General features: G+C 43.1%; 4 protein-coding genes across 5 annotated transcripts in view; 2 read left to right on the plus strand and 2 right to left on the minus strand.

Moving 5' to 3' along the window:
• Window positions 1-958, minus strand: part of LOC148090393 (zinc finger protein 449-like) — a 14,925-nt gene extending 13,967 nt beyond the window's left edge. Inside the window, exon 1 of one of the 2 annotated variants that reach the window (XM_087829292.1) lies at window positions 944-958. The gene's annotated coding sequence lies outside the window, so the exon portion shown is untranslated. Of the gene's footprint in view, window positions 1-444; window positions 629-943 lie in introns of those variants that run through there. The other variant, XM_087829291.1, reaches the window with a different exon arrangement.
• A 25,880-nt stretch (window positions 959-26,838) lies between these two features.
• Window positions 26,839-35,254, plus strand: LOC107545976 (zinc finger protein 449-like; the record flags this gene model as incomplete). Its single annotated transcript, XM_087829440.1, has 5 exons — window positions 26,839-27,174; window positions 27,378-27,434; window positions 29,452-29,644; window positions 34,138-34,239; window positions 34,512-35,254. Coding segments are annotated over 5 exons (1,431 nt in total), but the record flags the coding sequence as incomplete, so codon positions are not given.
• A 4,846-nt stretch (window positions 35,255-40,100) lies between these two features.
• ZNF75D (zinc finger protein 75D) lies at window positions 40,101-49,282 on the plus strand. Its single transcript, XM_016224113.2, has 6 exons — window positions 40,101-40,306; window positions 41,736-42,243; window positions 43,451-43,643; window positions 44,324-44,415; window positions 44,749-44,875; window positions 48,352-49,282. The coding sequence occupies exons 2-6, from the start codon at window positions 41,878-41,880 to the stop codon at window positions 49,059-49,061; spliced, it is 1,488 nt and encodes a 495-aa protein (XP_016079599.1). The 5' UTR covers window positions 40,101-40,306; window positions 41,736-41,877; the 3' UTR covers window positions 49,062-49,282.
• A 21,614-nt stretch (window positions 49,283-70,896) lies between these two features.
• Window positions 70,897-71,873, minus strand: part of LOC148090394 (zinc finger protein 449-like) — an 8,434-nt gene continuing 7,457 nt past the window's right edge. Inside the window, exon 5 of the mRNA XM_087829441.1 lies at window positions 70,897-71,639. Coding sequence (XP_087685567.1) covers window positions 70,897-71,639 — 743 coding nt within the window. The remainder of the gene's footprint in view (window positions 71,640-71,873) is intronic.

The following is a 71,873-nucleotide window of genomic DNA, read 5'->3' on the forward strand; positions in this document are numbered from 1 at the left end:
TGAAGACCGGTACCTGCCCAAGTGCAATAGGTCCTCTCTGTTTGCGTTTACCCACACAGCTCACCTACCTGTCTTCTTTTCTGAACCAGATCAAGGGGGCAAAAAAGACTCTCTTCCAGCCCAGTCATCAAAAAACTTCTCTGTTCCCATCTCATCCCTAGACTAGTTTCTTAAATGACACCCAGAGCCTCTCTCTGTAACATCCTCTTTATAAAATTGCCTTTGGGGGATCAGATTGCATGAAATGCAAACAGCAGTATGCCTGGCACAGAGACAGCTCTGCTCACGAGAACACGTTATTAGAAAGCTTCTATTCCCGCGACTAGGTACCTAAGTGTCGCTGGAGGGCATCCAGGAACCCTGCGGGTTTAGGCTGAGGACCCACCTTTTATGTTCTCCAGCCTCACAGCTGGGAAACTCTTCCCTTACTGACCCAAACCTTACCCCACGTCTCCCACGGAATTGACCCTCCGGGTTTCCCTCCGATGGCCCTTCCGGATGAAAACTTCACTTCCCCAAAGGCCTGATGGCTTCTGTCCAAAGCTTCCAGAATGAACGCGCGCTCACCAGGCCCGTGGATATAGAGGCGCGTGGAAAAAGGCACTGGGCGTCGAGAAAAGAGGGCACTTAGGGGAAAGGATAGGGGGACAGGTCCCTAAATATCTAAAAGCCGGTTTAAAATCGAATGCTGATGGAAAGGGTGCGGCCCCAGCGCTCTCCCAGGAGAAGATGTCTCGCTTCCTGGAGGGGCGACGCCAGCCCGGGAGGACCCTCGGGAAGGCCCGGCCCGGTCTCAAGGAGGGGTGGCGGGGACCCAGGCGGGAGAGGGGACCGCCGCCCGGTCAGGCCTGAAGGCAACCAGTTTTTGTAGCCCAAACGGGATGGGAGCCCCACTCCCCGTGCCCCAGGGACGGCCACGCCCTCCGGACGCACCGGGACTCACCGCCTGGGCGCCCACGATTTACCAGCTCACTCGGTGCAGTACCCAGTGCGCAGGCGCAGGGCAGCGCATCAGACTACAACTCCCGACAGGCCGAAGGCCACCCGTTCCCTGTGGGTGGAGAGTGGGCAGAAGGTTGCTGACGTGAGAGGGGCTGGAGCTTTTCTTTGGGAGGGATTCCATTTCCGGTCAGAGGCCTCTAAATCCCAGGGGGTTGGGTGGGGCCTGTCATGTTTTTGATCCTAGCCAGGGCTTCTCTCCCATCATCCCAAGAATACTAGGAGCAGTTGGGGATGTAAACCAAAATAAATTTTAGACTGTAATAAAGAATAAAAAGGCTTTATTTGCCCATAAAGGAGCTGCAGCTCAAGAGACACAGATTTAGGTAGCAACTTAAATTTTGCTCCACTGAGACGAAGAGGAGGCTGTCTTTTATAGTGAAAGTTCTTGCTCAGCTTTTCAATTAGGTCTGCTTTATGTAAATGAAGTACCCAAATATGCAGTTCTGATTGGACAAGGCAGTTCTCAGTCTAATGGTGGAAAGAGGAAACCAGGGTTTCCTTGTAGTGGTTGACTCAGATGTTCTTAAACAGGCATTGCGCAGGAAGCTCAGAGTTCAGTCTGAACTCCCCTGGGGAAGCCCCTGTCAGCAAATAGCTGCTAAGCTCTCATTATTTATAAAATTTGGGCCCTGTATTGACCATGGGAGTCCATCTCAGCAGATAAATTCCTTCTTGGAGTCCACATTGATTCTCAGATCTCTCTATATAGGAAGAATTTCTAGGGGGAGCTTATTAAAAAAATCATTTTGGGGCACCCATCCCAACACTCTGAAGCACTGGATCTCTCCATAGCTCTAGAATTCACAGTATTGGACAGAACTCCAACCAACTGAGCCACACCAGCTCAGGCTAGAATTTGCATTTTAATAAGCTCTCTTTGTGACTGTGTTCTTTGGCTCACAGCTCATAATAGCTTTGAGATACCTTTGTATTTTCTTCTCTTACAGACTGGAGCCTCCACATACCTACCCTTCTTATTCCTCTCACCCTTCAGCCTGTTCTCAAGTTTCTAGGTTTGCCCTACACCCCACCCTTATTGTTTTCCAATTGGTCTCTCACTGGTCCAGCCTCTGGAGTCAAATTTTCCCGCCCCGGTGGTCAGTGGCGAGTTGTAGGGCAGCCAGATACTATGTTGTCATTTGGTAAAGTTGTCATCATTTTGGCTTGGAGCTAGTACTGTTGGGTTTTGGACACAAATCTTAGTGCTGGTACTTCCTGTGTGAGAGCAGGATCTAGTCCTGCGTGGGTTCAATACAGAGAGTAGAGAGCTGCCTGCCATTGTGCCTTCCAAGGGCCCTGATGGAAGCAAGACAAGCAGGCAGGAGTACCACCTTCTCAAACTCACAGAAGCCAAAGTATTGGAAACAGCTCCAGCAGAGCTAGACTTGGGCTTATGGGCTGGGACATGGAGCCTCAGCAACACCGACTCCTACACATTCTGTTTATTGTTGCAAGAGATGCTGGGGGCACCTTTGCCAGCAGTTGCAGTTGATTTCAAAGCCAAAGTGGTCCAGGAGTCTGACAATGGCCTGGCCCAGGCTCCCAGGAGCACAAAGGGCTCCTGATTGAAACCGAAGGTGTTCCTGATTGAAACCGAAGATGTTCCTGAGCTGGGAGCCAGGAGCTGTTCCTGCTCCACCAAACGTACAGCATGGAGGCCTCCCACCTGTACTGCTGTCGGTTCTGCTATTGGCCCCTGGAGAAACACTTAGGTGGCTCCTGGAGCTTTGCCATGGGAGGGTGGCTTTGGTTTGAGATGCACACCATGAAGTAGATCATGGAGCTGCTGATGTTGGAGCAATTTCTGACCATCCTGTCCCAGGAGATCCACGACAGGGTGCAGAGTTGCAAAGAAGCTGTGACTCTTAGAGTACAGGCAGAGTCAGCTTGTGAGACTAAGGGAATAGGTGAGTGACAGACCTGTGGGTGTTTGGCCCCAAAGACTGTGACATCAGAGCCTTACTTCCCCATTTGGATTGTCTTGATTGCCCTGAGTACACCTTACAAGGCCAAGTGATCTTCTGTAGTTTAGTCTGGAACTTTCATCCTCCAGATTTCCCACCAAGTGCACAGAGTGAATAGTGAAGGGTGCATGTTTCCATGGGGAGCCAGTGTCGCTGCTGCAATAGTTAGTGTTAGCCCTGGAGTTAGATCAAAGGAGTTCAAATCCTGTCTCTCCTGGCTGCCCACTAGCTATGTGACATTTGGCAACTTACTATTCCTCCTTGGGCCTCAATTTTCCCCTTGGTAAAATGGCTTCTGGGATTATTTTGAGGATTAAAGGGAGAGTAGCATGTATGTTTTGATCACATTGCTGGCAAGTAGTTAGTGCTTAAAACTGCTAGCTGTTGTTATATTAAGGCCAGCAGTCTGGTCTCTTCTGCAGAGATGGATCTCAGTTAATGGCGAATGTGGAAATACAGTTTGGCACTGAGGCTTTGAGGTCAGTGCCCCCAGGGCTCCCCAACTAAGCTTATCCAGAAGCAAGGAATGGGAGTATCAGGGACAGGTGGGGAGTGAAAGGGGAATGAAGTACATCACAAGATCTACGAGGTAAGTTGTACACTGGCAAGGACCCTCTCCACACCCTCCACACACAATGACATACACACATTTTCGCTCATGGACATGGTGTCAGAAACCCCTTCTAGTTTAAACCATCTTTTTATTTTGTTGGGCCCAAAGAAACAGACTGGCTTCCTTTTGAAGGTTTACCCTCAGATTCCTATAATAATTTCCATTTCTATTGGACCCTGTTGTGATGATGAGTGATGGTAGGTTGGCTCCAGGGTACAAACAACAGGTTGGGAACAGAAGTACTTTTGGAGAAGCCTTTGCCTCAGGAAACCACATGAAAATTTCTGAGCTTCAAGCTGGAGCCCAGGGACACTCATGGAAGCCCTGAATTCTAGAGTAGTTGCTACTTCTTGCTCACTAGGTCCAATCAGCTTATCATAATCAATGTGATAGAACTTTGAGATGTCTTGTGGAAGATTGATTAATATCTCCACAAACTAAATTATAACATAAGGCTGGAAAGTCAATATATTTCTGATGTGGGACAGTGAACATGTATTGCTGGCCTTGCCAGCTGAAAACAAACTGCTTCTGGTGGTTATACAAATAGTTATTGAGAAAAAAGCATTTGCAAGATCAATAACTGCATAACAGGTGCCAGGGGATGCATTAATTTGCTCAAGTAATAAAATCACATCTAGAATAGTAGCTGTAATTAGAGTCACCACGTGGTTAAGTTAATAACAAACCACTGTCATCTTCCAAGATCTGTCTGTTTTCTACACAGGCTAAATAGGTGAGTTGAATGAGGATGTAGTGGGAATCACCATCCCTGCATGTTTCTGGTTCTAGATGGTGTCACTAGTCTCAGAAATCCGTCCAGGAATGTGGTATTGCTTTTGGTTTACCATTTTCTTAGGTAAAGGAAGTTCTAATGGCTTCCACTTGACCTTTCTCACCATAATATCTCTCACTCCATAGGTCAGGGAACCATTGTGGGCATTCTGCCAGTTATTGAGCATATCTATTCCAATTATACATCCCGGAACTGGGGAAATAACCATTGGATGAGTTTAGATACTTAATGAACCCCCCGTGAGATGGAGCTGATCTAAAATTCCATTGATGACCTGACCTACATAAACCTCCACTCTGATTGGTAGACCACAGTAACGCTTTGAGTCTCCTGGAATTAGTGTCAACTCAGAAACAGTGCTCAATACTCCCTGGAAAGTTTGATTATTTCCTTTTCCCTAATGCACATTCAGCCTGGTAAAATACTGTATGTCCCTTTGGGGAAGCCTGGCAGAAAGATTAACAGTATATATTTTTGGCAGTATAGAGGGGGTCCTTCCTTTGGGGACCTGGTCTCCCCCTTCATTCAAGGGGTTCTAGGTCTGTAAACTTGCTCAAGTCTTGGAATTGATTTGGGGCCATATATCTCTGTTTTGGTCATTTAAATTAATCTTCAGTGGACTTGACCTAGAACTCTTCGCTTATACAGCTCAAGTAAGAATTTAGTAGACTGCCCGTCTATTTCTCTTCAAGGGACACTATGATCAACTAGCCAACACTATAAGTCTCTGTGAGTCAAACCATTCTCATTACTTCTTTGACTCTGATGTCCATTACAGTAACTATGCCCACTTTGTCTTTTGTTGATTAAGTGCCCTCACTTGGCCCTTGTCACCCTGGGATCCAGTTATCCCCATTGCATTTAAAGATACTGGTTCAGTGGCAATAATTACCACTGTAATTTCTGACCTAAAGAGAAGAGTGAATGCAGAGCTCTTCAGAGTTGTTGGGGTTCTCCTCATAAATGTATTTCTCACAGTCATGAAATGTATATTCTCCCAGGGTGGGTGAACAGGTCTTACATGATAAATCTACTTTTACATTCCAAACTCCCTAAGCTTTCAGATACAGTATACCAAGACAGTGCTAGCATTTCAAATCATTTAGTGTAGACTACCATTTGGTCCATGTTTCAGCCAACCAACCAACCAACCAAAGTGATAGCACCTTTTCTAACCCAATTGAGCTGTGTGTTTGAGTCCAGAATCTCTGCTTAATGGGTCTATATCCATATATTCAGCCCAGTCCGACTTTATGCTCTTCACACTATTATCTCACACTGTTAATATTCATTTCCACACAAATTCCCCAAGTTTATTACTGTGTAAATTGGAAAAGTAACACAGTCCTTTTGACATGTAGTATTCCTCCTCATGGGTCACTCTTTGTACTTCACATTTTGGAACCTGCTGGGACTCAAGGCTAGTCAAGAAGCGAAGACAGGTGTTGAAGGGTAGATTATGAGGACAATCAGCAATGTTTGTTTAGAAGTGAGCTACATCAGGGGAATCCATTAAAAGTTTTAAGAGGCAGTAGGCTTAACCTCTTCAGACAGGGGTGGAAGGGCTGTTTCTATTGGTAGAGAAGACTCAGCAGATTTTAGGGGTTCACCATCCCCAGCTTGAGTGGGATCTGTTCATATGTCCCCATTCCAATATTCAGGATCCCATTTCTTTCCAATCAGTGCCCTTACTTTAACAGAAGACACCCTGTGAAGTTTGGTATGATTTAATTTGCATTGTAATTTAGCCACTGGCAGGATGATAGTCTGGGTTTAGTTTTCAGAAATCTCTGCACTGTGGCTACCTGCGGTTACTATATTTTTCAGTTATGTAATTCTCATTCAGTTCTTTTTAAAAATAAATTCTATTTGTTTTATGAGATTTTATGTTTGTTTGTTTGTTTTTTCCAAGAGAATTTGTAATTGTTTTTTGAATTATTTTTATGATGGTTGCTTTAAAATCCTTACCAGAGAATTCTGATATCTGAATTATCTCAGTGTTAGGGTCAGTCTGTTATCTTTTCTCATTTGAGTTGTGACCTTCTTTGTTCTTTGTTTGGGGCATTGTTAGGAGACAGTTGATTCTTTTTTTTTTTTTTTTTTTTACTTTAGCAGGGAGTCCCCCTTGTTAGGTTTGGCATGCAGTCCTGGCCTACTGTTGTGGACTATGGTTGTAATGACAATATGATTTTCAGAGATTATGTGGTGCTATATTGGGGTGCTTGATTTATAGCATGTCTTCCCTGCTGATGCTGCTTGAGGCCCGTGAAAGGAGCTTTCCCTAACCCTGGCCACCTAGTGGTAGGGAAAGGGATTCTGTTAACTTTTGGAAAAAGAATGTTTCCAGTGATGGTATCTGCTGGAGGCAGGAGTCCTGCCATTAGGGGATTGGGGGACATTGTCTGGGCCTGGAACTTATGGCCTGATTTCCTTTGCTGGAGCTTCCCAGCAGTAAAGTGTCTCTGGGTGGTGGAGGGCATTCTTAGACCCTCTTCTGCAACACAGGCCCAGGGAGGGACAGAAGAGCACAGTTTACTGGGGTCTGCGTTACCATCACTTCACTTCGTGGTTCTTGTCCCCACCAATCCTTATCATATCTGCCTTCTCTTAGCAGGGAGAGGTGGACATGGCAAAACTCTTTTTTGGGATTGGTCTTTGAATATAGGACCATTCTTAAGTGTTCTTGACCTTGTGGAAGAATTTCAGTTCTGAATCTACTGTGCCTTACTCACTCAGACCTACCTAACCACCACAAAAAGTTGCAATGGTAAAATATTTAGAGATGGAAACTAAGATTTTTCTTTCCCAAAATCATTTTTGCTGCCCATGACCCCTCCCCATTGAAACTGAGGCATCCCCTTCAACAGAAAAATGGCAAAAACCAGCATCCAATCAAGGTGTAGCTTTGGATTTCTAAAACAGGTTGTGGAAGCTCACTGTTTAGATCTTAGTTTTGAAAGCTAATGTTTTCATTTGCAAGGGCTGGGCTTTGTTAAAAGAAAGAAGTATAGCCCGGCCAGGCGTGGCTCAGCGATTGAGCGTCAACCTAGGATCCAGGCGATAGGGGTTCAATTCCCTGTCAGGGCACATGCCCAGGTTGTGGGCTCGATCCCCACTTGGGGGCATGCAGGAGGCAGCCGATCAATGACTCTGTCATCATTGATGCTTCCCTCTCTCTCTCTCTCTCTCTCCCTCTCCTTTCCTCCCTCTCAAATCAATAAAGATATATTTTTTAAAAAGGAAAAAAAAAAGAAAGAAGTATATGCAGACCCCCAGGTAACCAAAGCTTAGAGCTCAGAGCCTAGAGATATGCATTTTTAGCCGTAGATAAATAGGATCTAGGATATGATAAAGTGTTGTTTTCCCTCCCAGAAGAGGGAATAAAGCACTTTTAAAGTTGGGGGAGGGGGAGCTGGACACAGTGTCAGTATGTGCTGCTAGACAGGCTGTGCACGGTACAACTCCAAGGTGCATCACATGTGAATGGGTTTACTTTAATTGCAGAATGCACAACCTGTGTAACTCTCTGAAGTGACTCTGGAAAGAGGCTTGGAAAGGAAGGAGAGAGTATTGAGACAGGAAATGTGAAAGATTGGGAATCCCAGAGCAGAATGGAACCTTGTCCCCCATTCTACCTGGAGCTCTGGGAGGGAGACACCCTCTCAGTGCCCCACACCATCAGGAGGAGTCAAGAGGAGGTCAGAAATGACAGCCTGGCAATTAGTGGGGAGAGACCCTGAGACAGTGCCCTTGAGTTCCCCAAGGCTTATGGATAGCATGAGTGAGTTTCAGCTATAGGCCCAGAAGAGACTCCATAGAAATGCTGAGAAGACTGGTAAAAAAATGAGGCCTGGAACTTGGAAGAAGATGGCCCAGAGTGTAAAACTATCTTGATTGGAGGTCATGGCAGCAGCCATCATCACCAGCAGATGCTGGTGTGTGCCAAAGGCCAGGGAGGATCAGTTATACCCATGCACCAAAGATACAGGGGGGGAATTGCAAACAGCCAAAGACTAAGAGAGGTGAGAGCGCAAAAGAGACAAGTTCATTCTCCTCGCAGTCATCTGTACCTAGATAATTTCTTGGGGAAGAGGAAGAGGGGGAAGAGGAGTGAGATGCAGAAGAGAAGAAGGGGGTGGAGGAAGTAAGGATTGGGTAGGGAGAGAAGAGGAGGAGAGGGAAAGGAAGAGAAAAGCAAGGGAAGAAGCAGAGGAGGAAGAATAAGAGGAGTGAGGAAGAGGCGACTGAGGACTAGAAGGAGGAAGAAGGAAAGGGGGAAAGACAAGAAGGGGACAGGGACATGAGGGAGTACATATAAGAGAAGAAAGCAGCCCTTATAAGGATATTGGATTTTAAATCTACACAACTGAAATGCAGAACAAAATAAGTAAGTAATTGCACAATCAAGATTAAGTTTTAAACTAGAAGAGACTGAGTCACCTTCAAGGGGCAAGGTTCAATAATTTCTTCCATCAGTAGACATAAGAGTTCATAAGCAAGTTGACCTAAGGTAGAGATATAAAGAAAGTTACATTTCTAAATGGCTGAGCTATTACTTGAAATTACAAATTTTCTAGAAAGTGCCAACATCCTCAAAACTTCTAAGTGGTGTCAAAATGCTTGCTTGTCCATTGGGAACTTTCTCTTATTCTGTAGCTGAACTTCACAAAACAGTTGTCAGCTATTTCATGAATCAAAGCTCTCCATGCTAGAAAAAAACACAAAAACACAAACAAACAAAACAGTAAGAAAAGCTTAGTTAAATAAAATATATATATATTAACTATGGTAAAATACCAATTGCTTACATTAGCTTGTTTTATTGTGCAATTCTAAACCTCGGGCTTTACATTTTTCATCTGAAAATCAAGGACTGAACCAATTGCTGTCCAAAGATATTCTTTTTTTAAAAAATAAATAAATTTATTGAGGTGACATTTGTTAATATTAGCATTCTAACTTTGTTTTGTTTTGCTTGCCTTTTTGTACACAAGTATCAAATGTAAGTGATTTTAAGTCTATGACATTTAGATGAAATTCTGTCTCCACCACTATAATAAGAAAGAAAAAAAAAATTTATCTTTCAAAAAAAAAAAAATGTATTTGCAGGATTTGGGAGAATCTTTGTTACTGATGGGCACTATCTGACTCTACCCACTGACACAGCCCCTAGGTGAACAATTCCCTCAGGTTGCTCTGCCTGCTGAGAGTCCACACTACCCCAGATCTCATTGACAATTCTGAGCCCACCTGTCTTATGCAGAAACCAGGAGACAGAAGGGAGCACAAGCAGGAAGGGGAAGGAATTGTCACTCAGGGAGGGACAGCTCCATTTGGTGCACTTTTCCACAAATACTCCCAGTCCCAAATGGAAATACTGCTTGCTCCTTCCTTTGTTCATTGTGCCCTTGATCCTACCTGTCCCACTTTATCTGGTTGTTGTTGCATCAATGATTCTCCTCCTTCTTGCAAAAGCTCATTTATTCGGACACATTCTTTTGTCAGGTTGGGAAATAAAAAAGCCAAGGATCCTTGGGGCAGTTTAGTTGATGGGATTTGTTCACTTACTATGGGATCAAAAAAGAGGTTAGGGGAGAAGCAGATTCAAGCTGAGTAGGGGGAAGGTGCTATCACTACCAAGAGGGTCAAGAGTGGCAGAGAACAGGGAAGGTGAGGAGTTCTGTTCTGGGCCCAGCCTTCTCTGCATCTAGTCCTCCATCATAATCACAGTCCTGTGGGTAGATATGAGATTAAAGAAAAAGTGTTTCAGGCATTGGATGCCCTGGAGCTCAGAAGAATGATATTATGCACATGCACATGTGTAAGTATACAGAATGCACAGGCAACCTGTGCATGTACATTAAAAATAGCTCCAGCATTCTGCTGGAGGGTCTCTGGTCATAATCCAGAGCACAGCCTTCTCCACACACATCATGGAGCCCCTTCCCCCTCTTTTGCCCTCCAAGATGGCATTAACTTGGAGTGGAATAAGGGGAGTAAGGGAGCCAATAAAAAAAAAATGGAGGGAGCAGAGCAACATTTTCCTGGTTTCAAATCCACTTCTTGTTCCTATTCCTGTACTCCAGTCCAGAAAGACCAAGGAAGGGTGGGCATTGTGAACCTCTCTTCTAGAGCCTTTGGGAGTCCTTGAGGATCTTCCTGAGACATTTGGAATTAGTTTTCCAGGCATTAGACAGTGGATGTGGGTCAAGTGCCGTAGGAAGAAAAAATCATGTGAGAAGAGGACTGTGTGCCCCTTGACAAACCAAGGGGCAGGAGGTTCCTAAGGAGGATGAGTGTGAATGTGGCTGGTCCTTTGCAGCACTACCTGGCTTCCCGTCAATCTTCCTTTCTCTCTCTGTCTCTCTGGCAACCAGTTCCCTTTTGAATGACTTATTTGTGATTCTGATTGTGAAAAGGCAGATAAAACCATCCAAATGGACATCTTGAGACCACATCTTCCCCGGAAGTGGACAGTATTTTCCTCCTGTAAGCTTAGCACACCACTGAGCCTGTATGAAGAGGGCCTCTCTGGTTCAACCCACCCAGACTCTCTCATGGTAGCTCACACCTTCCTGTGGCTGAGTGGTCAGAGTTTACATGATCTGTGTGAGATTGCCTTGGTTACCAGTCCTCCACAGAGGATAGGCACCCCTTGTGAGAAGAGGAGTTGTCGATACCAATTTTGGGGGAGTCAGCCAAGTGTGAGGTGATATATAGTCCCACCTGGACCTCCTGTCTCACTGGTGTGGACACTTTTACTATGTCCATATATATCCAAGACTGCCTGGCACATGTCATTCACCATAGCTACATTTCACTGTGCTGTTGGTTTTGCTTCTCAATAAGATGATTGTGAGATTTATCCCTGTTAGTTTGTGGAGCTCTACGTCTGAAGTTTCCTGTTTCCCTTAGATGCCAGTGGACTGTAGGAGGCAGGCGATTATGGGTCCCTGATCCCTCGTTTGTCTCCTCCTGACTCTACCCAACTCTTCTCGTCCCTCCACCCACAAGCTCTGTTTGCTCACAAGTAGGGGGTTAATAGTCATAGCTCAGTGGTGCTCAGACACCCTCCTCTCCATCCCACAGCCACACCTGACCCTCTGAAGAGAGACTGGCTATACTCTGTCAAGGCCAAATCAGAGCATGCGCAGTGAAGGGGCCGGATCAGAGCAGGGGTATGCAAGGGGCATGGAGGGATTAAATCGTCTGCACAGTAAGAGCTGGGAGAGACTGGGCTGAGGAGACAAAATGACAGCCCCTGAGCTGTAGGCTGGGGAGAAGGACAAGAAAGGTGTTGTGGAAATTATTTACAAGTCGTGAAGGGAGAGCAGAGAGGGTAAGAGAAAGGCTGCTTGGAGTTTACTTTTGGATTGCACTTTACAGAAGAGTCGCGTTTGGAATGTGTGCTGGTACGAGCTCTTCATCCTTCCTTTAGTGTAATCTTACTGGTCATTTTGGCTTGCACACATCCATCACTGCTCCTACCCCTTAGCTCTCCCTCTCCTCCCTTCAGCTTAGCTCTCACTTCTGAATGCCCAATTTCCCACTTAAAGCCCATTTCCAATTTCTTGAGTATCTGCCTTTCCCAGCAATTCCTTTGGGGACCCTTTTTTCTGGAAGCCCTTGCACTACTAGTCTTGGTGAACTACAGGCTGGCTTCACTTCAGTCAAGTGAATTCTCTTCTGTTAACTGTGACCTGTGGCACAAATAAAAGGACCTGGGGATTCCACTCCTTTGGGGACAATAGGAAGAACACTGCCTTTAGAAGGCCTGAAGGTGTGATATTCTCATATCAAAATGCCTGTGTTCTCATTTCTTATTATTACTAGAACCAACAAACACATACAGCTGTAGTTTCTGAATGATGTTCTCATGAGTATCAGAATAATATAAAAGGGTATCCTAAGCTTCCTACCCAGTTCATGGCCTGTTCTTAATGTCTTCTCACCAGGGTAAGCCACTAAGTTTTAGAGGGGAGCATAGTGGCTGTCTCTCCAAAATGCCCATGGAGCGGAGTCCTGGATCCGGGAATGACTTGTACTACATCACTGTTCCCTTGCCTTTTTACATTAAAGGTGGAAGATCTCTGACATGCAGCATGATCTCGCCATCCCCAATGTCTGAGAACTGCTGCTTAGAATGTGAGAATGAATGGGCTCCCCTTCAGTGTAAATCAAGAAAGCTGTGTGGCATAAAAACACATCAAATCACAAGGAGTGAAGATGTAGTTTTATTTTAATAGCTGACAAAAGGAGGAGCCTTTTTTCTGCATTTTCAAAAATCACAGGCAAGCATAAGCAGGTAAGTCACATGAATTTTGGCAAAGGCCAACTCTACCCTAGTGTGGCTGATGGCAGCATCCATAGTCACTTTGACAGATCCACATCATTTCTCAGAATCTCCGGTTGCCTAAAGAGTTAAGAGTTCAGCACATTTCTGGAGGCCATGTTGGGTTTTATGTGTGTATCTGCCCTTCTCTGGAGGATCATTGAGGACATGTGGGAACTGACTTCATATTGGACACCACAGACAGCTGCAAAAGAGAGTACACACTAGAAAGCTTGAAAAAGATGATAAAATCCAGTTAATCCAGGGGACTCAGGGCCCTCTTTCCCAGGATCCCTCCCCACCACACACACACTTGTTTCCAGCATGAGTCATAAGAGGTTGTTCTGGGACATCATCTGAATGTGTACCGATTTTGCACCATAGTAAAGTTAAACAATTCTAAGTCGAACTATCACAAGTTGAGGACCGTTTGTACAACAGAAAGATAAAAGGATGTTGATTGGCTTTTATGCTTCTGAGTTCAGGATTAAGTTTAACATCTACTAAAATGCACCAATTTGTAAACCTTCATGGCCTTTATCAGTACTGGGGTTCAAAGTACAGTTGTACCTGGGAATCCCATTAAATTTAAACAAAGTACCCCTGCACTCTGAAGGCAGTAACCAAACATTAAATAGAGAGTACATAAGTATAACTCACTCTAAGCATTGGAACTTTTGCCTTGCCTAAATTTTCCATAGCCATAGTGCCCATTGCCCTAAAAAATCTCAAATTGGCATGAACACTGTGGCCTGATGATTAACAAAACAAAATTAAGTCTTTGGCACTTACAAAGAACTTGACAAAATGGGACCCCATGACACTGCCCTCTCCCCTCCCCAAAATAGTTGCTGAAGCCTAATATAAATTGAAACAGGCCCTTTAAGAATTGAAGCCAAGCATGCATAATCTATTGATAGAAGTGGTAATCATTCCAACTGTGTTACCATTTAACAGTCTAATTTGTCCTGTTCTTAAACTTGGAAAAAAATGAATGGCCTTTTATGGAGGATTTCCTCAACCTTTATGTCAAGGTCCACTCATTAAGTCCCCTGTATTAGTTTTCTATTATTGCTGTCACAAATCACCACAAACATAGTAGTTCAAAATAGCACAAATGTATTATCTTGTAGTTATGAAAATCAGAAGTCTAAAATGGGATGGCAGGACTCATTTGGCACTCCAGGAAAAAATCTGTTTTCTTGCCTTGTCCAGCTTCTACAGGCTGCCCACATTCACCAATTCATCGTTCCCATCGCTCCAACCTCTGCTTCAGTAGTCACATCTCCTCCTCTGACTCTGACACAGCTATTGACTGACCTTGTCAGCACCCACATTTTTGGGTTCTGGAGACATGTTGCTCATATAGAAATTGTACTTAAACCAATTTATGCTGATACTTTCAAATAAGCCCATCTTGAATGGAAGCCCCTCGAATTTGCTTAAATAAATTATTATAAGGGTGGTTAGAAATGGTGATGTTTTTAAGGAGTCCTTTTTCTTCTCCATCTGTTTGTTGGCATCATTTGGTCATCATGGTTCAAACTTTCTGCACTTCTCATGAACCATTCAGCTTAGAGATGTTATGTGTTCTTTTGTTTGTTTAGATGTTGACCATCGGAGTACTTTTGAATAGAAGTCACTTTTTGTCAGAATCAAACTGCGGCCAGTCTAGTCCTCTAGGGATCCATGCTGAGTCTTGCCATCTTTACCAGAGTGACATCATAATACAAGTTGCTAACAACAGGCTTATAATCTCTAAATAATACATACCTTTCTGCATTTTTTCCTTAGCATACACCCCAAAGTTTATTCCTAAAAGGCATGGTACACAGAACATCTTGATTGACAGAGGACAGAATGACCCAAATTACATGCTGGTCAACATATTGGAGAACCAGATCATAGCTGGACAAGGACTGGTGAACATATTCATAGCACAAACGGTAGACATGTGAAATTCTCAGGTTGAACCAGAAAGATACTTACTGGGCTCTCACCAGGACCAGTAGGCACTGTTAGGCCCCTGAACACAGCTGTTAATTTCTGGTGTCTGAGACAAATGAATATATGAAGTAATGACGGGACCATGTGAAGAAAGTTACACACAGGGAACTCTTGGCTCCTGGAGCTGCTGCCTTCCTACTAACAGGCCAGGCAAGTCTTGTGAGCAGAGTCAAAAGCACCTATCATTTAATCTGAGACTATCAGGAAGAAAGCAGAATTTTCCAGTCAAAACGGGACATATTGACATTGCAACAAAAAGAGTAAATGACCCAGGAATAAACTTAACCAAGGAGGCGAAAGACCTGTACTCTAAAAACTATAAGACATTGGAGAAGGAAATTTAAGAGGACACAAGTAAGTGGAAGGATATACTGTGCTCATGGATGGGAAGGATTAATGTTGTTGAAATGGCCACACTACCCAAAGTAATTTACAGATTCAAGGCAATTCCTGTAAAAATGCCAATGTCATTTTCTCAGACCTAGAACAAATAATTCTAACATTTATATGGACCAAAAAAGACCCTGGATACCCAAAGCAATCTCGACAGAGAAGAACAGAGTTGGAGGGATCACACTCCCTGATCTCAAACTATACTACAAAGCTATAATAATCAAAACGTCATGGTACTGGCGCAAAAACAGACACATAGATCAATGGAACACAATAGAGAGCCCAGAAATAAACCCACACCTATATGGTCAACTAATCTACGACAAAGGAGGTAAAAATATACACTGGATTAATGGCAGTCTCTTCCACAAGTGCTGTTGGGAAAACTGGACAGATACATGCAAAAACCAAAACTGGACCAACCTATTACACCATATACAAAAATAAACTCAAAATGGGTTAAAGACTTAAATGTAAGTTCTGAAACCATAATGCTCCTAGAAGAAAACATAGGAAGTAAACTCTTTGCCATCAGTCTCAGTAACATCTTTTTTGGTCAGTTTCCTCGAGGAAGGGGAACAAAAGCAAAAATAAACAAATGGGACTTCATCGAACTAAGAGGCTTCCGCACTGAGAAAGAAACCTTCGATAAAAGGAAAAGGCGACATACTGAATGGGAGAATATATTCACGAATGTTACATCTGATAAAGTGTTGATATTCAAAAAATATAAGAAAGTAATATATACAACTCAATAACAAAAAGTCAATCCAATAAAAAAATAGGCAGAGGATACGAAAAGGCATATCTCCAACGAAGACATACAGATGGCCAACAGACATATGAAAAGATGCTCAGCACAAGTAATCATCAAGAAAATGCAAATTGAACCACAGTGAGATACCACCCCACACTAGTCAGAATGGCTATTATAAAAAAGCCAACAAATGACATGTGTTGGTGATGATATGAAGAAAAGGAAACGCTTGTGCACTGTTGGTAGGACTGCAAACTGGTGTAGCCTCTATGGAAGACAGTATGGAGATGCCTCAAAAATCTAAAATTAGATGTACCATACAACCCAGCAATTCCACCCCTTGACATTCATCCAAAGAAAAGAAAGGCACTGATTCAAAAAGATATACGTACTTCTGTGTTCATTGAAGCATTATTTACAATAGCCAAGGTGTGGAAGCAGACTAGGTGTCCATGAGCAGATGAGTGGGTAAAGAAAATGTGGCGCCCGGCCAGGCGTGGCTCAGCGGTTGAGCGTCGACCTGGGATCCAGGCGATCTGGGTTCGATTCCCGGTCAGGGCACATGCCCAGGTTGCGGGCTCGATCAGTGACTCTCCCATCATTGATGTTTCTGTCTCTCTCTCTCCCTCTCCTTTCCTCTCTCTGAAATCAATAAAGATACATTTTAAAAAAAGAAAAAGAAAAGAAAATGTGGCATGTGCACGTGTGCACTCGCGCATGCACACACACACTGGAATATTATGCAGCAATAAAAAAGAATGAAATCTTGCCTTTTGCAACAACATGGACAGACCTAGAGGGTACTATGTTAAGTGAAATAAGGCAGGAAACAAAACAAAGAAAGAAAGCAAAACAAAAACAGACTCATAGAAGCACAGACCAAAAGAATGGTAACCAGAAAGGAGGAGATGTGGGAATGGGGGAAAGGGGTAGGGGAATATAGTCAATAATATTCTGGTAAGTTTAGGCAGAGACAGATGATTACTAGAATCAGTGGGGTGAGCACATTTCGAGGTGTAAATATGTTGAATCACTATATTGTGTCCCTGAAACTAATGTAACCAATATAAGGTTGTATACCAGCTATACTTAGAAAAACAAATTAAAAAAATTTAAAACAGGGTATGTTGAAATAGCAGAGGTACTTTTAGAAACAGGGCCAACTAAGCTCCGGGGGACTTGATTTATTCATTTAGAGACAAAATTAACATAGCATAAATATCACCCTCTAAAATGTAAAATTTTGTGATTTTAGTATATTCATAAAACTGTGCAGCCATGTAACATCACTACATGTTCCAGAACCTTTTCATCACCTCCAGAAGATAACAGATACCCTTCAGCAATCATCACCATGGTCCCTAACACCACCAGTCCTGGCAACAAGGAATCTCAGTTTTGGCTCTATGGGTTTGCCTATTTCGGACATTTCCTACACATGGAGTCATACAATGTAGAGTACTGAGAGACTGGCTTCTTTCAGGTAGCACAGTGTTTTCAAAAGTCATGTGGTAGAATGCATCACTACTACATTCTTTTATATGGCCAAATACTCCTCCATTGCACAGATGTACCACTTTGCTTATCCAGTAATGAATGAATGGACATATGTGTTGTTTCCACTGTTTGGTTTTATGAATAAAGTTGACATGAATATTTGTGTGCGATTGCTCGTGTGGACATGTAGGTTTTGAGTAGTCTTGGATGCACACGTACTAGGGAGTGAAATTGCTGGTTCACGTGGTAACTATTTAAATTTTTGAGACTTTTTAATAATTCTATCTGGCCCATTGTTTCTCTCAAGTTGGAGGTCCCTCATGTTTCATAAGGCATAAACTTCTAAAGGGTCAAAACGCAAATTTTAGAACAAGAACAGAGCAGTCAAATCCCTGGAACAGTTATTAAAATTCAGGGTTTGGGGTGTGGCGCGGACACCTGAGTTTTTATCAGGCTCTGCGGTGAAATTCACGAGTTCCCACCTCCCCTCCCCCCACCTCTTCGCCTAACTCGGCACTGAACTTGCGCGGAGAGGAAGACCCTGTTCGCCCCGCCCCCACAGACACCAGGGAGAAAATGCCGCTCTGCCGGAGTGGCGCGGGTCCGGGAACAGCCTAGGCTGTCAGGACTTCTAGGACCCTCAGCACCGGCCCTGCCAGGAGAGCTCCGCGCGTCGGCGTCGGTGACTGGCAGGAGGTGAGTCCCTAGTGACCCGAGGTGCCGACTCCAGCGGGCGTGGGGAGCGGGCTCGGGTGGATGCTCCGGCTCCGACGGGCCGACCGGGGCACCGACCTGGCTGAGGGCTCGGGAGAGGTTCGGGCGCGGGGCCTCTGTTCCTCAGTGAGCGTGGGAAAGTAAGTGGTGGCTGGCGCCGCTCCCCTCACGGGCGCGGGACCGGGAGTAGCGGCGGGCGCCCAGCCCGTCCCTCCTCGACGGCCAGAAATGAAGGAGCGCCGGGGGGCGAGCAAATGGGCTACGGTCCCCTCACGGGCGGCGAAAATGCAGGGGTGGCGGGCACACAGCCGGGACTCGAAACGGGAGCGGGAAACGAAGGAGGGGGGGCGGGGCACCGGGCCGCGGGCTACGGTCCCGTCACGGGTGGGGGATGTGGAAGGAGGTGTGGGCGGCGGGCACCCGGCTTCGGTCCCTTCACAAGCGCGTGGATATGGAAAGAGGCGGGCATCCTGCCCCGGACCCTAAATGGGAGCGGGAAATGGAGGAGGGGTGAGCGGCGAGCACCGGGCTACGGTCCCTTCACGGGCTGCGAAAATGCAGGGACGGCAGGCACACGCCGGCGGGCACACGGCCCCAGACCCTGAACCGCAGCGTGAAATGGAGGAGGGCGAGCAGGGAGCACCGGGCTACCTTCCCTTCACGGGCGGGAGATTTGGAAAGGGCGGCGGGCACCCGACTCCAAATGGGACCTGGAAATGGAGGAGGGGCGGGCGGCGGTCACGGAGCACCGGGCTACCGTCCCTTCACGGGCGGCGAAAATGCAGGGGCACACAGCCCGGACTCTCAACGGGAGTGGGAAACGAAGACGGGGCCGGAGGGGGGGGTACTGAGCTACCGTCCCTTCACAGACGGGGGATGTGGAAGGAGCGGTGGGAGGCGGGCACCCCGCTACCTCCCCCTTCACTGGCGGGTGAAATGGAAGGAGCTGTGGCACCGAGCACCTGGCTAAGGTCCCTTCGCCGGCCCGGGATTTGGAGAGATAGCAGGGCACACGCCCCAGACTCTGAACGCGAGCGGGAAATGGAGGAGCGGCGGGCACCAGACCCCTTCCCGCCAAGGAGAGAGAAAATGGAAGGAGAGGCGGCATCCTTCGCACTCAGAAGGCACAGCAACTTTCACGTCCAACCCTCGTCCACGCGGTTCCAGAGAGAGTACTGGAGACCGCGGGCGTCAGAGGATTACCTCCACTGGACGCGGGTGGGAACAGAGAGCGCAGGCCCCTGTACCGCGGGGTTCGCCGCCGCCCCGGGCTACCCGGCCCGGCTTCCAGGGGTCGATCCTCCCGGGAGCGACACATCTTCGCCTGGGTGCTCGTCACTGGCGTCCGATTTTATTTATTTTAGTTCTAAAAAATTTTTTATTGATTTAGAGGGAGGAAGGGAGACTGAGAGAGAGAGAAACAACACCGATGTGAGAGCGAGCCATCGATTGGCTGCTGCCTGCACGCCCCCTACTGGGGATCGAGCCTGCGACCCGGCCGGAATCAAACTGGCAACCATTTGGTGCATGGAGGACGCCCAAGCGACAGAGCCTGGTCTCGGGTTTTAAACCAGCTTTTAGAAGGTTTGGGACTTGTCCCCCTATCCTTTCCCCTAGTGCCCTCTTTTCACAGAGCCCCTTGTCTCTTTGCACGCGCCTCTGTGTTTACGGGCCCGGTGAGCTCGTGTTCATTGGAAAGAAGCCATCAGGCCTGTGGGGAAGTGAAGGGCCGTCGGAGGGAAACCCGGAGGGTCAATTCCGTGGGAGACGTGGGGTAAGGTTTGGGTCAGTAAGGGAAGAGCTGTCCAGCTGTGAGGCTGGAGAACATGAAAGGTGGGTCCTCAGCCTAAACCCGCAGGGTTCCTGGATGCCCTCCAGCGACACTTAGGTACCTAGTCTGGGGAATAGAAGCTTCCTAGGAATTAGTTCTCCGGAGCAGAGCCGTCTCTGTACCAGGCATACTGCGGTTTGCTTTCCATGCAATCTGATCCCCCAAAGGCGGTTTTATAAAAGAGGATGTTACAGAGAGAGGCTCTGGGTATCATTTAAGAAACTAGTCTGGGGATGAGATTCGAATAGAGTGAAGTTTTTTGATGACTGGGCAGGAAGAGAGTCATGAGTATTTTTTTCTCTTGATACCGTCTGGGGAAGAAGACAGGTACGTGAGTTGTGTGAGCAAATGCAGAGAGAAAGGACCCATAGCACACGGGCAGGTACCAGTCTTCACACCTGTGACCTCAGAGGTCACACTAAGAACATTTGAATGTTTTTATTAATTTATTTTTATTTTTTAAAAAAATTTTCCTCATTGTTGAAAGTATTACAGATGTCCCCCTTTCCTCCCCCATTGATCCTCTCCGCCCCCACCCCCCCAGGCCTTCTCCACACTATTGTCTGTGTCCATAAATGCATGTAAGTTCTTTGATTAATCTCTTTTATTATTTTTTATTTTGTTTAATTTAATTTTATGAATTTTGTTTATTTTATCTATATTATTATTTTTATTTTATTTATTATTTTTAGTTTTTATTTTTTGTATCCTGCTACTTTGCTGAATTCATATTTTAGATCTAGTATGGATGTTGTTGTTTTTTGTTGTTGTTGTTTTAAATATATCTTTACTGATTTCAGAGAGAGGAAGGGAGAGGGGGAGAGAGAGAGAGAAACATCAATGATGAGAGAGTCATCTCCTGGGTCCTAGGTCGATGCTCAACCGCCCAGGCATGCCTGGCCGGGCTAGTACGGATGTTTTGAGACATGAGCACTGTGGGAGTCTATGGTTTCTAACCTCATCGCCATTTCCCTCTGGCATTTACTGTGCGTCCTGGGACATGTTATTCGGCCCTCCAAAGCTTCAAGCCTTAGTGCCCTCGTCTGTACTCAGGGCCTGCCCTGTGTAGTGTTTTTCTCATGAGAAAGCCACTTGGAATGCCATTGCACGATGAGGTTCATGGTGATGTTGGCTAAACTGCACATCTGAAGTGGAGGAGAATGAGGGATTGATGAGTTCCTGCCTTTGCAGGGCATGGCTCTCCCTGAGATGCTGGTGACTGAAGGTGACTGAGGGTTACTCAAAGCTAGGTGAACTTTCAGGTTTCCTCACTAGTATAGTATTACCCCTGCAATGTAGCTAGGAGCTGACATTTTATTTTAATAAATTTCAATGTAAATATCCACATGGCTCTAGTGCCTACCATATTGGAAAACATAGTTCTAGAGTGTTTATGGATGGGTTTGGACATTTTATAAACTTTGTAGAAATTGGATGCAGAATTGGAAATGTGTGTGTATTTTTCTAGCAAGTGAGTCCATGGCTTTCATCAGATTTTTGTTGTTGTTGCTTTATATTGTAAGATGTCTCACAATAAGTCAAAACATTTTCTACATATAAATAACTATATTTCTGGCAAAGAGTGATTTTTAAACAATATGTCTAAAATTTTCATCCAAATCTCTTTCTCTCTCTCTCTCTCTCTTTTTTTTTTTTTTTTTTTTTGCCAAGAACAATTCTATTTGTCAATTGTATTTACTTTTTTTTTTTTTTTTTAATATATCTTTATTGATTTCAGAGAGAGGAAAAGAGAGGGAGAGAGAGAGAGAAACGTCAATGATGAGAGAGTCATTGATCGAGCCCACAACCCGGGCATGTGCCCTGACCGGGAATCAAACCCCGATCGCTTGGATCCTAGGTCGATGCTCAACCGCTGAGCCACGCCCGGCCGGGCAGCATTTACATTTTTAACATACCTTCATTTTCTTTTTTACAGTTTACAGTCAGCTTAATTTTGTATTACTTTCAGTTGTAGAGCATAGTGATTAGACAATCATATACTTTAGAAAGTGTTCCCCCCAAAATATCCGGTACACACTTAGCACCATATATAGTTATTACAATATTATTGACTATATTTCTAATGCTGTAGTTCACATCCCCGTGATTGTTTTGTAACTGCCACCTGTACTTCTAAGTGCCTTCCCATTTTTCACCCAGCCCCACAAGCCCCCTCCTGCCTGGAAAACATCAGTCTGTTCTCTGCATCTATGAGTTTGTATTTTGTTTCTTTACACTGTTCTTTAGATTCCACATATAAGTGAAATCATATGGTGTTTGTCTTTCTCTGGTTAACTGATTTCACTTAGCATAATGCCCTCTCGGCCCATCTATGCTGTCACAAATGGTAACATTTCCTTCTTTTTTATGGCCGAATAGTATTCCATTATATATATGTACCGCCACCTTTTTTAAAGAACAGTTTCTTGATTTTTTTTTTTTTTTTTTTTTTGAGACAGAGGAAGGGAGAAGAGAGAAACATCGCTGTGAGAGTGCAACATCAATCGGTTGCCTCCTGCATGTCCCCTACTGGGGATCCAGCCCACAACCCAGGCAGGCGCCCTGATGGAGAATTGAACCAGCAACCTTTTGGTGCACGGGATGACGGCCTACCAGCTGAGCCATACCTACCAGGGTGTACCACCACTTTTTTAATCCATTCCTTATTGATGTGCAGTTGGGTGGCTTCCATCTCTTAGCTATTGTAAATAATGCTGCAATGAACATAGGGGTGCATCTAGTCTTCCAAATGAGTGTTTTGGGTTTCTTCAGATATGTACTCTGAAGTGGAATCGCTGGGTCATAAGGCAGTACCATTTTCAACTTTTTGAGAAATCCCAATCCTGTTTTCCACAGTGTCTGCACCAATCTGCATTTGCACCAACAGTGCACAAGGGTTCCCTTTTCTCCACATCCTCACCAACACTTGTTTGTTGATTTATTGGTGATAGCCATTCTGACAGGCACAAGATGACATCTCATTGAGGTTTTAATTTGCATTTCTGTGGTGATTAGTGAGGTCGAGCATTTTTTCATATGTCTGTTGACTCTCTGTATGTCCTCTGCGGAGAAGTCTCTATTAAGGTCCTCTGTATATTTTTAAATTGGATTGTTTGGGGGTCTTTTGGTGTTGAGTTGGATGAGTTTTTTATAGATTTTGGATATTAACCTGTTATAGGATTTGTCATTGGGGAATATCTTTCCACATTCAGTATATTGTCTTTTAATTTTGTTGATGGTTTTCTTTGCTGTGTAAAAACTACTTAGTTTGATGTAGTCCCATTTGTTTATTTTTTCTTTGGGTTTTCTTGTCTGAGGACACATATCAGAAAAAATAATGCTAAGAGAAATGTCCAAGATTTTACAGCCTGTGTTTTCTTGTAGTAGTTTTATGGTTTCAAGTCTTACATTAAAGTCTTTAATCCATTTGTAATTTATTCTTGTATATGATGTAATAAGGTGGTCTAGTTTCATGTATCCGTCCAATTTTCCCAGCACCATTATTGAATAGACTGTCTTTGTCTCATTACATGTTCTTGCCTCCTTGGTCAAATATTAACTGACCATGTAGGTGTGGGTTTATTTCTGGGCTCTCTGTTCCATTGATCTAGGTATGTCTCTTTTTATGCCAGTACCATTCTGATTTGATTACTATAGCTTGGTAGGTTAGTTTGATAGCAGGTAACGTGATACCTCCAACTTTATTCTTCTTTCTCAAGATTGCTGTGGTTATTTGGGGTCTTTTCTGGTTTCATATAAATTTTGGATTATTTTTTCCAGTTCTGTGAAATACATCATCGGTATTTTGATAGGAGTTGCGTTGAATCTATAGATGCTTTGGGAAGTATGGACATTTTAACGATGTCAATTCTTCTTATCCATGAGCATGGTGTATGTTTCCATTTATTTGTATCTTCTTCAGTGTATTTCTTCGGTGTCTTATAATTTTCCAAGAACAGGTCTTTTACCTCGCTGGTTAAATTTATTCCTAGTTATTTTATTTTGTTTGATGTAATTGCAAATGGAATTCTTTTCTTAGTTTCCCTTTCTGGTAGTTCATTATTGGTGTATAAAAATACAACCGATTTCTGGATATTTATTTTGTATCCTGCTACTTTACTGGATTCATTTATCAGTGCTAGTAAGGGTTTGTTTTTTGTTTGTGTGTGTGTGTGTGTGTGTGTGTGGTTTTGTGTGTGGGGGGGGTTGGTGGAATCTTTAGAGTTCTCTATATACAGTATCATGCCATCTGCAAATAATGACAGTTTTACGTCCTCCTTTCCATTTTGGATGCCTTTTATTTCCTCTTCCTGTCTGATGACTGTGGCTAGGACTTCCAGTACTATGTTGAATAAGTGCGGGGAAAGTGGACATCCCTGTCTTGTTCCTGATCTTAAGGAAAATGGTTTTAGTTCTTCCCTTTTAAATATGAAGTTAGCTGTGGGCTCATCATATATGACCTTTATTATATTGAGATATGTTCTCTCTTTTCTCACTTGGCTGAGACTTTTTATCATAAATGGGTGCTGAATTATGTGAAATGCATTTCTGCACCTACTGATATAATCTTATGATTTTTGTACTTCATTTTTTATGTAGTGTATCACGTCAATGGATCTGAGGATACTGTACCAACTTTGCATCCCAGGAATAAATCCTACTTGATCATGGCGTATGAGCTTTTTAGCGTATTGCTGGATTTGTTTGTTTAATATTTTGTTGAGGAATTTTGCATGTATGTTCAGCAGGGATATTGGCCCATAATTTTCTTTTTTCATTGTCTTTATCTGATTTTGGAATTAGGATAATGCTGGCCTCTTAAAATGAGCTTGGAAGCCTTCCTTCCTCTTGAATTTTTTGGAATAGTTTGAGAAGGATAGGTGTTATTTCTTCTTTGCATGTTTGGTAAAATTCACCTGTGGAGCCATCTAGTCCAGGACTTTTGTTTGTGGGAATCTTTTTGATTACTGCTTCGATTTCATTAGTTGTAATTGGTCTGTTCAGATTTTCTGTTTCTTCTTGATTCAGTTTTGGAAGATTGTATGTGTCTAGGAATTTATCCTTTTCTTCCAGATTGTCCAATTTGTTGGCATATAGTTTTTCATAATATTTTCTTATAATTCTTTGTATTTCTTTGGTTTCAGTTTGACTTCTCCTCTTGTATTTCTGATTTTATTTATTTGGTCGCTTTCTCTTTTTTTGGATGAGTGTAGTTAATGGTTTATCAACCTTGTTTATCCTTTCAAAGAGCCAGGTCGGTGGTTTCATTGATCTTCTGTATTGCTGTTTTAGACTTTATTTCTTTATTTCTGCTTTGATCTTTATTATTTTCTTCCCTCTACTCTTCTGGGCTTTGGTTGTTGTTGTTTTTCTAGTTCCTTTAGGTGTAAGTTTTGATTGTTTGAGGTTTTTCTTGTTTCTTGGGGTAGGCCTATAAAGCTAAGAATTTCCGTCTTGGGACTGCTTTCCCTTTGTCCCATAGATTTTGGGTTGTTCTGTTCCCATTTTCATTTGTCTCAAGGTATCTTTTGATTTCTTCCTTGTTATCATTGTTACACATTCATTAATTAGTAACATATAATTTAGCCTCCATTTGTTTATGTGTTTTCTATTTTTTTCCTTGTAATTGACTTCTAGTTTCATACCATTGTGGTCAGAGAAGATGCTTGGTGTGATTTCAACCTTCTTAAATTTATTGAGATTGATGTGTTTCCCAACATGTGGTCTATCCTAGAAAATGTCCCATGTGCACTTGGAAAGGATGTATATTCTACTGCTTTGGGGTGAAATGCTCTGATAAAAGCAATTAAATTCATCTGGTCTAGCGTGTCATTTAAGGCCGCTGTTTCCTTGTTGATTTTCTGTCTGGAAGATCTACCCATTGATGAGAAAAAGAGTGTTAAAATTTCCTTCTATGACAGTATTACTGTCGATCTCTCCCTTCGTGTCTATCAAGATTTGCTTTTTGTATTTAGGTGCTTCAATATTGGGTGCATATATGTTTACAAGGGTTATATCCCCTTGTGGGATTGATCCCTTTACCATTATGTAGTGTCCTTCTTTGTCTCTTATTATAGCCTTTGTTTTAAAGTCTATATTGTCATATAAGTACTGTTACTCCAGGGTTTTTTTTCCATTTCCATTTGCGGGAAATATCTTTTTCCATCTCTTTACTTTCAGTCTGTGTTTGCCTATCCTTCTGAGGTGGGTCTCTTGTAGACAGCATATATACAAGTCTTGTTTTCTTATTGATTCAGCAGTCCTACGTCTTATTGTTGTTGTTGTTGTTGTTGTTGTTGTTAATCCTCACCCAAGGATATTTCTTCCATTGATTTTTTAGAGAGAGTGGAAGGGCAAGGGAGAGACAGAGAGAGAGAAACATCGATGTGAGAGAGACACATCCATTGGTTGCCTCCCGCAAGCACGTGCGCTGACAGGGGCCTGGGATCTGACCTGTGACTAAGGTAGGTGCCCTTGACTGGAATCGAACCGCAGAACCTTCAGTTGGCCGGCCGATGCTCTGACCACTGAGCCCAACCAGCTAGGGCTACCCTATGTCTTTTGATTGGAACATTGAAACCATTTACATTTGAAGTGATTATTGATGGGTATGCATTTATTGCTATTTTATTCTTTATAACTGATCTTCTTTTTCTTTCTTTCTTCTTAAAGAAGTCCCGGAACATTTTCATCAGATTTTAAAAACTTCCCTAAAGATTACAACCTGTGACTTTAGGGCTTTGCTGAAAGGCAAGCAAATAAGGGAGATGAGGTCCTCTGGTAACCACCCCTGGTTCTTTCTCATTTGCCCTTTCCTCAGCTGTAGGTGTCTACACCCAGGAAATACACAAAGAAACAAATTGGAACCTGAGACTTCAGATGCCAGGTCAATTGTATGCTGAGGGAAGGGGGTAATGGATACTGCCCTCAGTTTTGCAATCCAGGCCTCCTTGAATCTGGGCTTGGTGTTTCAAGATTGTGATAAAGAATCTGAAGTCTTCCGTCAGTGCTTCAGGCAGTTCCAGTACAAAGAAGCAGCTGGGCCTCGTGAAGTTTTCAACAAACTCCTGGAGCTTTGCTCTGAGTGGCTGAAGCCAAAGATTCGTTCTAAGTCACAGATGATGGAGCTTCTAACGTTGGAACAATACCTAACAGTTATACCCCAGGAGCTAGAGACCTGGGTGACAGAGCAATGCCCAGAGACTACAGAAAGCATTGTGTCACAGTTAGAAGACTTACAGACCAAACCTGAGACACCGGAGACAAGAGCTGTGTCACTATTAGAAGACTTACAGACCAAACCTGAGACACCGGAGACACAAGTTGTGTCACTCCTAGAAGACTTACAGACCAAACCTGAGACACTGGAGACACAGGTGAGAAAAGAGTTTGGGATCTTGGTAACTAGACCAAAGGGGTATCAGAGGCAGGTGGTATTGGATCAGACTTTTGTGTCTGTGTCATTCTTCAGGCCAAGATTTCTCCACAGTTGTTTTCATGGCTCTCTTCTGCTGGAGAAAACATATGGGTCAGTGGTTTTCAACCTCATCATAGCCAATTCCCCTTCTGTAACAAATATTTCCTAATGCCCCAGTAAATATACTTAAATGAAATTCATACATAACCTACCCCATAACCTACCTACAGTCATTCCTCAAAAATCACCAGTATTACACTTTAGGGTCTGCAGACCAGATCCACCCACAGCCTGTTTGGTATACCCTGTAAGCTAATAATGGATTTGACCTGTTAAAATATTGTTTTAAAAAAGAGGAAGGAGGAGAGTTAGTGACAGACAGAATGTGGCACACAAAGCCTAAAATATTTACTACGTAACTCTTTGCAAGCAAAATTGGTCAAGTCTGAGTCAAGTAGACTCTAGAAGGAATATAAAGGAATAGGAAGGTAGTTTATTATAAACTAAGAAAATGTTTCAACGTGCACACGTCTGGGCTTGAGTGCACCAGAAGGCCTCATGAAGTCGTCAGATGCTTGCCCCTCTGCACAGACTCACTGTGAAGGCGACAGGCAGTAATTCAGACTGATACAGCTCAAACACTATGAGCAGTGGTGCTGCTGGTCGTGTGATTTTCCAAGATGGGAAAAAACCTTGGTGAATCTGAGCAATTGGTAGTATAGCCTTTCTTTTAAAAAAAAAACTTTTTTTAAACTTTTTTCTTTTTAAAAAAAATTAAAGTTATTGAGTGACACCGGTCAATAGGGTCATATAGCTTTCAAGTGTCCATTTCTATGACACATGCATGATCTGTATATTGCATTGTGTGCCCACCGCCCAAAGTCAAATCTTACATTCAGTATTATTTTCTATTAGTTTCAGGTCTATAGCATAGTGGTTAGATGATCATATACATTGCAAAGTGTTCCCCCTGATAACATCCAGTACCCACACGACACCATGCATGGTTATTACAATATTATTGACAATATTTCCTATGCTGTACTTTACATCACCGTGACTTTGATTTCCAAAGTAGCGCTCACCTAGAAAATTATAGTTTTGCTAAAATATACAAAAATATTTTGTGATTATATGACCAACAAGGCGAGAGTCTTGACAGGTTCTTTTTACCTACATGAAAGTTGGTGGGGACCTGGAACAATTCTGTGTTCTGTGCATTATCTATACTCCCATCCCCGCCCACTAAATTATTTTCTTTTAGTTATAGATTTGAGAGAGAGAGAAAGAAACATTGATTTGTTGTTCCACTTCTTTATGCATTCATTGGTTGATTCTTGTATGTGCCCTAACCAGGATCAAACCCGCAACCTTAGCTCATCGGGATGACTCTCTAACAAAATGAGCTACCCAGAATTATCTATACTCCCATCTCCGCCCACTAGTTCTGAAAGCCATCACCTGACATCATATGCAAAGCACCCTTCTGGGGCGGTGGCCATGCCCTCAGTTCAGAACCACCAAGTAAAAGTTTTTGAGGCCATGCCATAGCCGAGCACAGGGCAGCATCTTTGGGGATGAGAGAAAGTGCTTCCAGTTGGGCATTAGGGGCACTGGAGGCTTGGGTGTAGATGGGGCTCTGCAGTTAGCCTGCATGAACAGGACTCTTCCAAAGTTTCCTGCCCCTAGGGTAGAATGAGTTTATAGTTTCCCTTCCTTGTTTGGCTTACCACATGAAATTTTGTCTTTGTGCAGTCTCATTCTGCATTGCCAGCATGGTAGGCACCAGCCAAGGGTGGCTCTTGAGCACTAGAAATGTGGCTAGTCCAAATTGGGATATGCTGTAAGTATGAAATGCACACCCCATTCAGAAGACTTAAGGTGAAAAATAAAGTAGGTGAAATACTTCACTAATAATTCTTCATACTGATTACATTTTGAAATTATGATATTTTAGATGTATTGGGTTAAATAATGCATATTATTAAGATCGACTTTACCTATTTCTTTTATTTTTCATATGAGCACTGGAAAATTTTAAATGACTTGGGTGGCTTGCGTTATGTTGCTACTGGGCACTGCTGGTCTAGATAGACTTTAGAGTGATGTGTTCTGGCATTTCCTCCAGATGGATAGTCAGGAAAAGCTCTTGGCAGATTTGGCAACAGTTGACATGGCAGACATATCCTTAAACGTCCACCTGGAGGTACCCCCACTGCAAGCAATGGAACCTGACCCTGAGGACCCACTGGCAGAGGCCTGGACTCTACAGGAGCTGAGCCCCAATGCTGCTGGGGAAGGCCAGTCCTTTCTGGACCCTGGTAAGGCAAGGGTTTTATTTCTTTTCCTTGATTTCTATTTTGAGAGCTCAGGAGCTGTCCAGGGTTGGGGTTGGTTAGAAACACCGAATACTGGATGAAAATGGATCGCTCTTATAAAGAGTAGTAGGAGGGAGTGTCTCTTGGGGAATATCTGGACACAAAGCCCAGTATTGGATCGAACAGGATTCAAAATCCCTTAAGCTAATTAATAAGCCTGCTCAGGAAGGAGGCTTTGACTCAGAATGTTATACAGGAAATGGATGAGAGTTTGGGTAGTATGAATGAAGATTAATCTCCCCAGCCAATTTTTATCCGTGGAATCTGTGGTGTTGTGGGTCCCAAGGGCCTCAGTTGCTCTTATAACATAAGAACCACATTCAAACATGGTACTTTATTAATATACTCACTCCAGATCCTTTAAGAGGATTTAATTGCTTGTGCCAGTAAAACAAATACCTATCCTATCCATTTTTATGGATAGAACAGCGTTTCTCCAAGCGTGGTAAGCAGATTCTCCGTATCAGGATCACCTGCGGTGCATTTTAAACAAGCTCTCTAGGTGAGTGCTGAACATACTGCCCTTTGAGAACCACTGCTGCAGGCAATACAGGAGTTAGCTCAGGGGGAGAAAGTCCCGGGGAAGAAAGTCTCCTAGAAGTTCATGGAAGTCTCGAGGGTGGTCGAGGACTTGGCAGGATTTTATAGAGGGAGAAAGCACAAGGTTCTCTGGGCAGACCCTGGGAGATATCATATTAGAAAAGATTGTTATATATGAATTCAAAAATCTGTTAAGCTTTCAGGTACCTTGCCTGGGATCCTTGCTTTCTGTGTCCTGTCTAAGTGCATGAGAATGGGTATCCTTGACACTTGGACCCATTTGCTCTTGAAGCCAATAGAAATTCTAGCTCTGGTGCTTACCTATGGTTTTACCCTCTCTCTTGTGATTTCCATTCCAAGTGCCACCTCTCTTCTCTGAGTGTCTGGCAGGCAATGGGGAAGAGTACGTGTGAGACCCCACCCTCTCCCTGGAAAAGATGGCTTGGTCCTTTCCAGGGGACCAAGAGTAGGACCATATGTGATCTGTGCAATGCCACCACCCACATGGAATTCATCTCATACTGTCACAGTGTGGTTGTTTGGTCACGAATTTGTCTTGCTTTCCGCATTTATTCATTTCATCCTGGTAACAAGTTTTGTAGCTTGCTCTAGCAAGTGCTGGGCATGTAGGGACATGGACTCTGTCTTGTTTTCCATAGCGGTGACCAGGAGGAAAAACCCAAAAGGACATATGTATATCCATTAAGGTCGAAGCCAAACTACATAAAATATTGCCATTAATATCCCATTCTTTACCTTACCTACATCTCTGATGCGTTAACAAGTTTTTAAAAATCTGTATCTCTGTGTGTATGCCTGCAACAAGTGTCAGAACCTAGCCAGTGGGTTGAATTATACATCTTTCTGCGTATGAGTTCCCGTAGAACATTCCCATGTGAATATTCTTCTCTTAGCAACAGTGCCAGGTACAGAGATCATATATGATGCTGAGCAGCACTATTGCTCTTGATTTGAATACATCCTTCTCTAAAGCACAGGAAAGTCCAGTATATTTAACAAGGGAGAGATAGAATGATGTAACAAGTAAAATATATCCATTAGGAGGAGAGGAAAGTACCCCTTTCTCATCACAGATTAAAATGATACACTATGCTTTGTCCTACTGACTGGGAGGTCTCCATGTCTACCTCCTGATCCCCAAAGTCTCATCCTCCTTACCACTTGCAGAGGGTCCAAGGGATCTGCGGGCTGATCTAGGAAGGAGATATGACCAGGAGTTGGCAGTAGCACACACAAGCTTTGTTGGGCAACTCTTTGTCAGGTGTGCTTGTGAGGGAAGCCAGGGGTCGGAAGGGGAGGACAAGGGAACTCCCCAGGGAGCAAGGGTTGGGGGGGGGGGGGAGGCGGGGGCTTACCTGTCTTGGTGATGTCATAGCCCAGTAGCACACTGGGAGTCTATAGGTCAGAGAATTCCAAAGGGCAACAGCAATTTGGGGTCATATAACCAGAAGGCTCCAACTTTTCAGTGGCTAGCAGCTGTGGGGTGATATTTTCTTAGCTGTGGAAAGGAGGTCGGCTCTAAATGGCTAAAAATCTGCTTCTGGGGGCTAATTTTTAAGTAATTGGATATGTGAGAATTTGAGTTTGGCGCCTGCAGGCTTTTGAGTAAGGAGTCCCAGCCGGGAGTGAAAAATGAACAATCTGGGGCCCAATACAAAGAGGGCTCTTTCATGCCCTTAACTTAGGCTCATTTCCAGCACAACCTCTGGACTGGTTACTGTGGCGTTTGAGGGTAAAGAGAAGAGCCCTGCCAACTGAAGTAGGCATCGAGGCATGACTTCTGACTGACATTCAATGTTGACCAAAGTGCCCTGGGGCCAAGCTATAAAACACAGTGAGCATCTTTCCATGGGCATGTGTCAGCAGGACAAATATCTAGGCTAGGAACAATTGGTTAGGGGGCATATACATCTCAAACTTTAATAGACATGGCCGAATGTCCTCCAAAATTACTGTACCAACTTACCGTCCCACTACAGCCTATGAGTGCTAGTGTCTGCTCGCCTCCACTCACAGGCTTGCCTTGTAATGAGCGCCGTGGCTGTTTTCCCCGTGTTGGCAGACAGAAGGTGGGCTGACGTCTGTGAAAATCTTGTGAAACAGTGTCCAGTTCATTCAGCATTTATGACAGTATTTTATTGAATGCATGAGTAGAGGATGGGAACTGAGGTCAGAAGGGTGTGAGGTGGGTCAAAGGGGGATGGTTACTGCCCTTAGCTGACCTGGGCGTGAGCATAGGTTGGGGAATGCAAACTAGTGAGTGATAGTGGTAGGAGCAGGGCTTTGAGAGTCCAGACTGTGAAGGCTGAGTGCACCTGAGCCACAAAGATCTGAGTGTTACACAGGAGGGAGGTGGGTGGGGGTGAGGTTGGTAGACAGTGAAGAAGCATGTGAGGTTAACAACCACCAGGGAGCTCCAGTTTGGGCCAGCCTCTTTGAAAGCTGGCACCAAGGAGTACTGTGCCGGGCGAGGGAGTCAGGTGACAGTTCTCAGTCCTCTTTGGTTTGGTGCTGCACAGAAAGGGGCAGCTGGACTGGTGGTAAGTCCATGAGACGCAGCTGCCTGGTGATGATACTCCTGGCCTTGTTCTCCTGGGTGCTAGATCCTGCCTCCGGGGCTGCTTCATTCCTTGACTAGTTGTGTCTTTAGCTGCCTTTCCCTGAGGGGCAGGTGTCTGGGTTGGTTTCTTGGTGATCTGTGATGAAGTCTACAGCCTGAAGACTATCAAGTCCATGAAACAGCATGTGAACACATCCTGCCATTCTTAACTTGTGTTCACGTCCCTCTTAATGGGGATATTCAGGCCTCCAGGTTTCTGCCACCCCAAGGCTGTGCTGCTGTCCACCCCCCACTTTCCAGACTTCTCGCACTTTCACTTGAAGGTTGCTGTCCTTTGATCCATGACATCCAGTTTTATTTGACCTGGGCTCATACCCTCTCATCCCTACCTTACCTTTGAGATGCAAGCATAAACAAAATGAAGAGTTGTACTTTAAATTCTCTTCGTTTGAAACATATGGTCTTTTCTTTATGAAAATAGAAAATAAGGTATTTTAGTTGCCTTCCTATGCTTTGGTACAATGTCCTAAAAGTTAAATGTTCCTTCACATTAACATTAGCCAAACTAACTTTGCTCATGTCATTTTACTAAGTCTAATATTTATTCATTGCCCTGTATTTCAGTCTGAAATGAGCCATTTCCAACCCACACTTTACTGCAGACCCTTAAACTTGGCTGGAGCTGAGGAAGGCATGTGGAAAGAGGCTGGAGCCAGAGAGGCTCTCACTGAGGAGAGGGTGGTAAGACACAGGGTGACAGTGAGTGTAGAGACGCCTCCTGCTTGTCCTTAGGCTGACAGTCCTACCAAAATTATTCCAGTAGCCATTCCTAACCCCCACTGTGGCCTCCCTCTCTCTTCAGGTGGCAGTGAGTAGGACAGTGCTTCTCAGTTTTGGTATGGCAACACTTTAGGAAGATTGAATTCACGGTCTGGCCCTCACCTACCTAATTCCATTCACGTTCTGGCCCTCACCTACCTAATTCCATCCCCCAAACAGATGTGGGGCTCATTCAGTGCATTCACTTCACACCAGAATTGATTGCTTCCCTTCCATAGATTGGAAGAAAATAGCTTTGAACTGAGCACAGTAGGATCCCCCCCCCCCCCCCCCCGCCATTTGGGTTTCATTCTTATTTTTCGTTGAAAAATGAAAAAAGCACAACACAAAGGCCTTGCCAGAGGCTCCAGGTGAAGCAATGTTGAGAAGGTAGTAGGCAGATGTGGAGAGGCCACGTGTCCGAGAAAGAGACCTGCACTCTGCAGAAACCTGTGTTGACTCAAACTATCCTCCCTCCCGTCTCTACTATGGCCAGGATCCCCACCACCAAAGCCTGAACTTGAAGTGCCCTGGGCCAAGGAACTACAGGATTGCAAGGAACTGGAAGAACTACTGCAATTTGTTGACTTCAACATTGGTAAGTGAGGGTTCATGGATTGCTGGGAAGAAACTAAAGAAAGATTCACCCTTACTCCCAGGGTTGTAAAGAGGTTGGGGATGGCACCTGGAAGTTTGTGTCTTACCATTAGCCGTTGAGTGTAACCCTTCTCGGTCCCTAGCTCTCCATTTCCCTTGGAACATGGTGACATCTGCGGTTTCTATCCATACTCTTGATTTTGATATTGGCAGAGAAAATGTGTCAAAGCAGAAAAAACGAGGAGAGTGTATATCCATTTTCTGTTTCTTTAGATGGAAATGCACTTCTTGAGCCCAACTTTCCAGAAGACCTCGAGGAGCCAAACAATCCATTGGGAATTCCCACAGAGCAGCTACCCAGATACCTCACATTGCCTGTCCATGATCAGAATCCCTCTCCGGGAGAGGGAGATGAGAGATCCAACCAGGAAGAGCCTTGGAACCCCAGGGCCCATGAGCAAAAGAGTGCCCCAAAGAAGCCACACCAATGTGTTCAGTGTGGGAAGGGTTTTGTTTCTAAGAAGGTACTTAAGGGGCACCTGAAAATTCATTTGGGAAAGCTCCCTCATGAGTGCCCTGATTGTGGGAAAAGGTTCCTTCGTAGGTCAAACCTACAAAGGCATCTTCGAGTTCACACAAGGGAGGCTCCCTATAAATGCAGCGTGTGTGAGAAGCGATTCACTCAGCAGTCACACCTCTCAGAACACCAGAAAATCTCTTCTGGTCAAGGAGTATCCACTTGCCCCGAGTGTAAGTTGCGATTTTGTAATAAAAAACAATTTATACAACACCTGAAAATCCACACAAACGGAAAGCCCCATAAATGTCAGAGTTGTGGGAAAAGATTTAGACGACAAAGAGACCTTAATTTGCACCACGGGTCACACACTGCAGAGAGACCATTTGTGTGTGAGAATTGTGGGAAAAGCTATAGACAGAGATCGAGCCTTGTTTTTCATTACAGAAGCCATTCGGGGCAGAAGCCATACAATCTTCCCAAGGAAGGCATGATTTAATATGCACCAAGCTGACCACTTTAGAGAAGAATTCTTTGAGAATTTGTTGAGGGAAACAGTTCCTACACAAAGTGGCACTAATCTATCAAAGCTTTAACCTGCACTAAGCTGTCTTGGAAGAACAGGTTTGTTTGAGCTTTATTTATAAGAACAGCTGTGTATTTTGCTGTGTTTAAGACCCATCTTCCAAGGCACAGAAATTCCAGAGTATTCACTGACTCTTGCCATTGTCATAGACATGATGTTTTTCTGTCTAGGCAAGTCTTGTTTAATCTTTACGATGAACATGTGTTTGTTTCAAGCCAACCACAGTATAGGAGTGAGTAAGGAGCACATAAATGTCAGCTCTCCTTTCAGACCTAGGGTCAGTATTCCAATAGATGGGGATGTGCTCAATTGACCTGTATCTGGGCAATATTTTAGCCAGGTGGAAATGGATATGCTGTCCCTGTTTGATTGCCACTGACTAGTAGTTGGAGCACCAGGCAGGTGTTTCCCTGACAGTGCCAACGAGCACTTCCCTTGACTCCCTCTTACACCACGTGTCAGAATCTCCTGTGCGCCCACTGCTCTGTTGATGCATCATTTGAGCCTTGAGCACAGTCCATTTCTGAAATGTGGAGCACTTCCAAAAGATAGGGGCAAGGGGAAAATGTCCAATTCATAAAGTGCTCGGAAGGGCAGAGATCAGTACCCACCACACAAGCACTAGGGAGAATGAGTGGATTATATAAGGGTGGAGACCCTCCCCGGAGTGAACTTCCAGTACATGCTGCATTTTCTTTCTCTGCTCTTTGAAATGATGAAAGCATTGAAGGCCACAAACTTTGAGTCGAGCTTTGGTCACATGCCACGATACTTATGCAGTGTTCTATTTGTGATTTTGCAGTTGTTTGTTATTACAGTTTTCATTTGATTTCCTTTCTGCCCCAAGAGTTGAACATTGTCGATAATTTCCTGTCAATTTTTTGTTATAATGCAAAGTTATTAATAAATGTGGTTCATTCTACTTCTGCTTTGAAGTTTATTGAGGTTTTCTTGAAGACTTATGTCCTATGAGTGTAGAGACTAAGGGTTCCATTTGTAGGGTACACCCTAGGAGAGAGGAATGGTTGTATCTTTGGTTTACAGCTATTCACCTTCTCCACATACTGACAAAATGTATGACAAATATCTTTTCCCACTCCTTGGCTTGTGGTCTCACTCACTTATTGGTGTCCCTTGATGAAGAGAATATCCCAGGTGTTGCATAGCTCAACTTATCATTTGCCCCCTTTATTGTTAGTGCTGTTTGAATCCTGGTGAAGCAATGTTTTGTCTACCCCAAGATCATGAACATATTTCCTACATTTTCATTTTAAAGTAGTATTATTTCACCTTAGACACTGAGATCGCATTTCACCTGGAGTTTATTTCTTTGACAAATGGTATGAGGTGAGGTTCAAGATAAGTTTAGGATGTCAGGGTACTTGCCACTTGAGGTTTTTTTCCTTGGCCTTTGGGCCTTAGCAAAAATTGTGATGGTAAGAGAATGCTTTTCCCAGCCTGTACATGGATTCAAGCAAGTGTGCTATGAACAGCCTCCCAGGTGCAGGGATATCTCATACAAAGGCCTGAGGAGAGGAGCACAGAGTGGTTGGAGGGAAAGCCAGAGTGCTAGGCAGAGGCTAGGTCATGGAGGGCCTAGTAATCCACCTGATGGTGTTGGAACCTCATCCCCTAGTCAATGAAATACCATGGACTCCAGTTGAGAAGTGCTGGTGAGTTGTGCATTTTGGAAAGCTCACTCTGGCTCCTGGTTGCGGATTAGGGGAGACAGATGGGGGAGGGGAAGACTAGTGAGGAGTCTGCTGCAGATGAGAAAATCTGCTGAGGTACAGGCAGGGGTGTGCAGATGAAACAGATGGGAAGGATTTGAGAGAAATTAAGAGGCTGAATCCACTGTATCTGATGACTGACTGCATACGAGGGGGTGTGACAGCCAGATCTGTGTCCTGAGCATCTGGAGTTGGGAGACTGGAGGAACAGCTCAGGGAAAGGGAATGAAGGCCCTCTTAGCTTATAGGTCCATGACCACCTATTTAAACTCATAGAAGGTTCAATCCTGCCATCGTGTTCCCTCTCTTCTAGACTGTCTCTCACCCACAGTGAGTCAGTCCTTTAATAATCTTTGGGGGCCTATTATGTTCTAGATAACATCATAGGTACTGGGGGTGGCAGAGTCCCAGGCTTCAGGAAAATCACAGGTTAGGAAGACAAGCTAAAAGTTAAGCAGAAAATTCTACACCAAGGTGGTAAGTACAGTAACAAACCAATATGTATAAGTTAATATTGGAGGAAGGTGGTCCAAAGGTAAGAACTTCCAGCTATAAGATAAATACTAGGAAGGTAATGTACTGCATGATGACTATAGTTAACACTGCTGTGTGATATATAGGAAAGTCGTTAAGAGAGTAAATCCTAAGAGTTCTCATCACAAGAAATACTGGGCATGTGAGGACTTTGCTCCAACACTATTGCTTCTCTTCTTCCTGCATCAACAATTTTTTTCTCTCTCTAATGAGTCAACATACAAGCATACACCCTGGTATTCCATCCTCTAAAAAACGAGATAAATAAATCTCCCTTGACCAATCTCCCCTTTATTCTCATCTCTTTGCTACCAAGATAGGAAAAAATATGGACAGAATAATGTACACTCACTTTCTTATATCCTATTGTCTCCTCAACCTTCTCTGCTCAGGCTTTTAACCACTATATCCTCCTGAAATGGCTTTCAGGATTACCAGTAACCACCAGGCCACCAGGTATACAATGGCCAGTTTTCTATGCTCTCACCACCCAACATCTTAGCACTTGAGCCCCTTTAATTGCTCCATGCTTCTTGAAATACGTTTTTGCTTGTCTTCGGCATCACCATCTTCCCCTGGAGAGGCTCCTTCTAGTCACCTTTGCTAGAGCTTCCCCCATTGGCTACACACTAGAGTGCTCCAAGGCTCAGTCCCTAACCTTCTTCTCTACTGACACATCAGTCCTAAGACTCTACAATTCATATAAATGCTAATGACTCCCATTTTTATAACTACACTGAGTTACAGACGTGGATGTCCCATAGGTACCCCAAGTACGAAATTTCTAAAATTTAACATGTCCTGAATTTTCTGCAAACATCTGCTCTTTCCCCCAATCTTATCCACCTCATAAAATTGCAACTTTGTTCACCCAGTGGCTCAACACAAAACCATTGGGTCCTTTGTCCTGAGCATATTTACATCTTTCTTGCAGGTGGTAATCTTAGGGGAGGTCTCAGGGGAGTGTCTCCAGAGAATATTCATGAGCTTTCCACCTGTGCTCTTTCAGTGTCGTGGTATCCACTGATTGGTCAGTGCCAGGGCAGGGGGTCATTAGTCAATGTAGCTGGTCCTGAGGCAGCCAAGGCACCGCTTGTCTGGTTTTGCTGCTTTTCGTGGCCTGGAGCTCAAATGCAACTGAGGTTTAGATGTATTCTTTAGGGCAGAATGCTCAGGGGTCTAAACTGCATGGCGAGCGATATGCTAGGGGAGGATAGGTTACCCTGGGGACAAGGTTCTTGTTTTCCCCCCTTGCTAGGCATCTGGGGCTTCCTGCTCTGGTTTCTTTTTTCTTTTTTTCTTTTTTATATATCTTTATTCATTTCAGAGAGAGGAAAGGAGACGGAGAGAGAGAGATAGAAACATCAATGATGAGAGTCATTGATCGGCTGCCTCCCTCACACCCCCGACTGAGGATCGAGCCCGCAACCCAGGCATGTGCCCTGACTGGGAATGGAACCCCGATGCCCTGGATCCTAGGTCGATGCTCAACCGCTGAGCCACGTCCGGCTGGGCATCTGGTGAGTTTCTATACCCTAGTTTCTGTACCTAGCCATCTAACAATGAGGTTAAACCTAGCTAACAATAATAAAATAATAATAGTTGAGAAGGACATGCCAATGAACCAGAAAAGGGTTTTAAAAACATAAAGGACTGTGGTTCCTGATCTAGCAAGGGACCTGAGCAGGACCCAACTGCCTCTTATTCAAGGAGACTCCCGACAAGCCTAGTGACAGTTTTTGGGGTGGTGGCCCTCACCAGGTGAGGTTCCCTTTAGAAAGGGCCGCCAGCAGCCAGAAAGCAACGCAGGAATAATCTGGAGGAGCAACACTTTGCTCAAGACCGAGATATGGAGCCCTGGCTGGTGTGGCTCAGTGGTTAGAGTGTTGGCCTATGCAGGGAAGGGTCGTGGGTTCATTCCCAGTCCAGGGCACTACCTGGATTGCAAGTTGATCCAGGCCCCCAACCGGGCTGTGTGGGAGGGGGGCAGCCAATGTCTGTCTGTCTGTCTGTCTGTCTGTCTGTCTGTCTGTTTTCTCCCCCTTCTTCACTCCCTCCCCTCCACTCTCTCTAAAATCAATGGAAAAAATATCCTCGGGTGAGGATTAACAAAAAAATAAATAAAGAGATGAAGACCGGGGCACCCCTTGTCAGTAGTCTACATCACTCTTAGGCGATAGGTGGCTTTCAGGGCTCCTCTAAGCCTCCAGGGGGCCTGGAGACCCGATGACATTAACTCTTTCTTTGCATCAGGGGCTAAACCAGAGCAGAAGGCCAGTTCCTCCTGGTTGGAAAGGACCCGGGGGACTGTTCCTGGCGGGCTGGGCTGAGACAGCACAGGTGGAAGAAGGAAGATAGATGGCTGGGCGTGGCTGTCACAAAGCCACCGGAAATGCGTCTTCCTTTTCCGGTTGGAGCCAGGTCCACAGACCGCGACCCCAAAATGGAGAGTCGGGGTACAGTCTCGGGGAGACAGAGGGGTCAGGTGGGAGACTGATCTTCCAAGGACCCTGGCTTACGAGTCTTAGCGCAACTTTCGCCGGGCTTCTTGTCCTCCCAACCCCGCTTCCAGACCCCGCCTCTGCAGCGGCGCAGGCGCAGGCGCAGGGCGCTTCCTTCCCTGAGCAGCCGGGAGGCGTGACGACTTCAGTCAAGCGAGGAAGAGGGAAGTGGCATCCACCCCGGCCAGAGCATCGTGAAGGTAATCGAGGAGCCCGATTTTCCTTTCGCATTTGGTTTGGACAGCCCCATAGATAAGGACTGCACATGCCAGTTGCTGCCTGAGTGCGGTGAGGGGGCGGGAGTGCAAGGGAAGTAGCCTGCCCCAGTTCGCGGTGGCATCATTGCCAGGCTTCAGTCAGACTGAGACCAGGCGGGACATTTTTCTCAGCAAGGCCGGTGTTCAGGCTCCTGTTTCCACATCTAACCTTCTGAAGCAATGTCTTTGACTCCGTGTGCTAATTTCACCCAGGGGATCCAGAAGGTGTAGCGAATTAGTGGTGGGGGATGGGGCAGTGCTGTTCTACCGCAGCACCCAGCAAAACTTTCCGGTTTCTGCTAGCTTACGATGATATCGCTGGAGGAAAGGTCATTACAGCTTCTGCTGATATGAAAATACAGGAGGTGTTCCTGTACCTCCTCAGCCTGGATAAGCAGCAAAGAACCAACCATTTCTTTGAATACCTCGAAAGAAATTGGTTGTTCTTTTTGCTGGATCACCTCAGCGAAAATCAGACTTTCAAGGCTATCCTCAGCCTTGCTTAAAGATCTGTAATGACCCTGAAAAATGTAAAGTCAGGAGAAGGGCTACCTTTACTAGACCCTTCCTGTCTCAAGAAGTTTAACTAACACCATTTCTTTCCTTTTTGACAATCTGTCATTTGGCTATCTTATAAACAAATGGAAGTTTTTTCAGCAAGTAAGCAAGAAATTTAATACACAGGTGCACATTTGCACAGTGTCCTTTATAAGTCTTCCCCAAAAGAACCAACAAAAAATGTTGTGGACATCTGGTTGCTTAGTCAGGGGATATTTGCTGAGAGGAATAAGGTTACTTTTCCCCTGATTACTTCTTTTCTGCTCTTCCTGTCTCAGTTCTCCTGCCAGTGTTAATGCAATGGAAAGGAGACTATCAAATGTTCCATGAAGTAAAGGTTTCAGTCTTCATAAGAGAGTGAAGGGGCATAGAAGTTATCTTCCCCCTGACTAAAGACAAAAAACTGGAATGATCTATTAAAATTTAGAGAATCTCAAATATCCTGTATTTGTGAAGATGGGACAGGAAGCACACAGATTAAATATTAAATAGTCTCAGAGATCCTTTTAGCAAACGGGTGCCAGTTTTTTTCACCTACCAATTTTTCCTCAACCTTTTAGCAAAAAGTTATCAGTTGACATCTGTATTCTCTGAGCTGTGCTTTGTTTCAAAGTTGAGTAACAGAAAAGAAGAGAAGCATATACTCTGAAGTAATCTGCTGTCATGAGTGTCCTAAATACTTGGCAATTGATTTTAAGGAGGAAGCAGGACAGGAACTTTTCTGTTCATTCTTCTCTGATAATTATAAATAGCAAATAAATATGTGTCATGTGGCTGTCATCTTGATGTGCACTTTTTCCCTCTCTTCCCTCAGTGCCCTTGGGGAGAGGATCCACTCATTGGTTTTGTACCAAACCTGACAAGGCCTCAGTTGTCAAAGGTGGCACCAGGAGGACTTCACACATAGGAGAAAAACTGTTCCTAGAGCAAATGTGAATGCATGCTTATACCCACACATGGATTCTTTGTGGGAGACTAAGGGGTCTATGAAAGAGAGCTCCAATCACAGTAAGAAATCCAGCCCACAGATGGACAGTCTTGGTCCTGAGAGCGCTCGCCAGCACTTCCGGGGCTTCTGTTACCTTGAAGCACCTGGGCCACTTGAGGCTGTCAACCAACTTCAGGAATTATGCCATCAGTGGCTAAGGCCAGAGATCCACTCAAAAGAACAGATCTTGGAACTGCTGGTGCTGGAGCAGTTCCTGACCATTCTGCCCAGGGATATTCAGAACTGGGTGCAGAAGTATCATCCACAGAGCATCAAAGAGGTCGTGGCCCTAGTGGAACGCTTTCAGAGACAACCTGGTGGAATAAGTAATGAGGTGAGAAAAAAGATTCCTTACACATACAGTGAAATAGGATAAAGGTGAATATGTTTGTGGGTGGGGGGGGTGTTAATTGGGGAATGAGTCTGGTTAGGTTACTCTTCCATTGTTCCTTTAGGACAATTAGGTGGGAGCTGAAATCACAGATATGAGGTAATAGTCTACAGGTTTCCGAGCTCCTAGTGGTCTTTCCTGGCCTTAGCAAAAAGAAATGCATTTTGCCCTCTGTAGGGCCAAAGCATTTTGAGTGTGGTGGGCCTACTCTGGCATGGCCAAGGAGATAGGACTTGATTTCTTAGAAACAGAGAAATAAATGGCAAGAAAGAGTTGGGAAAGGGGAAAAAAATCTGGAAAAAACACACAACTCAGATAGCACTTAGAGGTCAAAGGAGAGAGAGAGTAGCAAACAAAAGTATAAATCAAACAACTGGGGAGACTTCAGAGGAGGAAAAGAAATAGGAAAACATGGGAAACAAGGATATGGAAAGAAGAAAAATGCCAAAAGAGAAGTGGAGCGAATCAAGATGCTGAGGGGTAGTACCCTCTGCAGTGGGAATACACATCTCTGGGCTAGGAAAAGAGCCTCCATTGTCCTCCTTTAATGATCTGTCCTTGGCTTTGCTGGTGAGTGGGGAACCAAGGAATGCCCTGGGGATATGGTAGCACACTTCCTTTCCTTAGGAGTCCGCCTTGAACACAGGGCAGGACATATTTTTGTGTCTTACCAGAACTGAATTATGTGGAGGGAGGTTACAGCTGAACTTTTCCCAGTCTCCCTCCCACCCCAAAGCATCCCTAGAAAATCTGACAAAAAAGAAAACCTTTTTTTTTCAATGCCTTATTTTTTAGATAAAACTAAAAGATAGAAATCCATTAAGGCAAGGGTCTAAGTCAAGGAAACAAGCCAGTGAAGGCAGCATGAGAACAGGCAGCCTGCCCCCAGTCTGCTAGTGGCCTGAGCTATGGCTGTATGTGGAAGGACGGAGGCTGGCAGCAGTCACAGCTTTTTAAAATTTCACCCTAATTTTCCCAGGTGATGTATATAGTTCTTTGTGAGAAAAGGGTAGCACAATACCTTTACAGTTTTTTAGTACTTCCTTTAACGTCACACATACCCCACATCTGGGTTCTACTCTTGTTTGTCCCTCCACCACCACCTAAAACTGCAAATAAGTTCTGTGCTAATGATGGGGATTATTTCTAGGTCACAGTCCATGACCTGGCAAAGGAGGCAGTGCTCTTGGGAGGAACAGCAGAGGCCCCAGGCTTTAAGCGGAAGCCAGCAGAGCCCCAAGCAATGGGTGTGTTCCAGAAAGAATGTTGGAATACATACCAGGTACTACAAGAACAGCTGGGCTGGAAAACTCACAAAGAAACCCAGCCTGTATGTGAAAGAGGTGAGGAGCTTCATAATAATTCTCTTCTGGGAGCTGTGATAGTAATTGATTCAGCTGGAATATCATAGGAATTTTCCAGGTGCCCAGCCATGCTAGCAGATAGGATGTCTCTCAGGTGCGAGTACAATAGGCCAACAGTGGGTGAAGGGCAGATCAGTCTGGGGTACAGAAATAGCCAAACCACGGAACCCTGGTATTCACATCATGGACCTTAGAAATTTGAGAGAAGAAAATGGAATAGGGACCAGAGAAGTCATCTCACCCTTGTAAATTAGAGGAGAAATTAGAAGTGAACTGTCATTGGCAAAAGAGGAAGACAATTGTGCACAAAGAAAAAATAATAATAGAAACGTCCCACATTTCCTAACACACACTTGAGGACTTGAGTCTTTCACTTTCAAACACCTCTAATTCTTGCCAGCCCAATGAACCACTTATTTTATGACAGGAGAAAATAGTGAATTTCCTTTTATTAATTTCTCTCATGAAATCTGGAGAACTAGTCAACTGGAGAACCAGTTCTATGGCGTGGTGGATATTTGGGTCGTATTTACCATGAGAAGGCCACTCACGCGCGTGAGAGAGAAAGTAAACCATCTTTACTGAAGGATGTTCTATACTTTACAAATCAGCTGAGGATATTCATAAACAGAAATTTTCTGGCTCTTTTCCACCCACAGCTGTGCCTGCTCACCAGATTCTAGCCTTTTCTGAACGGAAAAGCATCCAAAGCTGGAAGATGGCATCTGAGAGACTCTTGCCTGAATCCCAGGTGAGCTGTACATTCCAGAATTTTCAGGCAGCCTGAATGTGACCTTGTCTGTGCTTTTCTCTGCTTCCCAAGACCCACAGTGCCTGGCAGGTACTCTGAGCCCAGTTAGCCTCAGATGTCCTTTAAGTCACTAGACTTGGAACAGTGGGTATTGGGCACCTCCCAAGCTTGTTTACCAATCTCTTTGCTTGCTTGCTTTTCTGCCACTCACTTTCCCTTCCTAAATTTTATATACTTTACTTCAGTGACTGGCCTACTGTGTAATTCAGAAATGAGTGCTAGTATGACTTCTGTAGTGGCAAGTACTGAACTAAAACCCATTCTCTTCTTTAGAGTTTGTTGGCATTTGAGGATGTGGCCGTATATTTTTCCGAAGAAGAATGGAAATTACTGTCCCATACTCAGAAGATCCTCTACAATGAAGTAATGCAAGAAAACTATGAGACTGTCATCTCTCTAGGTAAAACTTCTTCCTTTCCTTTGTGTAGAAGTTGAATAATCTGTTATGTCCTCAGTTTATGGAAAATGCACTCCTGTGAGGGAGTCCTTGTGTTCCAGTAGCTGGTTGGTTCTCAACTTGACGGTATGGGGGGGGAAAAAAGGCATATCCAGATCACCTGGAACAGTGATTTTCAGCCTTTTTCATCTCATGGCACATAAACTAATTACTAAAATTCTGCCGCACACCAAAAAATATATTTTTTGCTGATCTGACAAAAAAAATAGGTATAATTTTGATTCATTTACACCAGATGGCTATTGTTGTGTTGGCTGTTGTCATTTTTTTATTTGACAATCTAAGGGAAAAGAGGTCAGTGCCCCTCCCTGACTAAATAGTCAGGTACTGCATGTTTTAAAATTTCTTGTGGCACCCCAGTGTGCCTCCTGCGACCACTGCCCACCAACCTCTGACCACCATGGAGGACCAGCTCTGCAGGGGCCCAGTCCACGGAGCTGGACTTACTTCAGCGGGGCTCTAGTGCCCACTGAGTTCACCCTTTGAGTGTGTCACTTGTGGAAGTGGTTGGGTGGTGATGCTTCAATGTCGTCTCAAGCTATCCACTGGCTTTGCTGGCTCTGGGGCCTTCCGGGAGGTGCAGACCAGATCAGCCACTGCCTGTGTTCTGCCAGGAGCCACCCAGCATGAACTACAAAGCGACCTGCAGATGGCTGTTAATTGTGCTGGGTTTGGAGGTGCCCAGGAGAAGCCAATCTGCGAACCTAGGCCAGCTGCTGCTGGTGCTAGGCCTGTGGCCATTTAACGAGAGGTACAGGACACCGTGAGGCCAGATGCTGCTTGTTTGAGAGATTTCAGGACAATCTAAAGCATGAGCCAGACAAGCCATTCATAAGGAAAAGCCTCTGGAAATAGCTTGGGTGGGCCTGAAAGTTGGGTAAAGTGGGAATCACCAGGGCAGGGCAAACAGTGTGAACCAGGTTGATGGGGTCTCAGATATGGCACCCACCTGACAGCTCTGTGTGGGGAGGGCTCATTAAAGGAGCAGTAGCCTCTGCCAGCATTTCTGTCTGAGAGAAAACTGCCTCCTCCGCCCTGCTCTCACCTGAATGAGACAATTCAGTTCCTTCCTGTATGTCTCTGGTGCCTTTCAAGATATTGCCCTAGCACTTTAGCTTAGAGGGAGTTAGTCTGAGTAAGTCCATGCACAGGTCCTTTTAATATGAACTACTTGGGACTCTAGCAGCCCTCTATCTCCCTCAGTCTCCATACCCCTTGGTTTTTACAGCTAGAAGTTATGGGAACTTCTCTTCTTGGCACTGGAACCCTGAGATGGGGAACCTGGTGTGGGGCTAGGACTCCTTGCTCCTCAGGGGGTACCTCTGCAGTCAAGATATCCCTCCCTCCTGATTTTTATCTGGCACACATGGGTGTGGGTCCAGCCTATCCTATCAGTCTTGATGTGGCTTATTCTTCATTCCCTAGTTGTAGGACTTACATTCAGCCAGATTTCAAATGATTCTGAATGATGGTTGTTCTGTGGTTTAGTTGTATTTTTATGTGTTTGTATGATGAGGTGAGTACTTTTATTTCTTTGACTTACATTATTGCAATAGCCCCAACTTCCAGTACTATGTTGAATAAGAGTGATGAGAGTACACATCCTTGCCTTGTTTCTAATCTTCATGAAAACATTAAGTCTTTCACTATTATCCATGATGTTAGTACAGGGGTTTTTGTTGATAGTCTGTCAAGTCTATATAATTTCTATGTTTCTTAGTGTTTTTATCATAAGTGGATGTGGGATTTGTCAAATATTTTGTCAGTTGATAGGGTTATGATCTTTCAAAGCTTATTGATATGGTGGGTTATGTTGACCAATTTCATATGCTGAACCAGCTTAGCATACCTGCAGTAAATCCTACGTGATCATGGTATATAATCATTACATATTGTTACATTCAGTTTACCAGTATTTTGGTGAGGATCTTTGCATTTAAGTTCATGGGAGATGTTAGTCTGTAGTTTTCTTTTTTAGTGTATTGTCTTTGTATGATTTTGCTGGCCTTGTAATATGAGTTGGGTAGTATTTCCTCTTCTCTTTTCTGGAAGAGATTGCTTAAAATTGGTGTTAATTCTTTAAATTTTTGGTAGAATCTTCCGGTAACACCATACGGACTTGGAGATTTCTTTTTTTTTTTTTTTTTCCTGGAAGCTTTTTAATTCTGAATTCAATTTCTTTAATGGTAATAGTGCTATTCAGATTATCTCTCTCATATTGCTTGATTTATGATAGTTTATAGTTTTTGAGGAACTGGTCCATTTTTTCCTAACTTTTTAAATTTATGAACATAAAATTGTTTATAGTACTTCCATATTATTTTTTTAATTGCTGCAGAATGTGTAGTGATATACCCAATTTTATTTTTGATATTGGTGATTTGTGTCTCCTTTCCTTTTATTTTTGTCAGTCGTGATAGAGGTTTATCAATTTAATTTTTTTTTTTAAGAAAAAGCTTTGTTTGATTGTGATTTCTGCTTTGATATTTATTATTTGCTTCCTTCAACTTGGTTTGGGTTTTACTTTTTTCTAGTTTCTTGGAGTAGAAACTTAGATTAGTGATTTGAGACCTTTCCCCTTTTCTATTGTAAGCATTTCAGGCTATACATTTTCCTCCGAGCTTCTTTAGCTTCATTCCACATATGTTGATATATTGTCATTTCATTTTCATTCAACTATGTATTTTTGCTATTGTTAATCCTCACCCAAGGATATTTTTTCCATTGATTTTTCTAGAGAGAGTGGAAGAGGGGGGAGGGAGAAAGAGGGAGGGACATCAATGTAAGAGAGACACATCTGTTGGTTGCCTCCCACATGGAGCTGGGATAGAACCTGCAACCCAGGTATGTGCCCTTCACTGGGACTATAACCTGAGACCCTTCAGTGCATGGGCCAATGCTCCAACCACTGAGCAACACTGGCCAGAGCTCAACTATGTATTTTTCAATTTCCTTTGAAACTTTCTCTTTAAACCATGGACTATTTAGAAGTATTGTTTAATTTCATGTATTTTTAGATTTTCTGGTTTTAGATTTTTCTGTTTTTTTGGTTTTTTTAAATTAAACCTTTTTTTTTTTTTTTTTTTAACATATCTTTATTGATCTCAGAGAGAGGAAAGGAGAGGGAGAGAGAGATAGAAACATCAATGATGAGAAAGTCATTGATCGAACCCACAACCCGGGCATGTGCCCTGACCGGGAATCGAACCCTGATCACCTGGATCCTAGGTCAACACTCATCCGCTGAGCCACACCCGGCTGGGCGGATTTTTCTGTTTTTTGAATTCAAGTCTGATTTAATTTTTGTCAAATTGCCTTTTCTCACTCAAGTTGTGATTTTTAAATTTTTATTTATTTTTTGGTTCTTAGCCTGATGGGTAATTTTTTGTGTGTTCTGATTCTTCTGTGTATTCCAACAGGGTTAAAGCTCAAAAATGACACTGGAAATGACCCACCTATATCTACTTCTACATTAGAAATACAAACATCAGGATGCAAAGTATTAAGAAAGGCCAGAATGAAAGTTGCCCAGAAAACAACAGGCAAAGAAAATCATGGTGGTACACACAGGGTATGGAAACGGCCTCGAGCTTTTCTGGGGAAGAAGAGAAAGAAACTTTCAACTTGTAAACAAGAGCTTCCAAAACGTATGGATCTTCACAGGAAAGGCCATGAAGGAGAGAAACCATTTAAATGTCAGGAATGTGGGAAAGGCTTCAGAGTCAGCTCTGACCTAATTAAGCATCAGAGAATTCATACTGAAGAGAAACCCTATAAATGTCAACAGTGTGATAAGAGGTTTAGATGGAGTTCAGATTTAAATAAGCACTTAATGGCACACCAAGGAATAAAACCATATAGATGCTCATGGTGTGGAAAAAGCTTCAGTCATAACACAAATCTACACACACACCTAAGAATTCACACAGGAGAGAAGCCCTTTAAATGTCATGAATGTGGAAAAAGATTCATTCAGAACTCCCACCTTATTAAACACCAAAGAACCCACACAGGTGAGCAGCCTTTTTCCTGTAGCATATGTAGGAGAAACTTCAGCAGGCGGTCAAGCCTTCTTAGACACCAGAAGCTCCATGGGAGAAGGGAATCATGTCCAGAATCTGTAGTGTGAAGAAAGTCACCATATGGAGCTTTACCCTAGAGGCAATGAAAAAATATAAAATTATGAGGCACTTAAAGGATAGGATTCTGTCAACAAAATTTGGGAGGGATACATATCATGCTTCACATAAAGGAATCTAAGCTGTCTCTCTTACCCAGCATTGCATCTTCAGTGCATAGCACAAGACTGATGCATAATGGGTACTTTATAAATAAAAGAATGAAAATATAGCAATCATATATCTATAGTTATTTATCTATATATCTGTATAGTTACCTTCCCAACCCTCTGTGATTTAAATTCTTCAGGTTGGTATCAGGTGCTCAGCTAATGTATGATGGCCATTAGTCCTACTCTCATTCTTTCTCAGGAGAGATGGAAAGTAAGAATATTCAGGTTCTCAGGGAGCTCAGAGAGTATTACAAAATTAGAGTGTCTATGGCTATTATTCTGTCTGGATAAACAACCAAGCCCAGGGCTCAGGGAACTTTATTCTGGAACAGTAAGAGAGGATTCACAGTTTTCCCTGGGAGAAGTACACCCATTCTAGTTGCTTCTCCCCTGAACACCCACTACTGCAATGTTTTCTGTCAAGGAATTCCAAGCCTCAAGTGAAGGCCTAATATCAACACAGACCTAGGGACCTTGCAAGCATTTGTTATCTCTCCTGTTGATCCTGTCAACACTGAGGTATATGGAATTAAATGGTGAAGGAGGCAGTCTGGGCCCTCATTCAGGTTTATCTGTAGAAAGCACAGAGCAGTGGTTAATGGCCCTTTTTTAACTTTAACTTTGTAGACTGGAGGCTTTCAAATTGGTGCCACACTGCTCCAGGGCCTAAAGGGAGGCCCATTATTACAGCAGTTCAACACAACCACATACACCTGGATGCTTTGCAGGAAGGTCGTGAGATTTTGTGAACTACTGTGAAATGCAAGGAGAGCCCTGTGGCCCCATATCCTCAATGCACATATCAGGAGGAAAGGTCCAGAAGTGTCAGAGCAAAGTAAGTAAGGCCTGTGGCTTAGAATGATGATCCCAGTGAGAGCTAGGTCAGACTCAAACTTTTTTGATGTCAGTGGTTTTTCTTCCTTCCCCATTGGCCTCAGCAATTATCTTCTGAAAAGCAATGTGATGTCAAAGGAACTGCAGGGAAGTTGGAAGACATGGATTTATACCTACATCTGATCCTAGTTTAAGATGTTGACCAGGCTTTCTATATGTTGATTCATAAAATTTTACCTTTTTATGAAAGTTGTGTGTTGTTTCATACTAAATTTGAACATTAAACAAAACATTGTTACCAAATTACTCAGATGGCCAATGTTCACTGTTTTTGAAATAGATATCTTCAGATATTTTTTTCATCAAGAGACTTCCCCAAGCCTGTTTTCAGTTTTGTAAAATGGAGATATTCCTTCTTCTCAGGGCTGCTGTAAGGATTAAATGAGACGTGAGCATGCCTAACACTGACGGGCCACATAGATGGTCCATAAACATTTGGAACATTCTTCCTTCATCTTTCTGAGAGTTATTTAATTTTTTTTTTAATCCTCACTCGAGGATTATATGTTTTTTTAATTGATTTTTTAGAGAGAGGAAGGGAGTGAAAGAGAGAGAGAGAAACATCGATGTGGGGATCAAACCCACAATCTAGGCATGTGCTCTGACCAGGAATAAAACCTGCAACCTTTTGGTGTACAGGATGATGCTCCAACCAACAGAGCCACTCAGCCAGGGCACTAGTTACTTTTTTATAACAATTGTCTACTTGTCCAGATTTTAAGCATCCCTAATTCATGGAGTTTTTAAGCCTGTTCATGATGGTCTGAATAGTAGCCTTCTGGTCTGACATTTTTTCTGAGGTGCTTCTCTCTAGTCAGTATTAATCAGCTAATGCCCCTATTCAGCTAGATACACTTTTTAAAAAAAGATATACTTTTAATGAGTAACAACCAAAATATACTAGATGCCTGAAAAAGGAGGAGAGGTGATGGCTGGGTTGGAATTTTTGTGGATAGTATTTACACTATTAGGTGCATCCTTAAGCTAATGAAAGAAGGAAAAGGTGAGTGTAGAATGGTCACTAAAAAGAATGAAAGAGCTAAGCCCGGAAGAGAGAGTTGCCTGGACAGAAAAGATCCCATTATATTCCTAAAGCTTGGAGACTGCCCCACCATCCTTTCCAGAACTTAATGAGATTGTGCCCTTGGACCTAAGGGGACATTAAACTTCTTGCAGAGGGTACTCTTTGCATGAATCCATGTTTACTAGCACCCTGCATAGTTGCTATCATCACCATCTGTATAGCATTTAGAACAGTGAGTCAAAAGGGGAAGGAAGCCCTGCATCAATGGAGCCAGCAGTTACTGCCCACTCATGAGATTCAGCAAAGTTCCTGACAACAGCTCATTGAAAGGGCACCCTGTTTTCACATAACTTCCAATTCCTGTCACACCTGTTGGGTTGAAAGCTCATTTTGCAGGTTCTCATGTAGCATTCCCAGGAGAGATCAAAAACAGAGAACATGGGTCCTATTATTATAGAGATCAGTTATTTAAGGTAAGTGTCAGGAAGGACTTTAGATATGGTCAGAAACAGGAAGAGAACTGAGGATTCCTGATTCCAAGTTCAAACTCCATGGCCCTTTGACTACAAGGGGTCCAGGAAGAAAGGACATTCTTGTTCTCATGGAGTGGAGCACTATTTAGAAGCTGGGGGTTCCTGGCTGACACATCAGTGCCTATTCTTCCCTTTTGTCCCTTTGACAGAGCCTCCTCAGGCCCCATTTCCCATGCATCCTGAACACTTGTATCAGCACTCTCCATCTAAAAAAGAGAGAGACATGGGCACTAAGGAAAGAAATGGCAGAATGGAATAAAGGGGAGAGCTGTCACTCTGCTTTTTACTTGCCCACTACTTCCACAATATAGTTAAGAGATGTGAATGCCACTGCCTTTCTAAAGACACAACAGGAAGACAACATATGAAAGCTTGGGGACTGGAGAAGCAGGCAGATTATTCAGGGGACAGAATGAAGTGGAGAATGTTCCAACTTCAGATCCCACATGAGACAAAGGCTGACCTGAGCCAGGTATAAGGGGTGTGGGTTCACATCCCAGTCTCTGTGCTGCTGTCCTCAGGAAGTGAAGGACATCAGGGAAAAGATTGTCTGGATAAAGACAGCATGAGAAAGGAGCTGGGAGAGCACAGGACACCAGTTCTTTTCCACTCAGGTCTGGATTTGTAAGTCCTTGGGTAGGAAGTCACAGGCAAGCAGAAATCTGCTGGTTGTTGTGGCTGAGGCACAAGAACATGCCAGTGACACCAAGCCAGTTCGTACAGGACCCATGTCTTTACATTCTCCCTCCAAGCAAACAAGGACATTGTTTCTAACCAAAATCCTGTTCAGGTCCCTTTCCACTGCCTTACTCCCCCTGCCAAAGGACAGCTCTGTTCCTGAAACACTTTGCCAATTCCCTTCCCACAGCGCAGGAGAGGTTCCCAGGGACATGACCCAGTAAGGGTTGCTGTGTTCCACAGTTCCCAGAGGAATGGACACAATAACTAAGAATGGCTAGGGTTGGGGATAACTGTTTCTAATTTAAAGGAGGGTCCTCTGTACAAAACTCCTGTTCCTGACTAGACAGCTGTACACAGTTGCTGCTAAGCCCTTCCATTCTCATTGTTGTCTTTCCCTTCCTTCCTCTATGTGCTGCCTGTTCCTTACTGTTAGACAGGCATGAGCAGAGCAAGGACAATGGGCCAGGTACAGAAACTCACCAGGGCAGAAAGCCCCAGATGCCTAGCAAGGGGCAAAACTGGGAAAACAAGAACCTTGTCTCCAGGGTAACCTATTCTTCCCTAGCATACTCCCCCTAGAATATCGCTGGTCATGCGGTTTAGACCCCTGAGCATTTCCTCCCTAAAGATAACATCTAGGCCTCAGTTGTATTTCAGCTCCAGACACAGGAAAGCAGCAAAACCAGACAAGTGGCTCCACCTACATTGACTAATGACCCCCTGCCCTGGCACCGACCAATCAGTGGAGACCACGACCCTGAAAGAGCACACCTGGAGAACTGATATAATCTATTGTAACACTCCCCTGAAACCTCCCCTAAGACTTCCACCTGCAAGAAAGAGACAAATATGCTCAGGAAAAAGGACCCAGGGTGCACTTCCCACCAGGGGAGCACACCAGCACCATCTCCTTCCTGCTTCTTCTTTCTGAGGGGACCCCATGAGACTTGCAACCAGGGTAGCAATGGACAGTGGCATCTCTTCCTGGGCTTACCCCCTGAACCTGTCTCCAAAGCTCCTTTCTCTCTGACTTCTCAGTGAGCCAGAGCAGCCCAGCCTAGGCTCTCCTGTGGCTTCTTCTGTGAACCTTTCTTGTTTCACTGTCCCAAGTATATTTTAGTGCCATCATGGGCCCAATACCCTTTGAGTCAGTGCTGTGTAGCCCTTCCCTTTGGATATCCCCATCCCCCATCCCCTTTTCCTTAAATAAATACAATTTGTCTTTATTCACCGTCTGAGATGGCTAGTTAGCCTGCCCATGCACCACCAATCTTAACCTTTTAAGGGACACAGCTATGGAAGGAGGGACAAGGAGTTGGGGAAGCTCTGTAAGATCAGCAATCATGAACATTTGAGGGGAGACGGCAGTAGCCAAGATTGAGTGGACCAGTGGTGAGTGCCGTATCACCCTCAGATCTTCTGGAAAACCCAGGACAAAGAAAGAGGGAAGGAGGCCAGGCCAGCTTCCAGCAGCAGTTCTGCTCTAGGGCTGGGATTTAAGGATAAAGTAGAAAGGAAGAGCTAGGAAACACCAAGAAAGATTTCCCATGCCCCTTCTCAGACTTGGTTTGTCTGAGCAAGAATTGGAGTGGTGAGAAGGAACTGACTCTCAATGCATGGACTGCAGACACCTCAGAAGAACTCAAGTTTGGTAAGATCTCACACCTGAGGGAGCTCTTTTCAGGTAGTATCTGTGTATCTGCCCATCCCTGGGCCTTCCTTAGGGAGGCCCTCAGCTTCCCTGAAGGGAGTAATTCTGGTTTTTCTTCACCTTCTGCCCCATTCTACTATAAGTGACAGGAATGCAAGGACCTCATTTTTATGGAGGCTCGCCACGTAGGCATGATTGATGACTAAGTTCATTTCTGGCCCCTCTCTTCCCAGAGGATGGGGGTGGGGTGGTGAAGCTGAATGTTCCAAGCCTCTAATCATGGCTTGGTCTTTCTGGTGACCAGCCACCATTCTGAAGCTATTCGGGAGCACAACTAGAATCACCTCAATAGAACAAAAGACTCTTATTACCCAGGAAATACCAAGAGATTTAGGAACTCTGTTTCAAAAACTGGGGTCAAAGGCCAAATATTACAACAAAAGATGCTCCTAGTGTTCTTATCACTTAGGACATTACAAGCGTTTTAGGAGCTCTGTGCCAGGAAATGAGAACAGAAACTAATATGAATATATTTTTCTATTATTTGACATTTATACTCTGTTTTATATATTTGAAACTAATTACAACACAATCAATAAAACTCAAATGACTTCAAAACCCAGTGTTTATCCCCACTAAAAGCAGGGTTGCATATAGTTGAAATGATGATAGCCAAATATTTTTGTCCTTGAAACTCCTCTACTCATCCAACTTTTGTATCATCAGATCAATGCTTCATTAAAGAATTGTGCTTTTCCCGCCTTTGAAACAGACAAAAAACAAAAGAGATTATAGATAGAATGTTACAAATTTGGCCAATAATTTTTCATATAAGTGTAAACCAAATATTAACAAATTGTACAATTCTATACCACATTTTCTCTAAAATGTTATCAATCATAATACAAATCCCAACTTCAAATATGTTACGTGAGGAAAGAAAAAGTCAGTGCGTATCAGCATAGTAATCTTTCATGGGGAAAAAATCCTCTATCTCTCCAAAGTCGACAACAATGATAGAGGAGTTATATTTTATAAAGAAGTAACACAGATATATCCCCACCTAAAAAGTGAGATAACTATCTCCATGGACCAATAGAGGATCCAAACAACAGAGAAGGGAGGAGAAGCCACCACAGACTGCTAGGCTTCGTGACCAAAAATAAATTGCTAAGGCCAGAAATGCATAGTCAAAGCTTGGGGTAGGAGCAGGAGATGGGTTTACTCCACAAGAAGTGAAGTGGGAGTGAGAGGCAGAAACAACAGTGCTTCTGTTCTTTCCGCTGCTGAAGACAGTGGAGGCAGTTGTTTTCCTGTGCTGTGGTTTCCCCAGGTTCAATACTTACCATAAGCCTCTCTGTTACGACTAAGTTCTTATGAAATAGAAGTATAAGATTTTCACCTCCTCCAAAGGATTTATTTTTATCTCTTTCCCTCCCTCCCTCCTTCCTTCTTTCCTTTCTGTCTCCCTCCTTTCTCTCCCTTCTTCCCTCTTTCTTTTTTCTCCAGCTTAATTAATGATACACATATAAGATTGCATATGTTTAAGGTGCATAATGTGATGATTTATACATATATATATATCATACATAAAGTATCACAATACTGTTAGTCAACACCTTCATCACCTCACATAATTATCTATTTCTTTGTAGTGAGAACATATAACACTTTCTTAGCAACTTTCATGTATATAATGCAGTATTTTAAACTATAGTCATTGTGCTGGAGATCCTCAGAACTTATTGATCTTATAATTAGAAGTTTGTACCCTTTGAACAACATTTGCCATTTGCCAAAACCCCAGCCCCAGGCAAACACCATTTTATTACCTGTTTCTATGAGTTTGGCTTTTTTACATTCCAAATATAAGTGAGATCATGCAGTATACTGTCTTACTTAGCTAATGGTAAGCTCAGTCCCTTTCGAAGAAGTGAACTGAGCTTACTATTAGCTCAGAAGGAACTCCTACAATCAGCCCATTATTTCTTAAACATCTGCAATATGCAGAACTCCTTAGTCAGTAGACATTGTTTCTGCTCAAGGTCTTAAAGCTGACCTGTCCCAAGTGTTAGTCTTCTTCTATGGCTAAGATGGGTGCAAGTCAGCCAAGTCTGGAATATCAGGAGGAACCTCAGTGGTCTTCGAATGCACAGTATGGGATGCCAAGGTGGTAAAAACCAAAGGTGGGAACAAGAACGCACCTTACCAGCCTGCAGAAGGGAGCCTATGATAAAGGTATCTAAGGAAAACAGCACTGTAGCAAGCTCAATGGCCTTATGTGGGATTTTAGGAGGACTTTTCCCTGTTTTTAAATTTGCATTCAATATTATTTTGTATTAGTTTCAGGTACAGCATAGTGGTTAGACAATCATACAATTTACAAAGTGTTCCCCTGATATTTCAAGTACCCATTTGGCAGCATATATAGTTATTATAATATTTTTAAATATATTTTTATTGATTTCAGAGAGAGGAAGGGAGAGGGAGAGAGAGAGATAGAAACATCAATGATGAGAGAGAGTCATTGATTGGCTGCCTCCTGCACATTCCCTGCTGGGGATTGAACCTGAAACCTGGGCATGTGCCCTGACCGGGAATCGTACCTTGATCTCCTGGATCATAGATTGATGCTCAACTGCTGAGCCACACCGGCTGGGCAGTTATTACAGTATTATTGACCATATTCCCTATGCTGTACTTTACATCCCCGTGACTTTTATAACTATCGATCTGTACTTCTCAATCTCTTCACATTTTTCACCCAGCCCCCCAACTCCCCTTCCCTCTGGCAACCATCAAAATGTTCTCTACATGTATGAATCTGTTTTTGTTTTGTTTATTTATTTGGCTCTTTAGTGAAATCATATGGTATTGGTCTTTCTCTGACTGACTTATTTCACTTAGCATAATACCTTCTAGGCCCATCCATGCTGTCATAAGTGGTAAGCTTTCATTCTTTTTTATAGTTGAGTAATATTCCATTGTATACACATAACACCACTTTTTTATGCATTCATTTATTGGTGGGCACTTGGGTTGCTTCCGTATATTGGCTATTGTAAATAATGCTGCAATGAACATAGGGGTGCATATATTCTTTCAAATTAGTGTTTTGTATTTCTTCGAATATATATCCAGAAATGTAATCACTGGGTCAAATGGCAGTTCCATTTTTAATTTTTTGAAGAACCTCCATACTGTTTTCCACAGTGTCTGCACCAATTTGCATTCTCACCAACAGTGCATGAGGGTTCCCTTTTCTCCACATCCTTGCCAACATTGCTGTTTATTGATTTATAGATGATAGCCATTCTGACAGGTGTGAGGTGATATCGCATTGTGGTTTTCATTTGCATTTCTGATGATTAGTGATGTTCAGCATCTTTTCATATGTCTATTGGTCATCTATATGTCCTATTTGGAGAAGTGTCTATTCAGATCCTTTGCCCATGTTTACAATGGAATATTTACCTTTGTGTGTGTGTATGTGTGTGTGTGCTCAGTTATATGGAGTGTTGTGTGTTTTTAAATAGATTTTGATATTAACCGCTTATTGGATATATCGTTAGTGAATATCTTCTCCCATTCAGTATGTTGTCTTTTTGTTTTGTTGATGGTTTTCTTTGCTGTGCAAAACCTTTTCAATTTGATGTAGTTAGGAGAGCTTTTCTTAAACTCAAGCTTGGTATAGCCATGCTCTGTGCTGAAGAGCCTTGAGCATTTCACTTTAACTACCAGAATTCCAGTAGCTAGATTGGTTCCAGACTTCATCCTAACTGGATGTCACAGCTGTGGTGAGAGTGTATTACAGACTTTTCACCCACAGCTAGTTCATGGCTTGTAGCTGAAGAGCCCTTGGTCCCCTAACATGCCTCACCTAACTGCCCCCTCAGGCTCAATTCCCCTCCTCCCCATGCCCAAAAACCACCTGACCAGCAAGGCACCAGAAAATTTTATACATGTTGTTGGACCTTTCAATTTCTCTTTCATGAGTGTTATGCCAGGCACTGTTTACATGTTATATATTATTTTCCTACCTAGCCTGTGGTTCCCTTGCAAAGAAAAAGTTATCATCCCCATACTGTAGTCAGAAACCTGAGTTTAGAAAAATTGTGTCCCTTGACTAGAGCCAGAATTCAAACCCAGATCAATCATCTTCCTGAACCCTTTTTCTATTCACAGGTAAACCATATTTTCTCCCTGGGAGAGTAACCTTATGTTATTAGTCCAGAACTATGTATGTCACTTTTTCTGCTGATATATGAATCTCAAAATAAGCCATGCTGACAACTCTTACAGGTCAGTTACAAAGTTCTGATGCCTGATGGACACAAAGCCTTGTGTGTGATTCACCAGAAATCAAGGTTTCCATGAGTCCTGGTTGAATTATCTTCTGGTAACTTGGCACGTGTGTTTTACATTTCATTCAGGACACAATTTTTTGTGTCTTTGCCAATAATTTCAATACTGAGTTCCTTGGATTGTGTTAATGCAATAACACCCAAGCCCAGTATATTTCCTGAAAATGGATCAACCTTTAAGGGTATTGATAGCACAAATAGCAGATATGTAAAAATCTCAGGTTACATCAGAAATTGCTTGCTGGGCTATCACTGGGACCAGCAGGCACTATAAGGGCCCTGAACACAGCTGGCTCACAGCCAGCCTCTAATGCCTGAGGTAAATGAAAATATGACAGGACCATGTGATGAAAGTTACACATAGAAAACTGGACTCCTCCAACTGCTGCCTTCCTATAAACAAGTCAGGCAAGTCTTGTGAGCAGAGTCAAAAGCACCTATCATTTAATCTGAAACTATCAGGAAGAAAGCAGAATTTTCCAGTCAAAACGGGATATATTGACATTGCAACAAAAAGAGTAAATGACCCAGGAATAAACTTAACCAAGGAGGCGAAAGACCTGTACTCTAAAAACTATAAGACATTGGAGAAGGAAATTTAAGAGGACACAAGTAAGTGGAAGGATATACTGTGCTCATGGATGGGAAGGATTAATGTTGTTGAAATGGCCACACTACCCAAAGTAATTTACAGATTCAAGGCAATTCCTGTAAAAATGCCAATGTCATTTTCTCAGACCTAGAACAAATAATTCTAACATTTATATGGACCAAAAAAGACCCTGGATACCCAAAGCAATCTCGACAGAGAAGAACAGAGTTGGAGGGATCACACTCCCTGATCTCAAACTATACTACAAAGCTATAATAATCAAAACGTCATGGTACTGGCGCAAAAACAGACACATAGATCAATGGAACACAATAGAGAGCCCAGAAATAAACCCACACCTATATGGTCAACTAATCTACGACAAAGGAGGTAAAAATATACACTGGATTAATGGCAGTCTCTTCCACAAGTGCTGTTGGGAAAACTGGACAGATACATGCAAAAACCAAAACTGGACCAACCTATTACACCATATACAAAAATAAACTCAAAATGGGTTAAAGACTTAAATGTAAGTTCTGAAACCATAATGCTCCTAGAAGAAAACATAGGAAGTAAACTCTTTGCCATCAGTCTCAGTAACATCTTTTTTGGTCAGTTTCCTCGAGGAAGGGGAACAAAAGCAAAAATAAACAAATGGGACTTCATCAAACTAAGAGGCTTCCGCACTGAGAAAGAAACCTTCGATAAAAGGAAAAGGCGACATACTGAATGGGAGAATATATTCACGAATGTTACATCTGATAAAGTGTTGATATTCAAAAAATATAAGAAAGTAATATATACAACTCAATAACAAAAAGTCAATCCAATAAAAAAATAGGCAGAGGATACGAAAAGGCATATCTCCAACGAAGACATACAGATGGCCAACAGACATATGAAAAGATGCTCAGCACAAGTAATCATCAAGAAAATGCAAATTGAACCACAGTGAGATACCACCCCACACTAGTCAGAATGGCTATTATAAAAAAGCCAACAAATGACATGTGTTGGTGATGATATGAAGAAAAGGAAACGCTTGTGCACTGTTGGTAGGACTGCAAACTGGTGTAGCCTCTATGGAAGACAGTATGGAGATGCCTCAAAAATCTAAAATTAGATGTACCATACAACCCAGCAATTCCACCCCTTGACATTCATCCAAAGAAAAGAAAGGCACTGATTCAAAAAGATATACGTACTTCTGTGTTCATTGAAGCATTATTTACAATAGCCAAGGTGTGGAAGCAGACTAGGTGTCCATGAGCAGATGAGTGGGTAAAGAAAATGTGGCGCCCGGCCAGGCGTGGCTCAGCGGTTGAGCGTCGACCTGGGATCCAGGCGATCTGGGTTCGATTCCCGGTCAGGGCACATGCCCAGGTTGCGGGCTCGATCAGTGACTCTCCCATCATTGATGTTTCTGTCTCTCTCTCTCCCTCTCCTTTCCTCTCTCTGAAATCAATAAAGATACATTTTAAAAAAAGAAAAAGAAAAGAAAATGTGGCATGTGCACGTGTGCACTCGCGCATGCACACACACACTGGAATATTATGCAGCAATAAAAAAGAATGAAATCTTGCCTTTTGCAACAACATGGACAGACCTAGAGGGTACTATGTTAAGTGAAATAAGGCAGGAAACAAAACAAAGAAAGAAAGCAAAACAAAAACAGACTCATAGAAGCACAGACCAAAAGAATGGTAACCAGAAAGGAGGAGATGTGGGAATGGGGGAAAGGGGTAGGGGAATATAGTCAATAATATTCTGGTAAGTTTAGGCAGAGACAGATGATTACTAGAATCAGTGGGGTGAGCACATTTCGAGGTGTAAATATGTTGAATCACTATATTGTGTCCCTGAAACTAATGTAACCAATATAAGGTTGTATACCAACTATACTTAGAAAAACAAATTAAAAAAATTTAAAACAGGATATGTTGAAATAGCAGAGGTACTTTTAGAAACAGGGCCAACTAAGCTCCGGGGGACTTGATTTATTCATTTAGAGACAAAATTAACATAGCATAAATATCACCCTCTAAAATGTAAAATTTTGTGATTTTAGTATATTCATAATGTTTTCATCCAGAAGGTTGGATGGAAGGAAACCCAGAGGGTCAATTACATGGGAGACACGGGGTAGGGTTTGGGTTAGTAAGGGAAGGGCTGCCCAGCTGTGAGTTTAGAGTACAGGCAGTGTTCCTGGATGCCCTCCAGCAAGCCTCAGATGCCTAAACAGGGTAATAAGAACTTCCTAAGAATGAGTTCTTGTGAGCCAGTTCTTGTATCTGAGCCAGGCATACTGCTGTTCACTATCCATGCAATCGGATTCCCCAAAGGCACTTTACAGAAGAGTCGCGTTTGGAATGTGTGCTGGTACGAGCTCTTCATCCTTCCTTTAGTGTAATCTTACTGGTCATTTTGGCTTGCACGCATCCATCACTGCTCCTACCCCTTAGCTCTCCCTCTCCTCCCTTCAGCTTAGCTCTCACTTCTGAATGCCCAATTTCCCACTTAAAGCCCATTTCCAATTTCTTGAGTATCTGCCTTTCCCAGCAATTCCTTTGGGGACCCTTTTTTCTGGAAGCCCTTGCACTACTAGTCTTGGTGAACTACAGGCTGGCTTCACTTCAGTCAAGTGAATTCTCTTCTGTTAACTGTGACCTGAACAGATTTACTTCATGTGGCACAAATAAAAGGACCTGGGGATTCCACTCCTTTGGGAACAATAGGAAGAACACTGGCCTTTGGAAGGCCTGAAGGTGTGATATTCTCATATCAAAATGCCTGTGTTCTCATTTCTTATTATTACTAGAACCAACAAACACATACAGCTGTAGTTTCTGAATAATGTTCTCATGAGTATCAGAATAATATAAAAGGGTATCCTAAGCTTCCCACTCAGTTCATGGCCTGTTCTTAATGTCTTCTCACCAGGGTAAGCCACTAAGTTTTAGAGGGGAGCATAGTGGCTGTCTCTCCAAAATGCCCATGGAGCGGAGTCCTGGATCCAGGAGTGACTTGTACTACATCACTGTTCCCTTGCTTTTTTACATTAAAGGTGGAAGATCTCTGACATGCAGCATGATCTCGCCATCCCCAATGTCTGAGAACTGCTGCTTAGAATGTGAGAATGAATGCTCACATCAAGAAAGCTGTGTGGCATAAAAACACATCAAATCACAAGGAGTGGAGATGCAGTTTTATTTTAATAGCTGACAAAAGGAGGAGTCCTTTTTCTGCATTTTCAAAAATCACAGGCAAGCATAAGCAGGTAAGTTACATGATGTTTTGGCAAAGGACACCTCCACCCAGGTGTGGATCGCTTCAACGTCCACAGCCACTTTGACAGATCCATATCATTTCTCAGAATCCCCAGTTGCCTACCAAGTAAAAAGCTCAGCACATTTTTGGAAACCAGGGTGGACTTCATGTATTCCTTTGCTTTCCTCCTGACGGTGGGTGGGGCCATTCTGGGCCTGACTTCAGAGTGTCCTTTATCAATGACTACTCAAATCCACAGACCACTCCAGAATAGAGCACAACTTAGAAAGCCTGAAAAGTGCATGAAACCAAGTTAATCTAGTGGACCCAGGGACTTCATCTACTTGCCCCCTCCTAGCCAAACACACACACACACACACACACACACACACACACACACACACACACATACACACACACATTTCCAGCACAAGTCTAAGACATTGCTTTGGGACATTGACTTCAAATGCCAAATTTATCATTTCTTTCATTTTGTCATGTACATGGAAATGTGTCTAGAATCTATGTTCCTTTCCCTTGACATATTTTCAATTCCTATTTTAATTGCTAAATCTATAGTGTAGATTTTCATATATTGCAGGGAAAGCTCACTATCAGGGGTCTCCCACACGTGTTCTCTTCAGTTTACTGAATAATCAGCTCATTCATGACAAAATATTATTGAGAGTCATGACTATGTTTGCACTGAATGAATAGATTCATTTTGGGAAGAATTGATAAGGTAACTAATTAATTTTCTTACCTAGCAAGAAATGGTATTGTCAGTGTCAAAACAGGAAACATAAAAAATTTCATGCATATTTCCCACTATTTTAAAAAATGATATTCACATGTGTTTTGTGGTTCAGTGAACTGGCTATAGTATTTCTTTAACTTCATATTTTATTCTTAGAGAAGTATATAATGTCTTCTTTTGTGTGTTTAAAGTGTATACAACCTTACTTTTTGTAAAATATCTGAGTAATTGACTTGGTTATTCTTAAGAGACATTTACTTAAGAAGCCATATGGAATTTTCTGATTTCTGTATGTCAAGAAATTATAGTATATCAATTATATGAAATAAAATGCATCTATTGAAAAGGATGGAAGAGTCCTTTATGTACCGACATGGAAAGGATCTCCAAGAAATGGTAATTGAAGAAAGAACCTTGAAAAACAATGAGTGTCTCATTATCCCATTTGTTTTTCTTCATGGAGTCATCCATGTGGATAAAAGGAAATGCAAAGAATAAGATCTGAAAAATGTACAGCAAACTGCTCATGGTAGTTCTTCTGGTAGAAGAGGGTAAGATGGTGGGTATAGGAAAGAAGCTGGGATAGGGATTATCAGTGGCTCTTTACAAATGTAGTCCTTCCTTGTATTTCCTATAATAAGAATGTAAAAATGTGTGTAAGCCAATTCTGTAAAATTCTTTCATTCAAACAGAAATCCTCAGAAACATAGATTTGATACAGAGAGAGATGCAAAGGCCAAGGCAAGTTGACCCTCACTCATTTTCTCAGCCTGTTTCCCCCAAAGGAAGGACACTGGAGCTCAGGAGAAAGGCACCCAAAATCCAAAACCAAACAGTGAGCCAACCTGGATCTGGAGTTCAAGGAAAGAGAGCAGACTTAGCCACGGAAGATTCTCTACCCTGTCTGTGTCTTTAACAGGTTCTCATTTGAGAGGGAAAGAAGAGGTGAGGACACCCATTCTTCAGTCTCTGAGACTCCCTGGGCCTCCCCGTTTTACCAAGAATACTGTAATGAGAGTCATGACACCAGCAATAGCAGACCTCTGCTCAGGGTGCCCGCCCGCCAAGCATTTGTCCAAGGGCTGTACATACAGTCACTCATTTAACCTGTAACAGCTTTGGTGGGCAGGCACAGGAAAGATATGTAACTAAGCCAAGGTCGCATAGCTACCATGTGGCAGAACCAGGATGTGAACCTCTTGTCTCACTTCAGAGCCCCTTCAGGATGCCTCCTCTTGGTCTTTGTGGGAGGCAAGGAAACCATTCTTGACCTTCTATTTGTTTTGGTTTTACCTGCTATATGGGATGAGTCCCCCTGCTACTCAAGAAAAGGTAATGGGTGGTCTGGGACCCTCTTACAGGCATCTGTGCCTCAGTTTCTTCAGTTATGTGAGGCTGAGTGGGGAAGCGAGTTTGGGAGCAAGTCACATCTCATAGTTGCTTTTAGTTCCTCAGAGACAGAACTACAAAAGCCACACCTCACCATTAGTCCCCTCACATCCTGTAAAATCCATGTCCTACCCTTATGCAATACCTACATGGGTCATGTTTTAATGTTAAATATATGATGCTCTGTATCAGAGACTTACTAGGTAATATGGCATGAGAAGTGTGACTATTCACAGCCACATTTCCTACAACTAAACACCCCATTTATGGGAATTGGCATTTTATAAAAGCAGTGATTTAAGAGTCATGGCCAAGAATGAATCCAGAGATCAAGAAAGAGTAGAAAATCCTACCTGAGACTGAGTTCTTCCGCACTTTTCTCTTTGTGATTGGATCTTGAAGCCAGAGCTGCTGACCACTGCCCAGTGAACCTTTTGAAACACAATGAACACTGTTAAGACATTTTTGTAACTCCTGCCACAGGAGTTTTAAGTAGAGAGATTTTGCTCAAGTCAAGGAAGAGGCCAAAATAACTATGTCCAGGGAACAGATAAGTAAGCAGATGATAACCAAACAAAGGTACTATCTTGTCTCTCTTCCAGCACCTCTCACTCACCATATTCAGCTGTGATCATGAAGTTACCCAAGTAGCTGTGGCCAGTGTTTGGACCTTGAAAAAGGGTATGGTTACTGTGTGTCCTCAAGGGCATTGTGAGTCGTCATGACACCTCTTGGTGCTTAACCAATCAGGTCCTGGGGCTCAGAGAAAGTCAGAGAAAGGCAAGTATCACATGATTTCACTTATATATGGAATCTAATGAACAAAATAAACTGACGAACAAAATCATTCCAGAGACATTGAAGCATGCAACCGACTGAGTATTTCAGAGAGAAGTGGGGTGGGGATGGGTGGGAGGAGATTAACCAATGAACTTATATACATACATGAATAACCCATGGACACAGACAATAGTGTGGGGAAGGCCAGGGGAAGGGGCAGGAGCAGGGTGGTGGGTCAATGGGGGGAAAAAGGGAACATCTATAATACTTTCAAAAATAAAGAGAAATTTTTAAAAAAGAATGGGAGGAGGGGAGAGGGAACTCCTTTCCTTTCTTGCCTGATCAATTGTTGCTTCTGCAGGACATGCAGCTGCTCAGTGGTCTGAGAAATAAGACATCCAGATACATCAAGATAATGTAGCATTTTTGTCTGCCATCAACAAACTAATTGAACTGATGAACTCCAACCCTGATGTGTAATGACAGGGTGAGGACTGTCATTTTTCCAAATTAGTAAAAATATATTATATACAGAAGTGGTTAGAAACACAAGAGAAAGGTGTTGTGATTTCCAGTCCCACTTCTGTGTGTACCTGGGCAAATCCCTTAAACTCTGATCCTCAGGTTCTCTCTTGGTAAAGTAGGGATGACAGTAGCAATATCACCCTTAGGAGTTTGTGAGGATTAAATGAGATGATACAGTAGTATCTTTTTTTTTTTTTTTCATTTATTTGCTCATTTATTTATTTGTTTATTGAGGGCTAGCACACATTGTGTAAAGTATATAAAATCCACACTAGAAGAGTCAGTTTAAATATTTTTGACCTATATACACTCATGTATCCAAAGGGAGGTATAGAGTATATCCATCACCCCCATGAGGTTCTGCCTTGCCCCTTGCTGTCCTTTATTTATTTTTTATTTTTTAAAATTAATTCACTTTTTTAAGTATCTTTTTTAAAAAAAATTTTGTTTAAAATGTTACAAATGTCCCTTTATCTCCTCAATGACCCATTCCACCCCATCCCACCCCCCTCCCGAGTCCCTCTCCCAAACCATTGTCCGAGTCCTTGGGTTATGCATATGTGTATATAAATTCTTTGGTTACTCTCTCCCCCTCCACCCACCTGCCCTCCTCCCTCCCTCTGACATTTGTCAGTCTGATCTATGCTTCCATGTCACTGAATCTATTCTGTTCATCAGTTTATTAAGTTCTTTAAATTACACATATAACTGAGATCATGTGATGTTTGTCTTTCTCTGCCTGGCTTATTTCACTTAGCATAATATTCTCCAGGTCCATCCATACTGTCCCAAAGGGTACAAGAACCTTCTTCTTTATAGCTGCGTAGTATTCCATGGTGTATATGTCCCACAGCTTTTTTATCCACTCATCTACTGATGGGCACTTGGGCTGTTTCCAGATCTTGGCTATTGTAAATTGTGCTGCTATGAACATAGGGGTGCATATGTTCTTTCTGATTAGTGTTTCAGGATTCTTAGGATATATTCCTAGGAGTGGGATCACTGGGTCAAAAGGCAGCTCCATTTTTAATTTTTTGAGGAACCTCCATACTGTTTTCCATAGTGGCTGCACCAGTCTGCATTCCCACCACCAGTGTACTAGGGTTCCCCTTTCTCCACATCCTCGCCAGCACGTGTCATTTGTTGATTTGTTGATGGTAGCCATTCTGACAGGTGTGAAGTGATACCTCATTGTGGTTTTAATTTGCATCTCTCAGATGATTAGCAAAGTTGAGTATCTTGTCATATGTCTCTTTGCCATCTGTATGTCCTCTTTGGAGAAGTGCCTATTCAGGCCCTTTGCCCATTTCTTAATTGGGTTGTTTGTCTTCCTCTTGCTGAGTAGTATGAGTCCTTTGTACACTTTGGAAATTAGCCCCTTAGCAGATACATCTTTGGCAAATATGTTTTCCCAGACCGTGGGGTTCCTTTGTATTTTGAGGCTGTTTTCTTTTGCTGTAACAACAGCACCATTTATTGAAGAGACTGTCTTTACTCCATTGGATGCTCTTGCCTCCTTTGTCAAATATTAACTGACCGTAATGGCATGGGTCTATTTCTGGAGACTCTGTTCTTTTCCATTGATCTTTATGTCTGGTGTTGGACCAATACCAGGCCATTTTGATTACAATGGCTTTGTAGTACAGTTGGATATCCTGCAAAGTGATCCCTCCCACTCTGTTCTTTTTTTCAAGATGGCTGCTGCTATTTGGGGTCTTTTTTGGTTCCATATAAATTTTCAAAATGTTTGCTCTAGATCTGTGAAATATGCTGTTGGTATTTTAATAGGAATTGCATTAAATTTATAAATTGCTTTGGGTAGTATGGAAGTAGTATCTTTTTATCTGTAGTTTCACTCTCAGTAGTTTCCTCAGTCAACTGTGTTCTTAAAATGAACAATTCATAAATTTTCAATTGTGTGCTGTTTGAGTAATGTGATAAAATCTCACACCATCCCACTCCATCTCACCTTGACTATAACTCATCCCTTTGTCCAGCGTCTCCACACTTTAGACTCTCCCCGCGCATTAGTTACTTAAGGTCAGATTCAGTTATCACATTGACTGTCACAGTATCGCAGTGTTTCTGTTCAAGGGACCCTTATTTTACTTAATAATGACCTCAAAGCATAACAGTAATGATGTTGGCAATTTAGATATAAAAAAACAAGCCATTAATTGCTTCTTCCTTTAAGTTCTCGACTTAATAAGGAAAGAAAAAAAATGGTGAAATACGTGATATCTCATATAAGATATGTGATAAAAAATTATGATTAAAAAAATCCATGCTAGTTTTGCTGTGGCACCTCAAACTATAGAAGTTATAGCCACAGTGTGTGATAAGTGCTTAGTTTAGATGGAAATCAGATTTATGGGTGGCATACATGAAGAGAATATGTGTTTCAATTGACTGCAATGTGTTGCACCAGAAAGCATTGGGCCTATATGAAGCCTTTAGAAACAACTGACACCAAGCCATTTACTGCAAATAAGGGATGGTTACACAAATTCAGGAATAAGTTTGGACTGAGAATAATTAAAATTACTGGACAGGCTGCATCTGCTGATGAAGAAGCTGCTGCCATATTTCCAACAGTGCTGAAGAAGTCGATTAAGGTTTGGTACTATCCAGTTTCAGGCATCCACTGGGGGTCTTTGAATGTATCCCCTGCAGATAAGAGGGACTACTGTAGGGACTGTATAAGGAGCTGAAAAGACCCCAGTTCTCCTTGTTATGTGAGGACATAACAAGAAAACCTCTGTGTATGAATCAAGAAGTGGGCCCTCACCAGACACCAAATCTGCAGGCACCTTGACCTTGGACTTCCCAGCCTCCAGAACTGTGAGAAATAAATTTCTGTTGTGTATAACTCACCTGGCATATGATGTCCTGTTAGAACAGCCTGAAAGTACTAAAACAAAATCTGCTGGCAAGTGCCTCTCAAAGTGGGTAAAGCGACTCTGTTTCTGCTGGTTTGCATTCAGAGTCCTTTTTCTCTCTGTGCTGCCCATTTTGATTAAAAATATATTCATAAAAATAATTGAGTCCTAAATGCAAGCATCTTATCCCAGAGAAGATTTTCATTCTCTTCTGCCAGATGCCTGGGGTCATTACTAGATGGGATTCAAGAACACCAAGTGCAAAACTTGAGGTCACCTACACGACACAGAGTATGTATCTGAAATTAGGCTATAATCCTACCCCACATTAAGTTCACTTTCTCTTCTTACAAACCATTACATTGTCACAACTTTAGAACCCAGACTATTCCTGGCAGCATTAGAATCCCTAGGTGCAGTTCTGATTTCTTTCACCTTGTCAGATAAAGACATCCAATTTCAAAGGCTGCTAATTTCTCTTAGAAAAGTAGTAATTTCCATGCTCTTTTACCTGATTAGATTCATATTTCCTTTCAATTTTTAAATTCAAAATGGTCTAAAAGTTTAAATATGCAGAGAAATTGAAAGAATAGTGCCATGAACACCCAAATACGCGTCTAGACTCAATGAACACTAACATATTGCCATGAACATTGTACTCAACCTTTCCATAAACATTTTCCAACCTAATGACACTTCATGTCTAAACATTTCAGCATATATGGGCTAAAAACCAAAACACTATCTTACATAAAAATAAAACCAGATTTCTTACCCATCAAGTATGGAGCTTGAAATTCATTCTCTTACCATCACAATTTTTGCTAAGGCCCAAAGGCCAAGGGAAAAAAACCTCAAGTGGCAAGTACCCTGACATCCTAAACTTATCTTGAACCTCACCTCATACCATTTGTCAAAGAAATAAACTCCAGGTGAAATGCGATCTCAGTGTCTAAGGTGAAATAATACTACTTTAAAATGAAAATGTAGGAAATATGTTCATGATCTTGGGGTAGACAAAACATTGCTTCACCAGGATTCAAACAGCACTAACAATAAAGGGGGCAAATGATAAGTTGAGCTATGCAACACCTGGGATATTCTCTTCATCAAGGGACACCAATAAGTGAGTGAGACCACAAGCCAAGGAGTGGGAAAAGATATTTGTCATACATTTTGTCAGTATGTGGAGAAGGTGAATAGCTGTAAACCAAAGATACAACCATTCCTCTCTCCTAGGGTGTACCCTACAAATGGAACCCTTAGTCTCTACACTCATAGGACATAAGTCTTCAAGAAAACCTCAATAAACTTCAAAGCAGAAGTAGAATGAACCACATTTATTAATAACTTTGCATTATAACAAAAAATTGACAGGAAATTATCGACAATGTTCAACTCTTGGGGCAGAAAGGAAATCAAATGAAAACTGTAATAACAAACAACTGCAAAATCACAAATAGAACACTGCATAAGTATCGTGGCATGTGACCAAAGCTCGACTCAAAGTTTGTGGCCTTCAATGCTTTCATCATTTCAAAGAGCAGAGAAAGAAAATGCAGCATGTACTGGAAGTTCACTCCGGGGAGGGTCTCCACCCTTATATAATCCACTCATTCTCCCTAGTGCTTGTGTGGTGGGTACTGATCTCTGCCCTTCCGAGCACTTTATGAATTGGACATTTTCCCCTTGCCCCTATCTTTTGGAAGTGCTCCACATTTCAGAAATGGACTGTGCTCAAGGCTCAAATGATGCATCAACAGAGCAGTGGGCGCACAGGAGATTCTGACACGTGGTGTAAGAGGGAGTCAAGGGAAGTGCTCGTTGGCACCGTCAGGGAAACACCTGCCTGGTGCTCCAACTACTAGTCAGTGGCAATCAAACAGGGACAGCATATCCATTTCCACCTGGCTAAAATATTGCCCAGATACAGGTCAATTGAGCACATCCCCATCTATTGGAATACTGACCCTAGGTCTGAAAGGAGAGCTGACATTTATGTGCTCCTTACTCACTCCTATACTGTGGTTGGCTTGAAACAAACACATGTTCATCGTAAAGATTAAACAAGACTTGCCTAGACAGAAAAACATCATGTCTATGACAATGGCAAGAGTCAGTGAATACTCTGGAATTTCTGTGCCTTGGAAGATGGGTCTTAAACACAGCAAAATACACAGCTGTTCTTATAAATAAAGCTCAAACAAACCTGTTCTTCCAAGACAGCTTAGTGCAGGTTAAAGCTTTGATAGATTAGTGCCACTTTGTGTAGGAACTGTTTCCCTCAACAAATTCTCAAAGAATTCTTCTCTAAAGTGGTCAGCTTGGTGCATATTAAATCATGCCTTCCTTGGGAAGATTGTATGGCTTCTGCCCCGAATGGCTTCTGTAATGAAAAACAAGGCTCGATCTCTGTCTATAGCTTTTCCCACAATTCTCACACACAAATGGTCTCTCTGCAGTGTGTGACCCGTGGTGCAAATTAAGGTCTCTTTGTCGTCTAAATCTTTTCCCACAACTCTGACATTTATGGGGCTTTCCGTTTGTGTGGATTTTCAGGTGTTGTATAAATTGTTTTTTATTACAAAATCGCAACTTACACTCGGGGCAAGTGGATACTCCTTGACCAGAAGAGATTTTCTGGTGTTCTGAGAGGTGTGACTGCTGAGTGAATCGCTTCTCACACACGCTGCATTTATAGGGAGCCTCCCTTGTGTGAACTCGAAGATGCCTTTGTAGGTTTGACCTACGAAGGAACCTTTTCCCACAATCAGGGCACTCATGAGGGAGCTTTCCCAAATGAATTTTCAGGTGCCCCTTAAGTACCTTCTTAGAAACAAAACCCTTCCCACACTGAACACATTGGTGTGGCTTCTTTGGGGCACTCTTTTGCTCATGGGCCCTGGGGTTCCAAGGCTCTTCCTGGTTGGATCTCTCATCTCCCTCTCCCGGAGAGGGATTCTGATCATGGACAGGCAATGTGAGGTATCTGGGTAGCTGCTCTGTGGGAATTCCCAATGGATTGTTTGGCTCCTCGAGGTCTTCTGGAAAGTTGGGCTCAAGAAGTGCATTTCCATCTAAAGAAACAGAAAATGGATATACACTCTCCTCGTTTTTTCTGCTTTGACACATTTTCTCTGCCAATATCAAAATCAAGAGTATGGATAGAAACCGCAGATGTCACCATGTTCCAAGGGAAATGGAGAGCTAGGGACCGAGAAGGGTTACACTCAACGGCTAATGGTAAGACACAAACTTCCAGGTGCCATCCCCAACCTCTTTACAACCCTGGGAGTAAGGGTGAATCTTTC

The sequence above is a fragment of the Miniopterus natalensis genome, chromosome X (genome assembly GCF_054644295.1).
Source record: "Miniopterus natalensis isolate mMinNat1 chromosome X, mMinNat1.hap1, whole genome shotgun sequence".
Lineage (NCBI taxonomy): Eukaryota > Metazoa > Chordata > Mammalia > Chiroptera > Miniopteridae > Miniopterus > Miniopterus natalensis.

Coding starts and splice junctions, on each gene's coding strand:
- ZNF75D (XM_016224113.2), top strand. CDS start 41,878: ATGGATTCTTTGTGGGAGACTAAGGGGTCTATGAAAGAGAGCTCCAAT. Junction 42,244..43,450: donor CTGGTGGAATAAGTAATGAG/GTGAGAAAAAAG, acceptor GATTATTTCTAG/GTCACAGTCCATGACCTGGC. Junction 43,644..44,323: donor CCAGCCTGTATGTGAAAGAG/GTGAGGAGCTTC, acceptor TTCCACCCACAG/CTGTGCCTGCTCACCAGATT.